The 72,089-nt window shown below is 44.9% G+C and overlaps 1 protein-coding gene across 4 annotated transcripts; it reads right to left on the bottom strand.

Moving 5' to 3' along the window:
* Positions 1–17,062: 17,062 nt before the first annotated feature.
* KCNE2 (potassium voltage-gated channel subfamily E regulatory subunit 2) lies at positions 17,063–70,447 on the bottom strand. Of its 4 annotated transcripts, XR_013274364.1 has the most exons (3): positions 70,211–70,446; positions 65,683–65,892; positions 54,091–54,757 (listed from the first exon to the last, which is right to left on the bottom strand). XR_013274364.1 is itself a non-coding variant. In XM_077479936.1 (2 exons), exon 2 carries the CDS (start codon positions 20,394–20,396, stop codon positions 20,043–20,045), a length of 354 nt encoding a protein of 117 aa, XP_077336062.1. In that variant the 5' UTR covers positions 20,397–20,407; positions 70,211–70,374; the 3' UTR covers positions 17,063–20,042. The 4 variants fall into 4 exon arrangements, 2 of the variants coding, with proteins under 2 accessions (XP_077336062.1, XP_077336061.1); XM_077479936.1 differs by lacking the exons at positions 54,091–54,757; positions 65,683–65,892 and adding an exon at positions 17,063–20,407 and having other exon boundaries at positions 70,211–70,374; XM_077479935.1 differs by lacking the exons at positions 54,091–54,757; positions 65,683–65,892; positions 70,211–70,446 and adding exons at positions 17,063–20,407; positions 32,472–32,586.
* Positions 70,448–72,089: the final 1,642 nt, after the last annotated feature.

Raw genomic sequence — 72,089 nt, 5'->3', positions numbered from 1 at the left:
ACCTGCTCACGGGTTGTCAACTCCAGGATTGGGGTGTGCCCAGGCACACCTGGCACACCCCTTGCGCATGCCTATGGTCATGTGTTAGAATGGCCCAGTCAAAGTCCAGACCTAAATCCCATTGAGGCAAGCCTTGAAATTTGCTGTTCACAGACACTCTCCATCCAATCTGACAGAGCTTGAGTTATTTTTCAAAGAAGAATTGGCAAAAATGTCCCTCTCTGGATGTGCAAAGCTGGTAGACATCCCTAAAAAGACTTGCAGCTGTAATTGCAGTGAAAGGAGGTTCTGCAAAGTATTGACCAAAATCCCCCAAAAATACATTTATGTTTTTGGCTGTAACATGCAACAAAATGTGGAATATTTCAAGGGTTATGAATACCTTTTCAAGGCACTGTAGCTGTATATAGGAAAAGTTTTCCTTCAAGAGTTTCTTGAAGTCAAGTGGGCATCCAAGTTTTATCCCCTCAATATAAATGCAAAAAACATGCACTGGACTGTTTCCTGACTCAAGAGTGTCAGTGGAAATTCAGTGTGCCTGGCTGTTCAGGGTGGGGGATTCCAGTTCTACTTGTGGGGTGCGTTACACACACAAAAATACAGATTTAACCATTTGCCGACTGCTACACGCTGATATATGTTGGCACAATGGCAGGGGTGGGCAAATGGGCGTACCTAAACGTCCCCTTTCAGTGCCAGGGATAGCAGGCATGCGCATACAGTGTGACCATGCCCGTGGGACCTGCAAACTCAATGTCCACCGGTCTCCCGACGATCCTGTCACGGAGCCTCAGAAGGGAGAAGTGCCTATGTAAACAATGCATTTCCCCATTCTAGCTTTTGTCATGACAGAGATCACTGCTCCCTGTCATCGAGAGCAGTGATCACTGTCATGTAACTTGAAGCCCATCCCCCCAACAGTTAGAATCACTCCCTAGGACACACTTAACACCTTCATTGGCCCCTAGTGGTTAACCCGTTCACTGCTAGTGTCATTTACACAGTAATCAATGCATTTTTATAGCACTGATCACTGTATAAATGACAATGGTCCCAAAATAGTGTAAAAAAATGTCTGATGTGTCCGCCATAATGTCACAGTCCCAATAAAAATTGCCATTACTAATAAAAAAAAAATAATAAAAATGCCATAAAACTATCTCCTATTTTGTAGACACTATAACTTTTGCGCAAACTAATTAATATACACTTATTGTGATTATTTATTTATTTATTTTTTACCAAAAATATGTAGAAGAATACATATCGGCCTAAATTGAGGGGAAAAAAATGTTTTTTAATATTTATTTGAGGGATATTTATTATAGAAAAAAGTTAAAAATAATGCATTTTTTTCAAATACCACCAAAAGAAATCTCTATTTGTAGGAAAAAAGGACGTCAATTTTGTTTCTGTGCAACGTCGCATGTCTGCGCAATCGTCAGTTAAAGCGACGCAGTGCTGAATCGCAAAAAGTGCTCCGGTCAAAAAGGGGTAATATCTTCTGGGGCTGAAGCAGTTAAAGGACACAAAGTGGATATATTGTCAATGATTTCTCCCAAGATGCACACATTTTTCCTATTGAATGTTGGTTGGAAAAAAAAAAACTGGTAAATTGATCCCTAAATGTTACAAGCTAAATGACTCTAAATACACCCTAAAACACACATGCTTTTATTTTCAAGCAAATTTAGCCTCAGCGGCTCTGTCAATATAATCCACATTCTGGGAAGTTTTGCTGACACAAAATCGGACATTTGAAATTTCATCTTTTTTGCCAAAATTTCTCCACTCCTCCATATTCATCAATTTTCAGTCTGTAGCTGCTATGATTGTCTTATGCCCTATACACACGAGCGGAATGTCCGACAGAAAAAGTCAGACGGGAGTTTTTCATCGAATATTCCGATCGTGTGTATGCACCATCTGACTTTTTACGTTGAAAATTCTGACGGACCTAGAAAGAGAACATGTTCTATATTTTTCCCAACAGAACCAATTCCTATCGGGAAAACCGCTCGTCTGTATGCTGTTCTGACGGACCAAAAACGACGCATGCTCTGAAGCAAGTACAAGATGGAAGCTATTGGCTACTGAACTTCCTTTTTCTAGTCCCGTCGTACGTGTTGTACATCACCGCACTCTTGGCGGTCGGACTTTGGTGTGATCGTGTGTATGCAAGACAGTTTCAGTGGAATTCTGTTGGAATTCCGTCGGACAAACCTTCGGAGTTTATTCCGACGGCAAAACAGCTCGTGTGTACAGGGCATAAGGCTGCATTCACATAACATGGCCAACAGACTTGTTTGTACTGTGTGGGAAAATGAAAAAAGCTCTATGCCTAAAACGGTTCAGGAATTTCTTTGATGTTTTTTGTTGTGGTTAGGGCAGCTCATTAAAAAAATAAAAAAAATAAATGCTCAAAAACACTTTGTCGTGGTAGGCTAGGTGTGATTGGGGCCTTACACCCAAAAAGATTCCAATGTAATTTTCTTGCCACTGGAGCATCCTGAATGTAGAGTATTCACTGACTGAAGCTACTTTTTTCCAATCACAACACTTGTGCCGCGTACACACGACCGGACTTTTCATCGGACTAGGTTCGACGGTCTTCCCGACTGAGTTTTCCAAATGAACGGACTTGGCCACACACAAGCACATCAAAGTCCGACGGATTGGAACATGATGACGTACGACCGGACTAGAATAAGGAAGTTCACAGCCAGTAGCCAATAGCTGCCCTAGCGTCGGTTTTTGTCCATCGGACCAGCATACACACGAACGGATTTCTCGATAGGAAATGGGTCCGGGAGAGCTCTGGCGAAAAAAATTGAAACATGTTCTATTTCTAAAGTCCGTCAGATTTTGGGACAGCAAAGGTCCGATGGAGCCCACACACGATCGAATTGGAATGAATCCGTCGGATGTTTGCTGTTGAAAAGTCCGGTCGTGTGTACGCAGCATAAGAGCACATTCACACTATAGCTTTGCAGTAACGTATATATAATACATGTTATATGCGTTGGTGCAATGTGGTGCCATTCATCCTGAACTTTTTTAATACTTAACTTATCCATCCCAACAACAGTTGAATATACATTATCTCACAAAAGTGAGTACACCCCTCACATTTTTGTAAATATTTTATTATATCTTTTCATGTGACAACACTGAAGAAATGACACTTTGCTACATTGTAAAGTAGTGAGTGTACAGCTTGTATAACAGTGTAAATTTGATGTCCCTTCGAAATAACTCAACACACAGCCATTAATGTCTAAACCGCTGGCAACAAAAGTGAGTACACCCCTAAGTGAAAATGTCCAAATTGGGCCCAAAGTGTCAATATTTTGTGTGGCCCCATTATTTTCCAGCACTGCCTTAACCCTCTTGGGCATGGAGTTCACCAGAGCTTCACCGATTGCCACTGGAGTCCTCTTCCACTCCTCCATGATGACATCACAGAGCTGGTGAATGTTAGAGACCTTGCGCTCCTCCACCTTCCATTTGAGTATGTCCCACAGATGCTCAATAGAGATTGAGTCTGGAGACATGATTGACCAGTCCATCACCTTTACACTCAGCTTCTTTAGCAAGTCAGTGGTCGTCTTGTAGGTGTTGGAATACTGCCCTGCGGCCCAGTCTCAGAAGGGAGGTGATCATGCTCTGCTTCAGAATATTACAGTACATGTTGGCATTCAGGGTTCCTTGATGAATTGTAGCTCCCCAGTGCAGGCAGCACTCATGCAGCCCCAGACCATGACACTCCCACCACCATACTTGACTGTAGGCAAGACACACTTGTCTTTGTACTCCTCACCTGGTTGCCACCACACATGATTGACACCATCTGAACCAAATAAGTTTATCTTGGTCTCATCAGACCACAGGGCATGGTTCCAGTAATCCATGCCCTTAGTCTGCTTGTCTTCAGCAAACTGTTTGCGGGCTTTCTTGTGTATCATCTTTAGAAGAAGCTTTCTTCCAGGATGACAGCCATGCAGACCAATTTGATGCAGTGTGTGGCGTATGGTCTGAACACTGACTGGCTGACCACCCACCCCTTCAACCTCTGCAGCAATGCTGGCAGCACTCTATTTCCCAAAAACAACCTCTCGATGTGATGCTGAGCACATGCACTCAACTTCTTTGGTTGACTATGATGAGACCTGTTCTGAGTGGAACCTGTCCTGTTAAACCACTGTATGGTATTGGCCACCAGGCTGCAGCTCGGTTTCAGGGTCTTGGCAATCTTCTTATAGCCTAGGGCATCTTTATGTAGAGCAACATGATTTTTTTTTTCCGATCCTCAGAGAGTTCTTTGCCATGAGGTGCCATGTTGAACTTCCAGTGACCAGTATGAGAGAGTGAGATCTATAACACCAAATTGAAAGCACCTGCTCCCCATTCACACCTGAGAACTTGTAACAAGTCACATGACACCAGGGAGGAAAATGGCTAATTGGGCCCAATTTGGACATTTTCACTTCCAATCACGGCTGATCACAGTGTAAATAGGAAGAGCCGGTGATCGGCCTTTCCTCACTATCGTCTGTCAGACGCCAGTAGAGGAGAGCCGATCGGCTGCTCCTCTGACGGGGGGGGGGGGTCTGTGCTGATCGATTGTCAGCACAGCCCCCCCGAGGATGCCCACACTGGACCACCAGGGATGCCACCAGACCACCAGGGATGCCCAGCACGAGGTATGCAACGCTAGACCACCAGGGATTCCAGTCAGTGCCCACAATGGATACCAATCAGTGCCCACAATGGGCATCACTGATTGGCATGCATTATTGTTTGGCACTGATTGACATCCATTAGTACAGTATAATATAATACAATGCCACCTATCAGTGCCCAGCTGTGCCGCCTATCAGTGCCCATCCGTGCCACCTATCAGTGCCCATCCATGCCCATCTGTGCCGCCCATCCATGCCCATCTGTGCCGCCTATCCATGCCCATCTGTGCCACCTATCCAGTCCCATCTGTACCACCTATCCATGCCAATCCGTGCCAGCTATCAGTGCCAATTTGTGCCACCTATCAGTGCCCATCAGTGACGCCTATCAGTGCCACATATCAGTGTCCATCAATGCCACCTCATCAGTGCCACTTCCTTGGTGCCAACTCATCGGTGCCCATCAGTGCCGCCTTATCAGTGCCCATCAGTGTAGCCCCATTAGTACCCATCAGTGAATGAGAAACGTACTTATTTACAAAGTTTTGAAACTGAAACCAAAAAAAAAACATTTTTTTCAAACGTTTTGGTATTTTTTTTATTTGTTTAGCAAAAAATAAAAACCGTAGAGGTGATCAAATACCACCAAAATAAAGCTCTATTTGTGGGTAAAACAATGATAAAAATGTCATTTGGGTACAGTAGCATGACCGCACAATTGTCATTCAAAGTGTGACAGAGCTGGATGCACATTTGCACCCACAAGCTGAAAGCTGGTTCACTAGGTGCTCTCAATGTTCTGTGGCGTCTAGGGCAAACCTTGGTGGAGACGCCGTGTTTGTCCTAGATGCCACAGAACATTGAGAGCACCTAGTGAACCAGCTTTCAGCTTGTGGGTGCAAATGTGCACTGTTGCAGCGGTACATTTCAATCCGGTCGCATTTAGTTTTGCAACAGCATACTGGCTTACCACTATAGTTCCAGCTATATACTACATTTTGCATCAACTGGCTCTCGTCTATGCCCTCTTATGCCGTTTGTCCAACTGTTGAACACGAGGTCTTGCATACTCTCCTATACATCGAGACTGGTGCTTTTGCATGGGATAGTGGATATGAAGGGAGGCTTGTATATCCCCTGAGGAAGCTATTGCGAAACAAGTCGGGATAATCGATTACAAGCACTTCAATCCGTTTGTTATATGGACCAGTCACTATACGTAACTTTTGTATATGTAGATATCTACGTAACACATTGTTTTGTGTTATTTTTTAACGCATGAAAATAAAATATTTGTTTTTATATCTCTTATGTACTGCTTTTTTTCTCTCTTGCTTTAATCTGAATATTTTGCACTGAAAAAATCCCTCTTTTCCTTTTGGTTCTTCCAAATTATTTCAAATATAATATATTTTTGGTTTGGGGTTTAATACTGCTTTAAATACGGCTGCTTATGCCTTTATGATTTTTCCCACATTACCTATTTTGCATTTTCTTACATCAGCCTCCTTCCTTTTAATCGTTTTTTAGAGAAGTGTCATTTTGCTTCAAAGAATTTAATTAGTTCAAGGTTACCCACATGCATTATGCTTAATACTCAGCTGGGTTTTTGTGTTTGCTTTGTTGGTAGCAGATAAGATACCATTTTCAGTTATAAAAAAAAAAAAGGAAAAGACGTCAAAATGCAGATCAGCCATGTAAAACACATCAGATATGAACAAAGAAACTAGATAAAAAGTAAAGGCCATTGACTTATGCGTGTTTGCCTAAGTAATCCAATCATATTGAATATACATTTATTATAATATACCTTCTGATGCAAAAGTAATGCTGACACAAAAAAACTGCATAGTTTACATTTATTTTATTAATTCCCTCTAGCGTTCTCTAAAATTGTTATGGGGATTATTTACTAATACTGGAGAGTGCAAAATCTGTTGCAGGCCTGCATAGAAACCAATCAGCTTCCAGGTTTTATTGCAAAAGCATAATTGAACAAGCTAAAATTAAAGTGTTACCAAACCCACAACAGAAAAATCAGTCTGAATATGCAGTAAAGCATGCTTGTTTTACTCACTGTGGAACCTAAAGGGTTAATCCTTTGCATTTTATGTATGAAGGCTGTTTGATACTGTCTCTCTGATCCTCCACTTCTTCCACTGTCTCCAAAATATAACCTGATATTTACAGAGCCAGGGGATGGGCTGCACATGCTCAGTTTGGTGTGTATTGCTAGAGAGTTTTTTTTTCTTGGGAGAGTGCATGTGATCAGCACAGGGCCAATCAGCACTGCCCAGACAAAGGATCAGAGCCGAATAAAAACTCCTCCTACAAGCTTTACTAGGAACTGATAGAAGTCGCAAAGCTGCTAAATACTACTGATGAGAAAAGGTATTTAGTATTTACTAAAATGATTGTATTACCATGTTCTGTGTACTATGGGAGACCAGATATAGTGAATGCAAGTTCTGGGTTTAGTAACACTTTAAATGCTGATTGGTAACCATGCCCAGCTGCACCAGAAGGTGACTACACCAGCTTTAGTAAATCACCCCCACTGTATCTCTTGTTACAAGGAAGTATATATTTCCTATGATGCTCAGCTCCATCTAGTGGCCATAATGTGGCATTTACTACTGTCCATAATAAAAGAACGTTCATTCTGAAGAGAAAATTAGCTAAAGAACATTTGTTTTTGGCCAGAACAAAGTATATGGTAGCAGGTTCAACAACCTGAACTAAATATTTTAGAAATAGACTTAAAGTGGACGAAAATCCTAACTATAACTATTATACCTTTTATTCAAGTCAAACCCGAATACATTAGCGAACACATTTTATAGTATAAACTTATAAATTATACATATATTTAGCAATTAAATAACATTTCTAATCATATAAAGTTAATCACAAGTGTTCCCTTTTTACATCAGAGTCCACAGAGTTCCCCTTTTACATCAGAATCTACAGGGTTGCCCTTTTACATCAGAATCCACAGAGTCCCCTTCTACATCTGATCTCGAATAGTTCCCTTACAGTGTGAGGGGAGGTTCTGCTGTCTCTTATGTAAGGAAGAACTCTGGGGACTCTAACATAAGAGATGCTCTGGGAAGCCTGATCTAAGGGGGTAACACTGAGAACTCTGATGTAAGAGGGAACACTGTGGCTTCTGGTGTAAAGAGGAACTCTGATGTAAGGGGTGCTCTGAGAACCCTGATTTACTTTAGTGTACTCCCTCAAAGGCAGGAGAGAGGAGGATAGTGAGCTCACTCACCCCTTGGCAGTCAGCGCCTCTCATCCAGATGTATCTGAAGCTGCTGGACTTCAAATTTCCATCCCCTGCTTTCCTTTTCTGAGGCACAGTGCTGGGTAGTGGAGTGTGGGCAGACAAAGAGGGGTAGGGGTGGGACAGAGAGGTGCAGATCGAGCCCTCTCTCCTCTCCTGTCTGTGTGTGTGTGTGGGGGGGCAATCATTAGTGCTGGCTTTGGGCAGTGTGAAAGAGAGTGTAACAGACACTCACGGCTTAGACAACTGCAGCCAGCAACCCTGCTGGGAAGCCATAGTCCAGTCTGAATAATGTGTCCGGGTTTCAGGCAGTTTGAAACCCACACATATGATTCCAAACCCTAAATGTCCAGGTGAATCCTGGACAGGTGGCAACCCTACCCCCCCCCCCCCACTTATATATCTACTGTATATTCAATCTGCTCTAGTCATGTGAGCCCACAGCTCTGGCTCCCCCATGGCAGTGAGCGGCTGCTGCAGAGGAGAGGAGGGAGCACTGACAATGGCTGGGCCTATGAATGACATCATGGCTCCCAGAATTTACAGTTGTTGTCAAGCGCTCAGGGCTGGTTCACAATGGAATTTGCACATTTCCTTTGTGATACTGTGTGGTCCAGTTTTGCAGTCCATGCATTTGAATGGGCTGCAAAAAGCTCTGGATCGTGGAAAAAGTAGCAGAAGCACTATTTTTTTTAGAACGCACTGCAATGCTTTTTAGGCTCCTTTGGCAAAAAATAATGAATACACATTTTTTTCTGTAGAGATATGTGCATTTATTATTTTTTCCCAAAAAAAGAACTTGGCTGTCCACCAACATTTACCATCCAACCTGACAGAACTGGAGAGGATCTGCAAGGAGGAATGGCAGAGGATCCCCAAATCCAGGTGTGAAAAAACTTGTTTCATCTTTCCCAAAAAGACTCATGGCTGTATTAGATCAAAAGGGTGCTTCTACTAAATACTGAGCAAAGGGTCTGAATACTTAGGACCATGTGATATTTCAGTTTTTCTTTTTTAATAAATCTGCAAAAATGTCAACAATTCAGAGAAGCACGGATTAAGAATGAAATGATATAAGGAGTGCTGGACATGACAGTGTGGATGAGGGACACAGAGGGTTAAGCTTTATGGGTGGAGTTGAGGAAAGGTTTACAGGAAACAAGTTCAGTGTAGGGGAGGGGTCATATAAAAGGGAGGGGTGTGGCTTTAAGGGATCATTCGGAGCCCAGTGTGACACAGAGGAGGCAGTTTTTCGCTGCTCCTCTGCTATGGCTGATCTTGAGGGACTCTTCGCGCGGCTGCGACGGGCGGCGGAGGTGCACGGTGCGGACTGGCTGCGGGACCGCGTGGGTGACCTGGCGGACGGCGATGAGGACGGCGGCGGGACAGGTGAGGTGCAGCTGCGCGCACGGAGGTCTCGGCCTCCGGCGCGTTTTTCCCCTGGGCCTACACCTCGGCCGCTTCGTGACGCCCGGGGGAGGACCGTTCGGTCCCCCCAGCGAAACGGCCGGTTCCCGGCTCTCCCCGGTCCGGGCGGTCGTTGCGCCGCCGACCGGAGGGGGCGGGGCTTCGCGGCAGCATGGCAATGGCGCCGGGCCTGCACGGGGCCCGGCGGAGGTGGGGGGGAGTGCGGGTGGCTCGGGGTCTGTGCGTCAGTGGGGGGTGCACATGGCGGTGGATCTGCGGCCTGCTGGCTCAGGAGCGGTGACCCGCGCGGCGGGGGGGCGGGGGGCGCTCCGGGGGGGACACATGCGGGTGGGGGGGAGGGCGGGTCGCAGAAGGCCGCCAAGGTGCCTGGCAGGGCCGGTTTCAGACGCCGGCATGCCGGGGGCGGCGGGGGGAGGAGGACATTGCCTGCAGTCCCGGATCGCATGGACCGGAAGGACCGCTCGGAGCACAGGGGGATGGCGGCGTCCCCGGTGCGCGCTGGTGAGGTCGGGTCCGAGAGCGAGCTGTCCCAGGAGGAGGAGGTGTCCTTTTCTGCGCCCGGACCAGTTCAGGTCCCGGGGCCCCGGGGGGGCCGGGTAAGTTGCGCAAGTCTACTTTGCTGGCGGATGCTTTGCGTGGTCTGATGGGGGTGTCACAGGGGGGTGCGGGGCCCACGGGGTCCCGGGAGGTCATGGGGGGGTTGCGGCTGGTTCATTGGGGGGGGCGGGGCCAGTAGCCCCGGGGGGGCCCTCGGGTCAGCTGCAGGAGCTGCTGGAGGGGCTGCAGGCCCTTGTTGGTAAGTTTGCGGGGGGCTCGGGGTCGCCTCAGGTGGCCCCCTGGCTGAGTACTGGGGGGGGGCCGAGGCTGGGCCTGCGCGGGACGCACCGCCTGCGGTGGCAGCGGGGAGCGTGGATGCGGGAGCTGGGGGCTCGGGGGTCCCCCCGGTGCCCGCGGATCCGGGGGCGCGGTCTGATCTGGTTAGGCTCGCGGATGCTGCCCGGTGCGAAGTCTATGTTTGCTTCGAGGGCCCGTTGGGGGCGCATTTGAAGCAGGAGGTGAGAGACAAGATCGGAAAGGGTGAGTATGTGGAGATTTTCTCTTTGCTCCCCCTTGAGAAGTTTAACTTGGATAGGGTCAAGCCGGACAGTTCCAAGAAGGACGACGAGGAAAAACGTAGGTATCGGCTGATCCCGCGCACATTTGCGAATTGGCTTCAGGCGTTCGCTATCTTGGCTAGCGTGATAGGGGAAAAGAACCCCGAGCATTGCTCGGCGTTGTTTTGTTACCTGGACGCGATTGGTGAGGCTCATCGGGTGTATGGGGGGTTGGCGTGGCTGCGCTATGAAGAGCAGTTTCGCCAGCGGAAGGCGGTGCGGGCTGACCTGCGCTGGGATCACAAGGACATAAGCCTCTGGATGCGGCTTATGTCTGCCCCGCAGACGCCCACTCCGTTTCTTCAGGGGGGGGCCGGGAGTGCGTCATCCTCAGGACTGCCGGCCGGAAAAAAGTGGGGGGTGTGCTGGCCCTTTAATGAAGGGGCTTGTAAATTCGGGGGCGCGTGCCGTTTCAAGCATGAGTGCTCCGGGTGCGGCGGCGCCCACCCCCTGTCCCGCTGTTTCAAAAAGGGTAAGCGCGCCGGTGACGCCGGTCACAAAAGGGATGACGCCGGTGAACCTGGGAAGGATGCTTCCTTTTCTAAATAGGTATCCGGATGGTGAGGCGGCGCGGGGGTTGATTGCGGGTTTTCGGGATGGTTTTAGGATCCCCTGTTCTTTGGAAGGGGTGCCGCCGTTAGCCAGGAATTTGCGCTCGGCTTTAGATCACCCGGGGGTGGTGGATGACAAATTGGGTAAGGAGGTGGCGCTGGGCCGGATGGGCGGGCCTTTCGAAGTGCAGCCGTGGGGGGACCTGGTGGTTTCCCTGTTGGGTGTGGTTCCTAAGAAGGAGCCGGGGAAGTTTCGCTTGATTCATCATCTGTCTTTTCCGAGAGGGGGGTCGGTCAATGATTTCATTGACCCGGAGGCGTGTACGGTTTCCTACACGTCTTTTGACGCGGCGGTACGGTGGGTCAGGCGGTATGGTCGTGGGGCTCTCATGGCCAAGGCGGATGTGGAATCGGCGTTTCGACTTCTGCCGGTCCACCCGGAAAGCTTCCGGCTGTTGGGATGCCATTGGCGGGGCAAGTTTTATGTAGATTTGTGCCTGCCCATGGGTTGTTCCATTTCATGCGCATATTTTGAAGCTTTTAGCTCGTTTTTGGAATGGGTGGTGAGAGATGTTTCGGGCCTGGAGTCGGTCATCCACTATTTGGATGATTTTCTGTGCGTGGGCCCGCCTGCCTCCAATGTGTGTGCGATTCTTCTGTCCACGTTGCAGCACATTGCGGGCAGGTTCGGGGTGCCGTTGGCGGGGGATAAGACGGAAGGCCCGGTTACGGAATTGAGTTTTTTGGGGATCGTGATTGATTCGCTGGCAATGGAGTGTCGATTGCCGGAGAATAAATTGCGGGATCTGCAGGCGGAGTTGGCAGGGATGCAGGGCCGGCCGAAGGTTCAGCTTCGGGCCCTGCAGTCCCTGTTGGGCAAGCTGAATTTTGCTTGCCGGATCATCCCTATGGGCCGTGTGTTCTGCCGACGGCTGTCGGGGGCCACCGCCGGGGTGACCGCCCCTAACCATTTTGTGCGCTTGCGGAAGGAACACAGGGAGGACCTGTGGGCATGGCATGAATTTTTGGGGTCGTATAACGGGCGGGCCATGTGGATGGCGGGGCCGGTGAGCAACTTCGATGTGGAGTTGGTCACTGACGCGGCTGGGTCTACGGGTTATGGGGCATTTTTTCGGGGCCGGTGGAGTGCTGAACCGTGGCCGCGCTCCTGGGAGGTTGCGGGGTTGTTGGGCAATTTGGTCTTGCTAGAATTATTCCCGATAGTGTTGGCCTTGGAGCTGTGGGGGGAGGAGTTTCGTAATTTGAAGTTGCGCATCAATTGCGACAACATGGGGGTGGTTCAGGTCATCAATCGGATGACTGCTTCCTCGCCCCCTGTAATCCGGCTGCTGCGACAGCTGGTTTTTCGCTGTTTGCGGCTCAATGTTTACGTTTATGCAGTGCATATACCTGGGGTGGAGAATTCTTTGGCTGACTCACTCTCTCGTTTTCAGTGGGACAAGTTCCGGCAGCTGGCGCCGGGAGCGGAGGAGTCGGGGGCGCCCTGCCCCGGGTGGATGTGGGAGCTGCCCTTGGAATCGCCGCAGGTTGGTTGAGAAGGTCGCTGAGTGAGGCTACTTGGTCCGCTTATTCTAGGGTGTGGGCGGAATGGTGGGCGTTCCTGCGGGAGGTTGGCGTGGCTGGTCGGGGCTCCGACCGGCGCTGGGTGGTATTGTATTGGGTGGCACGGAATATTGAGACGGGTCTGTCGCCTGCGTCTATTGAGCGGAAGCTGGCTGGGTTGGCCTTTTTGTTTAAACTGTGGGGGGAACCGGACGGGACGAAGGATTTTTGGGTGAGGCAAACGTTGAAGGGGTACCGGCGGGATCGGAAGGGTCGGGATGCGCGCCGGCCGGTGTCGTTTGACAATTTGGTGGCAATTTGTTCTCGGCTGGTGGACGTTTGCTCGTCTGCTTACGAGACCGTTCTGTTTACGGCTGCTTTTTCATTGGCGTTTTATGGGACGTTTAGGATAGGGGAGTTGGTGTGTCGCTCGAAACGGGTGGCTGGGGGTCTGTTGGATCAGGATGTGCAGGTGGTGGCGGATCGGGTGAGTATACGGTTGCGTAGGTCTAAGACTGATCAACGGGGCAAGGGAGTGGCGATTACGCTGCTCGCCCTTCCGGGCTCGGCAGTGTGCCCAGTGGCGGCAGTACGGGCTTTCCGGGCGGTACGGCCTGCGGGGACGGGCCCCTTTTTGGTGCATGCGGAGGGCTCTTTTCTATCCCGGTTTCAGTTTGTGTCGGTTTTTCGGCACTGCCTGAGAGCGGTGGGTTTGGATGAGCGGGAATATGCGTCCCACTCTTTCCGGATTGGGTCGGCAACGGAAGCGGCACGATGTGGGCTGGAGGAGGCGGTGGTTCGCCGGATTGGTAGGTGGGAGTCCCGGAGGTTCCGGTCCTATGTCCGGCCGTAGTTGATACTGGGGTAAGGTGGGTGCGGCTGGGGGTGTTGTTTGTTGTTAGGATTTCTGGGGAGGATGTACTGTGCTTGTAACATTCCTTGGTTGTTTGTGTTATTTCTCTTGTTTCATTCCAGATGGAGTTTCTCCACGCCTCGTTTGGATCCTGGGGCATTCGTACGTGTGCTGGGGGGCCAGGAGAGGTGATTCTCTACCAGCAGGCAGGCAATTGGGTATCCCCAGGCGGGTGGCTAGGGTGATGTGGTTGGGGTTCCCGGGCATGAGGTGGGAGCATGTCATGAGGGAGGTGGAGCGCTTTGCTTTGAGAGACAGGCCCCCGGAGGTGCTGGTTGTTCATGCGGGGGGCAATGACCTGGGCGTTCGGAAGGTGAAGGACATTCTGGCGGATATTAAGGCGGATGTGTTGCGCCTGCGAGTCCTTTTCCCGGGCACCATTTTGGTGTGGTCGGACATTGTGGCCAGAACTGTGTGGCGGTGGGCTAGGTCTTTAGCCAGCATTGAAAAAACTAGGATAAGGGTGAATAAGGTGGTTGGGCGGTTTGTGGTGCAGAACGGGGGCATTGTGTTTCGACATCGGGAGTTGGAGGTGAATGTGGGGCTTTATCTCCGGCAGGATGGTGTTCACCTGTCGGATGTGGGGATTGACCTCTGGTCCTTGGGCTTACAGGAGGGGATACAGAAAGCTCTTCGTGTGTGGGGTGGCCCTCAAGGTTGAGGGGGTCACCCTTTCGGGCTGTGGCGGTGTGTTTTCTGGTGGTTTCTGACGGTAGACAGGTACTCAGAAGGGATCTGAGGGTGTGGGGGGCTCATCTAACGATCGGCCCCTCTGGGTATTCCTGAACGTTGGAGGGAATACGGTTATGTTCACTGGCGGAAGTTGTCTCCGACCGGTCACAGGTGGAGGCCTTTGGGAAGTTGGTCAGGTGTACCGCAGTGATTTGGTATTGGCTTAAGTGGGGTCACCGTCAGAGATCACCAGAATGGGCAGTTAATGTTATTTAATGTGGTTTAATGTTAATAAAGTTATTTATATTTATATATTTATATATATTTATATATTTTCATATTTACAAGTTATTGGAGTGAATTTTGAGTTATGTTTAATAAAGGCTGTTGTGGCCAGTTTACTCCAACCTATGGTGTGGTCTCGTTTCTAATAGGTAAGGAATAGTATAAGGGGAACATTCAGACTACACTAGTCATGTTTTTCTGTCAATATGGAGTGCTGTGTGTACATTAATGAGGGGAAAAAATGAACTTAAATAATTTTAGCAAATGGCTGCAATACAACAAAGAGTGAAAAATGTAAGGGGGTCTGAATACTTTCCGTCCCCACTGTATGTTACATAGATAGTTAGGATATAAGGCCATAGTTTGTTTATATTTTTCCCTCAACCGTTTGGGTGGTATGCCACACGTACATTGTATATAATGTCTGATATTTATCTGCCTTGTGTGAACTGCCATTCGCTCATGTATATGTTATACATGTTTACTCCATGTGGTAAGCCACGTGTATTGTTTGTTATTATTATTCATTTCCTGTTTCCCCACCATCCCAGTTTTTTTTGCCAGGACATTCTCTCTCAGGCTTAAGAGCTCAAATTAATTTTCTGCAAACTCTGAGACGTAGTTTTCATAGGCAGGGGAGGATGTAGCACCGATGTTTAGGCAGGATTACTAGTAAATTTATCTGCCAAGTGATAGTTGCCTTGGCCTATTTGATAGGAGGTCCATTGATTTCGCCCTAATTCTGTAATTGCTGCACTTCCCTCTTTTGCCATTAGATGGCCGGTAATCTGGTGCCAGGCTAGGGACCCAGCAGGGTGACGCTTGAGGAAGATACTGAATGAGAAGATTGGAAGAGCTCTGGGGATTCAGTGGCAGTGGATCAGCAAGTCTAGTGAAAGACTGGGAGCTCAGTTGAGTGAAGATCTACAATATGAGATTGTAGAAGAAGTGAATAAGTTCATTACGACCTCTGTTAGAAACTGTTTCAAGATTGTTGCCATAGGAGACAGCGTTCCTACTTATGCAGATGTGGTGTCTTGCTGGATGCCTTTCCCTGCATGGCTGTCTGCCTATAGAAATCTCAGAGTCTGCAATATTAACGTTGCAACTACTAAAGGGTGTCCTGGCACTAACCCTCTCTCCCACAGTACTGTTTAATAGACAATAAATCTCTTTGCATTCAAGAAGTTTCTGGCACCCATTAATCTGCCGAGCATTGCAAAAATAATAATAAAAAAGAAAATTGTAAAAAAAAAAAGATTTGTAAAAAAAAAAAATGTAAGTAAAACAACTACTGATGCATGTGTCACTGTCACATGACATAAAAAAAAAGTATCGGTAATGGCGAGTACTTAAAAAAAAAGTATCGGTACTTAGAAAAGTGGTATCCGTGCAATCCTCATAAATAGAGTCCACCTGTGTGTAATTTCATTTCAGTATAAATACAGCTGTTCTGTGAAGCCCTCGGAGGTTTTTTAGAGAACCTTAGTGAACAAACAGCATCATGAAGGCCAAAGAACACACCAGACAGGTCAGGGATAAAGTTGTGGAGAAGTTTAAAGCAGGGTTAGGTTATAAAAAAAGTATCCCAAGCTTTGAACATCTCACAGTGCACTGTTCAATCCATCATCCCAAAATGGAATAAGTATGGCACAACTGCAAACCTACCAAGACATGGCTGTCCACCTAAACTGACAGGCCAGGCAAAGAGAGCATTCAGCAGAGAAGCAGCCAAGAGGCCCATGGTAACTCTGGAGGAGCTCCAGAGATCCACAGCTCAAGTGGAAGAATCTGTCAACAGGACAACTATTAGGCATGCACTCCACAATCTGGCCTTGGAAGAGTGACAAGAAGAAAGCCGTTGTTCAAGAAAAAGCCATCAGAAGTCCCATTGAAGTTTGCAAAAAGTCATGTGGGGGACACAGCAAACATGTGGAAGATGGTGTTCTGGTCAGATGAGATCAAAATGTAACTTTTTGGTCTAAAAGCAAAACACTATGTGTTGCGGAAAACTAACACTCCACATCACCCTGAACACACCATCCCCACCGTGAAACATGATGGTGGCAGCATAATGTTGTGGGGATGCTTTTCTTCAGCAGGGATAGTGAAGCTGGTCAAAGTTGATGGGAAGATGGATGGAACCAAATACAGAGCATTCTTAGAAGATAACCTGTTAGAGTCTGGAAAAGACTTGAGACTGGGGCGGAGGTTCACCTTCCAGCAGGACAACCACCCTAAACATACAGCCAGAGCTACAATGGAATGCTTTAGGTCAAAACATATGCATGTGTTAGAATGGCCCCGTCAAGGTCCAGACCTAAATCCAGTTGAGAATCTGTGGAAAAACTTGCTGTTCACAGACGCTCTTCATACAATATGACAGAGCTTGAGCTATTTTGAACAGAAGAATGGGCAAGTTTCACTCTCTAGATGTGCAGAGCTGGTAGAGATATACCCAAAAAGACTTGCGGTTGAAAATTTCAGCAAAAGGTGGTTCTACAAAGTATGGACTCAGGGAGGCTGAATACAAATGCACACCACGCTTTTCACATATTTATTAGTAAAAAATGTGGAAAACCATTTATCATTTTCATTCCACTTCACAATTACGTGCCACTTTGTGTTGGTCTATCACATAAAATCCCAATAAAATACATTTACGCTTTTGGTTGTAACATAACAAAATGTGGAATATTTCAAGGGGTATGAATGCTGTTTCAAGGCCCTGTATATCTCACGTTGTATTCTTAGTAAGAAATATAAACATTGGTTACAATAATGTTATCAAAAATCTGGCTCTGGTTTAATATTCTGATTATGACCAAATTGCACTGGTATAACCATATTTCAATGCCCCCCTCCCACACACACCCTCATCCCCATCCAGCTTGTTTTTCTTTGTTAGGGCTGGTAGATAGAGGCTGTCACCTCTCTACCCTACTCTGGCCTGGTCAGTGTACATTATGTGTGGAGTGCAAGGTCAATTCATTGCAGCTTGGGAACGAGGGGTGCTTTGGCATCTTCACTTTGGGTGCTAGAGGCAGGTGCAATGGACTGTTATTCATTCAGAGAGCTACAAATGCTTAAAGCTGAATTTCACCCAAAACAACTTGATAAAAAATAATATTCTTAAGCAAGGAACATACATTCCACATTATTAATTATGCTACTAACACTTCTGTGTTCTGTAAATTGCCTCCAGCATTGCTCCTTGCCATTTTGCTAAAGCTCAGAGCCCCGAACAGCAACAAATCCTGCAAATCAGCCGCTATATTTTTGGCACAGGGCAACTGAGCATGTGCATAGCAGGGTGAGACAGTGTATTACTGGATTTTAAACAGTATAGTATAGTAATGTTTTACATAGCTATACCTGCAAAAAGTGATCTAGCAGGACTTAATTTTCTGACTAAAGTTCCACTTGAACTATTTGCTGACTGCGCTATAGCTGAATGACTGCTATAGCGAGGCCGACTAGTTTTGGGACGGCATCCCGTGATCGCCTCTGGTGTGTGCCTGCTGCTCGGGCAGTGCGCTCTGTGATAGTAGTGTCTTGAGGATACTGCTGATCACAGATTGAGATAAAGAGACAATCGGCGGGTCTTTACCACATGATCAGCTGTGTCCTATCACAGCTGATCATGGCTGTAAACAGAAGCCGGTTATCAGTACTTCTTTCCTCCTGCTGACAGCATGAGGAGAGGAGAAGAGAGACGATAACCAGCTTCTGTAAAAGGGATATGTACACTGATAATCAGGGCACTGATTATCAGTGTTCTGATTATCAGCGCAGTCCCAAAAGTACCCACCAGTGCTGCCAATCTGTACCCATCTGTGCCTCCTCATCAGTGTCACCTATAAGTGCTGCCTACCTTCGACCATCAGTCCCACCTATCAGTGGCACCTATCAGTGCCCATCAGTGCTGCCTCATCAGTGCCTATTAGTGCAGACTATCAGTGCCCACCAGTGCCGCTTCATGAGTGCCCATCTGTGCAGCCTCATCAGTGCCTATTAGTGCAGACTATCAGTGCTCATCAGTGCAGCCTATCAGTGCCACCTCATCAGCGCACATCAGTGAAGGAGAGAAATTGCCTGTTCTCAAAACGTTATAACAAACTATATAAGCGTTTTTTTTTTCAAATTCTTCAAAAAGTCTTTATTCATTTTTTTTTCTATCCATAAAAAAGGTTTATTAAGAAGGTGCAGGGTAAACATACACCAAGGTTACATAGCCACTTGTACAATTTCAAAACCATCAATACCAATCAATCTACACATTAGCATATCAGGATGAACAAGTCTTATCAGCATAGTTTTAATTCCAACCTTGCAAACTGCCCAAGAAAGCTCTGACTGTGTCCTGAAGGACTTGACTTCCCTCATCTCGCAATTACTATAATAGCCTGCCCAGGACCAGATCCACCGGGGCAAGCCCCGGTACATTCAGCCATGGACCCCACAACTTTTCAAGTTTCCGGTCACATGCCCTATGTTGGAAGATTATTTTTTCCATTCCGGATCATCTCCCCCCCTGTGTTAATCCACTCTTTAAGGGCAGGGGGATCCTCAGAGATCCAGTGTGTCTTTCTTCCCACTCCTTCCCATTCCTTTAATCATTATTTTTAGCAAAAATTAAAAACCCAGTGATGATTAAATACCACCAAAAGAAAGCTCTATTTATGTGAAAAAATGATAAAAATGTTGTTTGGATACAGTGTTGCATGACCGCACAATTGCCATTCGAAGTGCAAAAGCGCTGAAAGATGACAATTGGTCTGGGCAGGAAGGGGATAAAAGTGCCCAGTAGGCAAGTGGTTAATGATGATGTATTGATTATAAATTAGGTGGACAGTTTTTCTACTCCACTTTAAGAAACTCCTAGTTTCCACATTCCTGATAATTATGGCCTTGCCATAAAATGTAAAAGGTAGGAGGAAAAAAGATATATCCATCAGTATTCAATAGCTAGTTTTCTTCACATATAGGTACAGGCCAGGCTAAATATTGTTGTAAATAGTTGAAATCTCTAAAAGTAGAATAGAACCCAATCCATAAAATTGAATATAAACTTTGACTTTTTGGTGTTATTTCAAAAAGCATTTTCATTTTTTTTTTATCTGCCTTGATCATTAATAGGGTGACAGTTCCCCTTTGTATTCCTGTTTTGTCACCCTGGTGGAAACTATAGGCAGATGTGCCAACACACATTACACATGCATGCTCCACCATTGGCACTATAAGGAAGCGGGTACAGGGGAATGATTTGCAGGAAGCCCTCAAGCAAATGCACATGAAAATGACCACAGGAGAAAAGCAGCAACAAAAAAAAAACAGATGAAAACAAGATCGTATGAAAATAGGAACATAGAAATTATTTTGATTATTATCATACAAAATGTCTTCCATTTAGGGTTTGGATGCACTTTAACAAACTGTGGTTGACATCTAACCACATCTATTTGTTGCCAGGATTTTTTGGATTCTTCTGATCTGTCTAGCCATTGCCTATGGAGAGAGGGGAGCTGAGTAAGACCTGGCAGTCGGGTTTTCCAGTGTCACTCCAACAGCCTTGTTATTGAAGTCATTTTCAATATATCTGCTGTAGGGATCAAGCTCATCTGTGTTTTTCTGCCTCTTTGACCTAGTTGTGCTCACCAGGATGGCCACAATAATGAAGGAGAACATGCCGATCATCACCATTAGGTAGAGGATGACGAAGTTGAAGTTCTCTTCCTCCAATGTGTTCTGAAGCTTTTTTTCAGATAATGTCTCATTGTTATTCAAGCTGTTCATGTAATTTTCCAAGATTTTCTTGAAGGCATTTTCTATGGTCTGCGTGAAGTTTGCACTTACGTACATGTCTGTTGACTCTGAAGGACACAAATAGTTGTGTGTTATAGTTATACCATGGCCAATCAAGCAATTTTCACAGAAAAAGCATTCAATATAGTTCCTATGAAAAAGAATTCACCCCTTATATGTTTTTTAATTTTGTTATTGTCATAAATACTGTGTATACTCTCTATAAATTAGTTTATTAGATTCACCTTTGGTAGTGATTAGTCTCTAAACTTTTTAAACAAAGGGCCAGTTTACTGTCCTTCAGGCTGGGTTCACACTGCTGCGGTGTACGAGATCAGATGTGATTCGCACCGCACTGCAGTGCAAATCACATGCGATCTCTGTGCGATGCGATTTCAGCCATACAGATAGTATGGCTGAATTTGCATCGCATCCGGCCCAAAATCGTACAGGACCCTTTTTTTGGTCTGCAGCTGAATCGGATCGCATGGGTGTTACCCTATTGTTGGTATCAGTGGAAGGAATAGTGCTCCATTGTTGGTATCAGTCGGGGAGAATAGGACCCTATTGTTGATATCAGTGGGAAGAATAGTGCCTTATTGTTGGTCTTAGTGGGAGGAATAGTGGAACAGTGCCCTATTGCTGGTATCAGTGGGGGGAAGAGTACCCTATTGATATCAGTGGGAGAAATAGTGCCCTATTGTTGATATCAGTGGGAGGAATAGCACCCCATCATTGATGTCTGTGGGAATAATAGTGACCCATAATTGGTGCCTGTGGGAGGGAGAGCACCACGACATTGGTCAGAGGAATGGTACCCCATCATTGGTGTTGGTGGAAGGAATAGTGCCCCATTATTGGTGTCAGTTGTGGGTGGAATAGTGCTCCAAGGGCTGGATGGAGGCAAGCAAAGGGCCACATCCAGCCCCAGAGCCACAGTTTGGGGACCAATGGATTAAAGCCTTGAACCTTCATGGATAGGTTTCTGTTTAGCTTTTCATAGCTGGAAACTGCCATTGTTTTCTATTCCCCTTTTAAAAGTGCTCAAGTTCTGTCAGGTTCCGTGGAGATCAAAAAAGAACAGTGTATATTAAGTCAAGACACAAATTTTCTTTTGGATTGAGATGTGGACACTGACTTGTCCATGGAGAACATTGTTGTTTTTAAGCCTCTCTTTTGTAGTTTTGGCTTTCTGCATGGGGTCATTGAAAATAATTAAAGTAGAGCAGTCAAAATCTAGAGGAGCTTGGCATGGCAACCAATCAGCCTCTGCCTTTAATTTTCAAAGCTTAAATGATTTGTAAAAGTAGAAGGTTTTTTTTATCTTAATGCATTCTACACATTAAGATAAAAAAAAACCTTCTGTGTGTAGCAGCCCCCCCCCCCCCCCCCACCCCCCAGCACCACCCAATTACCTACCTGAGCTCTTCCTCTCTCCAGCAATGTCCACGATCCCTTCAGCACACCAGTACACTCTGCCTGATTGGATGAGACAGAGCAGCGGAGCCATTGGCTCCTGTGGCTGTCAATCAAGGTCAGTGAACCAATCAGGTAAGAGAGGGGGTGGGGCCATGTTGGGGTTCCGTGTCTAAATGGATACACAGAGCTTTGACTTGGCTTGGGTGCCTCCTGTAGGAGGGAGGGGCTAGGAGCAGCAAAGAGGGACCCAAGAAGAGGAGGATCCAGGCTGCTCTGTGCAAAACCAACTGCACAGAGGAGGTAAGTATACCATGTTTGTTATTTTAAAAAAAAGAGCCTTCACAATCACTTTATTACTTTTTATTTAACAAGCTGTAGATAGAAGCTGGTTGGTTGCCATGCACATTAGCTCCAGATATTGTTCTGCTCCAGTTTTGACCAATTCCCCTCACTGACTTTTTAGAATATGAGATATAGATTTCATGTAGACTACATAAGGTTTTTCTCCAGAATAACCCTGTTTATTGGGTGCATTCTTTCTACCCCCTACCCTTACAAGCCATCAAGGACCTACTGCAGAGAGCCACAAAAAGCACAAGCAAGAAATGTTCATATAGCGACCAATCAGTTTTCAACTGAGATTCTTAAAAGATGCAATGGATAGCACAAATATATATATATATATATATATATATATATATATATATATATATATATATTTTTTTTTTTTTGTTAGAACATACAGAAAGCCTTATGCTACTATAGCTAAGTAGGTGTGAACATAACATGCTCCACACACCTCTTCTGATCTGTAAAGTTACTGTGGTATTTCCTAGTAAGGGGAGTTGCTAGACCCTGGTGCCCAGAGCTTGTGCCCCAGGTCTGCTACTGAGGGCCCCAGGTCTCCTTTGAGTTATGGTGATAGTACATTTTTTGCATTATACCATATTGGACCACTGTATAATTTATCCACTTTTAAATCCATGTATTATTTATTTTGTTATCATAATGTGACATCATAATCACAATTTTAGACCAATTTATTTTGATCTAAATTTTTTAAATTTTTTTTATTTATTCTACCAGCCCCTCAACATTTTAATCTGTATGCCCCAGAGGTGCCCATAATCTATTAGGACCCTGAAAACCTTAGAATCACATATGTTCCTGGTTTAGCATTACCGTATTCTAGATCAGCTTCATGCTCGCTGGACCAAAATGATGATACTTATTATTACTCACTAGTTAGGGAAGAGGCTGGAGGAAGAGAAGTGACACGAAAAGGTAAACTGCTAAACCAGAAAAATGAATTGTTTAATCCCAAATTATGTACGTCACCATATCGCTTTGTGGTGCCCACTCCGGAAATCATGAAATGTTTTGAATAGTGCGGGATTATATTAAGGATTGGATTCCATTTGATTGGTCAATATCAGTTGATTAATAGATCTACTGATGATGCAATCTCTCTAGATGAGCTCTTGCTCTTCTGGATAATCAGAACATCTATGTTAGGATGCCATTTGTCGACCTCAGCTTGGCATTTAATTGCATTAATCCAAATAAATTGTTTAATAAACTACAGAATTCTGGACTGGGAACCTCACTATGTCTGTGGATAAAAGATTTTTTAGCATAAAGGCCACAATGGGTTAAGCTTGGTGTTCAAACATCAGCACCCATTGCTTTGAACACTGGTGTCCCTAGGGGCTACGCCCTTAGTCCACCTCTCTATTCTCTATATACTGTACTCAAGATTGTACTGCCACCTATTGTGCTGCTTTATTAGCAGATGATACAACAATAGTGGGGTTGAAATCTAATAATAATTAAGCAGCAAATGGACAGAAGGTCCAAATGCAGACTGAGTAGTGTCCAGGTAATGGTTTGTATCCCAATAGGACTTTGTAATGTCAAGCATTAATAAATGGGAAAAGGATCTTAACAAGACTTTTACCCCAGCCCAGTGTAAGAATATCATCTACCTTTCATTAAATTTGTTGATATGTATACGAGTTCAGGAATGTAATTACAAATTACTGATGCAATGGTATCTTAATCCATCAAGGCTCAGCAGATTTTTGGCGGAGGCCTCAGATCGTTGTTGGCAATGTGGGGAGGAATTGGGGACGCTATTCCATATATTTTGGTCTTGCCCCAAAATTAGACAATATTGGATAGAGGTCCAGCAGATCTCCCAAAAATGTACAGACTTTATAATAACAAATGATCCCGCCTTTTTCTTTTACTTCATTGCTCACAAATTCCAGTGCAAAAGTATAAGAAATCGGTGTTGTGCCATCTGATGAATGCTGCCAAAGCCTGTGTCACCTTGTGCTGGAGGGATTCTAGGCCGCCCTCTATTACAAGATGGTTAAATAAGGTAATAGAGATAGGGGCCATGGAGGATTTAATCCTCTCGGCCCAGAATAAGAAAGAACAGTATAACAAAACCTGGTCAAAATGGAATCGATTTATGCATTCAGAAGAGGGGAAGGGGAGGATGGTAGAGGTCTCTGAGGAGTAGAAACACGCCTGCCTAGGTAGGCTATATAAACCAAACCCTTTGGTGGAATAGAGGGGGTGTGGGTTTTTTTTGGGGGGGGGGGGGGGGGTTTAGGATAAAATAAAGAAGGGAGATAGAGAATATAGAAGTATGTGTGAGACAAACATTTAAAATACTTGGATCTTAAGGTGGGGGGAAATTAGAGGTATAGTGGAATATTAACCACTTCAGCTCCGGACCAATAAATACCTTAAGGACCAGAGGTCTTTTTGCAATTTCGCACTGCGCTGCTTTAACTGGTAATTGCGCGGTCATGCAATATTGCACCCAAACGAAATTTGCGTCCTTTTCTTCCCACAAATAGAGCTTTCTTTTGATGGTATTTGATTGCCTCTGCGATTTTTTTTTTTTGCGATATAAATGGAAAAAGAGCGAAAATTTTGAAAAAAAAAGATATTTTCTTCTTTTTGTTATAAGAAAAATCGAATAAACTAAATTTTAGTCATACATTGAGGGCAAAATTTATTCAGCCACATGTCTTTAGTAAAAAAAATGTCAATAAGCGTATATTTTTTGGTTTGCGCAAAAGTTATAGCGTCTACAAACTAGAGTACATTTTCTGGAATTTACACAGCTTTTAATTTATGACTGCCGATCTCATTTCTTGAGGTGCTAAAATGGCAGGGCAGTACAAATCCCCCCCAAATGACCCCATTTTGGAAAGTAGACACCCCAAGGAAATTGCTGATGGGTATGTTGAGCCCATTGAATATTTATTTTTTTTGTCCTAAGGGATTGAATAATGACAAAAAAAAAAAAAAAATTTTTTTTTACAAAAAGTTGTCACTAAATGATATATTGCTCACACATGCCATGGTTATATGTGGAATTGCACCCCAAAATATATTCCGCTACTTCTCCCGAGTATGGGGATACCACATGTGTGGGACTTTTTGGGAGTCTAGTCGCGCACGGCACCCCGAAAACCAATCACCACCTTCAGGATTTCTAAGGGTGCAAATTTTTGATTTAACTCCTCACTACCTATCACAGTTTCGAAGGCCATAAAATGCCAAAATAGCACAAAACCCCCCAAAATGACCCCATTTTGGAAAGTAGACACCCCAAGCTATTTACTGAGAGGCATGTTGAGTCCATGGAATATTTTATATTTTGCCACAAGTTGCGGGAATATTACAAACTTTTTTTTTTTTGCACCAAGTTGTCACTAAATGATATATTGCTCACACATGCTATGGGCATATGTGAAATGACACCCCAAAATACATTCTGCTGCTTCTCCTGAGTACGGGGATACCACATGTGTGGGACTTTTTGGGAGTCTAGTCGCGCACGGCACCCCGAAAACCAATCACCACCTTCAGGATTTCTAAGGGTGCAAATTTTTGATTTAACTCCTCACTACCTATCACAGTTTCGAAGTCCATAAAATGCCAAAATAGCACAAAACCCCCCCAAATGACCCCATTTTGGAAAGTAGACACCCCAAGCTATTTACTGAGAGGCATGTTGAGTCCATGGAATATTTTATATTTTGCCAAAAGTTGCGGGAATATTACAAACTTTTTTTTTTTTTTGCACAAAGTTGTCACTAAATGATATATTGCTCACACATGCTATGGGCAGAAGTCAAATTACACCCCAAAATAAATTCTGCTGCTTCTCCCGAGTACGGGGATACCACATGTGGGGGACTTTTTGGGAGCCTAGCCATGTACGGGACCCCGAAAACCAAGCACTGCCTTCCGGATTTGAATATAAAATGCTACCAAAAAACCTGTTAGCGATGGCAGGGATCAGGCCTGACTCTGCGATCGCTGCAGTTATGTGTTTAGTGTTTTGTAAGTGACAGTGATCGATCGATACTGCACTTGGGTGGGCTGGGCAGAGGGGCAAAACGCAGGTGCCAGCAGGTATTTGGGCTGATCCCGCTAACAATGCGTTTTTTTGGAACCCTAAACTGCTGGGGACGCTAGTATAGATCTGATCAGATCAGATATTGATCTGTTCAGATTCTATACCACTACGGGAGGTGTATGCTTTGTGTGTGGGTGTTAGCGGTACTGGCACTAACCTAGCGCTGCCTGGGGCGACGCAGACCCTGACCCTAAAACCTAATTGATATCACCCGCCGGGTGATCAGGGGGTTAAACCTTTATTGGGTAATAAATGGTGGGTGCCCTGATGCTATAAAAAACAAACTAACCAGAGTCACCCGTAACACTTATACGGTGATCAGTGGTGAAAGGGTTAACTAGGAGCAATCAGGGGGTTCAAATTTTTATTAGGTAGTATATGGGGGTCCCTGGCGCTATATAAAAACCTGACGGGGAACCTAAATAACTAACTGGCTAACCAGCGTCACCAGTGACACTTATACTGTGATCGCTGGTGAAAGGGGGTGAAAGGGTTAACTAGCAGAAATCAGGGGGTTAAAACCATTATTGGGTAGTATATCGGGGTACCTAGCGCTATAAAAACCTGGCGGTGAACCTAAAAAAATAACTAGCTACCTAGCGACTGTAGCGACACTAATGCAGCGATCAGAAAAACGATCGCTTAGTGACACTGGCAAAAGGGGGTGAAAGGGTTAACTAGCAGAAATCAGGGGGTTAAAACCATTATTGGGTAGTATATCGGGGTACCTAGCGCTATAAAAACCTGGCGGTGAACCTAAAAAAATAACTAGCTACCTAGCGACTGTAGCGACACTAATGCAGCGATCAGAAAAACGATCGCTTAGTGACACTGGCAAAAGGGGGTGAAAGGGTTAACTAGCGGCAATCAAGGGGTTAAAACCATTATTGGGTTGTATATCGGGGTACCTAGCGATATAAAAACCTGGCGGTGAACCTAAAAAAATAACTAGCTACCTAGCGACACATGCAGCGATCAGAAAAATGATCGCTTAGTGACACTGGCAAAAGGGGGTGAAAGGGTTAACTCTAGGGGCAATCAGGGGGTTAAATCTTTATTGGGGGGTGATAGGGGGCTACCCTGGACCTAACACTAACTGTCCTGACAGTTTTTACTGTCACAACTGACACTGAATGCATTGATCAGTAAAGAAATGATCAATGCAATCAGTGACACTGTGACTGGGGGGGGGAGGGGGGGCGGGGGGGGGATCGGAGGGCGATCGGGGGGGGGATCGGGGGGGGGTTTGTGTGCCTGTGTGTACCTACATGTCAGTGTAGTGTTGGTGCACACTTACTTTCTGTCTTCTCCTCGTAGTCCGGTCAAAAAGACCGCCCCGAGGAGAATGACATCACTTCCTCCTTCCTGTGTAAACAATACACAGGGGAGGAAGCTTCTCATTGGCCAGGAGCGATCCAGAGGGGGTGGCCGAAAACCAACGGCCATCCCCTCATCACGGAGCGCTCCTGGACCGAATCGGACCGCCGTAACCAGCGGGAGGGGGTCCGATCGGACCCCCCACCCGCTGGAAGGCAATCACGTAGATGTACGTGATTGTGCCTGCCTGTGCCATTGTGCTGACGTACATTGGCAATACGGCGGTCCTCAAGTGGTTAAAGGGGTTGTAAAGTCATTTTTTATTTTAATTTTTTTAAATAACAAACATAGTTACATAGTTAGTCAGGTTTAAAAAAGACACAAGTCCATCCAGTTCAACCAAAAAAAAAATATATATATATATATATATAATAAATATCATACCAGCCCATATACCCACAGTTGATCCAGAGGAAGGCAAAAAACCCCAGCAGAGCATGATCCAATTTGCTAAAGCAGGGGAAAAAATTCCTTCCTGATCCCCCGAGAGGCCATCGGATTTTCCCCGGATCAACTTTACCTATAAATTTTAGTACCCAGTTATATTACGTACACTTAGGAAATAATCCAGGCCTTTCTTAAAGCAATCCACTGAGCTGGCCATAACCACCTCTGCAGGGAGTCTATTCCACATTTTCACAGCTCTTACTGTGAAGAAACCTTTCCATATTTGGAGATGAAATCTCTTCCCCTCTAGACATAAAGAGTGCCCCCTTGTCCTCTTTGTTGACATGTTATACTTACCTCCACTGTGCAGCTCATTTTGCACAGAGTGGCCCCAAACCTGGTCTTCTGGGGTCCCTCGGCGGCTGTCTCGGGCTTCCCCCAGCAAGTACTCCTCACGTTCATGAGATCTCCCTCACATGGTGAGAAGCACTTGCGGGCGCGCTTCCGTGATACAGTCGGCGGCAATAGCAGCTCACTGTATCACTAGGCCCCGCCCCCCCGTCACGCCGCGTCATTGGATGTGATTGACAGCAGCGCGAGCCAATCGCTGCGCTGCTTTCAATCCATCCACTCCAGCCAATCAGCGGCCACACTAAGTGGCAAAGGGCACGTCGGTGGCGAGCACGGGACCTTTGAGGGGTCGGGTAATTAAAACGGGGGGGCTGGGGGCGCCGGCACTGTCAGATGTTTTTCACCTTAATGCATTCTATTTCTAAAAAATATTTACCTTTACAACCCCTTTAAGTTAGTTTGAATGTTAATAAATATGTATGTATTTACATCTATGTAATTGATGGAATGTGAAGTAATGTATTCTTTATCACTCTTTTGGATAAATAAAAGATTAAATGCAAAAAAAGCTAAAGAAAGAATAGGAAAATTGATCATGTTGGATTACATATAAATGGGAAGAAGGTAAAATGTGTTGTGAGTTTTAATTTTTTTAGGTCTTCATATATTGGAGGACCTGACCTGGTATACCAAAAATGTATTATATCTGCTTAAAAGGGCTGAGCAGTGTCTATTGTTTAGGTTGTTATGGCCCAACAAACTTTCTCAAGAATTGATGTTACATTTTTACTGCTGTACGTCAGAGACCATTTTGACATATTGCTGTGCGGTTTGGTATTCTAGTTGTACGCAGGCTGAGAGGAAAGATTTGCAGAGGGGGATTAAAATGGTACAGTGCATTATTGGGTCTCTACTTCCAAGTGTGAGAGATATCTATAGTACTGTGCAAAAGTTTTAGGCAGGTGTGAAAAAAATCTATAAAGTAAGAATGCGTAAAGAAATAGAAGTGTTATTAGTTTCTTTTTTTTTTTTTATCAATCAACAAAATGGAAAGTAAATGAACAGAAGAGAAGATACACTTGCACACATATTACCACTAAAGCGGTATTGATGAAGTGTGCACAAACATCAAAACTATATAGCTCTATATTGCAAAGTTATAGTGCAAATTATTAAATTATCAAGTGAAAAATTGTCAAAACTGCAGGACACAGGTTTTTAACAATATTTTCCAAAAGTTCATTCTTATCATTTAAATCCCATGTGTGTAGTGTGCTCAAAATCACATCCGTGCTATTTTAGAAGCCTTTTCACCACTTCGTGCATCACCACCCACCTTCTGAAAAGGTCACTCACCAGAGCCTAGAAAAAACTTCACCTTTGATTCATATTGAGATAACCACTCCACTTTCCTGGAGTTTCTCCACCTTGATTGCCACTACTTACTCCTTAAATCTTGATGTCTCATAAGAAGTAAATAGCCATCATTGCGCAATATGCTTTTATAAAATGTATTTAAACCAACAAGGTAAACATCCCCAATTATAAAAATGTGCACTCACAATGCAGGTGCCTTCAGACCGGCACTAAGTCATTCTAGCAGTGTGTTTTTTGGTTTAGTTCCGCCGCTTCGTCTCCTGTGATCGACGTGCGTTCCAAGCCTCAATCTGGTGTGGGTTAGGACAAGAAGTGACGTCCACAATTACCCAGAAGCCTCTATGTGTTTCGCATACAAACATGTATCGTCAGGAAGTACATTTATTATTAATTTTTTGTTAAAAGTGGACTTTGGATACTATGGAATATAGTTTTTGCCCCATAGTTTTCTTTTGTTTTAGCTTGGCTTTTTTTGCCCTCTATGATCTCTTTGGCATATAGGTCTTCCGAGGCTTTGGTTGACTGACATTTTTCCATCAGGCAGAGGCTCTCATTGGCTGGTATTTGGCAGGGGGTAGGCGTTGCTGGTCTGATGCTGGATATTTGATGTGCTTTTATATTTGTAAACACTTTACTAAATTATTTTAGTATTTCTGTATATTTGTTTGCTCATTTCTTTTCTGTGTTTTCTATGATAGCTTGCACATCCCCTGAGGAAGCGCAAAAGCGAAACATGTCGGGATAATGTGCAATGAATTCCTGTTATATCCATTTTGGACCTACAATGCCACTACTTTGTAATACCTCTGCACTTTAATATGTGTGAATTGTTTTTAACCTTGATCTCAATAAATAATATATATTTTTAAGTTTGTTATATACTTTTTTGTATTTCAAGCACTGTGAAAATCCCTTATTTTTCCTTCTATACATTCTGAACTTATGCTTTAGGAATTATCTTCATCATGAAGAAGAACAAGGAGTCTTGGATTTGATTTTGATTTTTCTTCTGTTCGCTCACTTTAAAAATATATTTCTGAAAGCATTCTTAATTTACAACATTTCTTCACACTTGCTTAAAACATTTGCACAGTACTGTATATAAGCCATCTTCGCAAATGGGCTGCAAATGTTATTAGAGATGTCCTCAGTTATTCTTACATTACAAAAATTATAACAAAAGCTACCATTGCTTTGACAATTTCTACAGCTCTAGCGGAAAAAAAAAAATTTCACAACCTATTAGTCCAAGCCTTTATTGCTCCAATTCTGCCTAAGGGGAATGTAGAGAACCAACAAAGTCCAGGATGAATGCATTGCTTTATTTTTATTTATTCATTGTGACATCACTGTCCTCCTACTATGTGGAACACAGTGATGTCAAAATAAAGCTTTGCTGTGTTTAGGCTCCGTTCACACCTAGGTGTTGCTATTTTAAAGGCGTTTTTTCAGACAATTTTTGCAGAGTTTTTGGAGTTAAAAGGTCACCCATGTAAAAGCAGTAAACTGCCTGTAATCTGCCAAAAAAGAAGCTCATGTACTTTTTTGAGTGACGGACATTTTGCTTTCGACGACAGAATGCTCAGATGTGAATAGAGGCCATTGAAATGAATGGTATTTGTCTTTTGGGCATTTTTAAGGGTTGAGGCTTAGAGCAGAAAAATTCCCTAAAATGCTTAAATATGAAGAGAGCCTTAAACACATCGATAATTAAAATATCTTATCTAATTATCTTATATCTAGTAGAAGTAATTAGTCACATTCAACTGGACTTCTGGTTTTGGTTCTGTAAGGTTAAAGACATTTTATCCAAGCTATTACACTACTAAAGAATGATGGAATGCAACTGCTGTTCAGCTGAAAATTTTCCAGCATGCTTCTTTGACAAAAGTCAATTAACCACTTCCCGCCCCCACTCTAGCCGAAAGACGGCTACAGCGTGGGTTTAGTTTGCTGGGAAGGCGTTTATTAATGCCTTTCCATGATCGCTCTGCCTGCTTGCCCCCTGTGAGTGGGCGACACGTTCTGTGATCGATCAGTCCTTTGGATCACAGCGGCCCTTTACCACATGATCAGTTTTCAGCCAATACAGCTACAGGATGTAAACATGAGCCGGTTATCGGCTTTTCTTTCCTCATGCTGACAGCATGAGGAGAGAAGAAGAAAGCCAATAACCAGTCCCAACAGTGCCCACCAGTGCTGCCAATCAGTGCCCACCAGTGCTGCTAATCAGTGCCCACCAGTGTCACCTATCAGGGGTACCTACCAGTGCCTATCAGTGCCGCCTATCAGTGCCACCTCTCAGCATCTATCAGTGTCAGCTATCAGTGCAGCCCCATCAGTGCCTCCTCATCGGTGTGCACCACTGCTGCCTCATCAGTGTGCATCAGTTCCATCTATCAGTGCCCTTCAGTGCCACTTCATCAGTGCCTATCATTGACCATCAGTGCAGCCTATCAGTGCCCATCAGTAAAGCCTCATCAGTGCACATTAACATTTTCAATCTTTTTTTGTTTGTTTTGTTTGTTTAGCAAAAAATAAAAAATAAACTCAGTGGTGATTAAATACCACCAAAAGAAAGCTCTATTTGTGTGAAAAAAATTAGAAAAATTTAATTTAGATAATTAAGTGCTAAATAAAAATCTATCTATCTATCTATCTATCTATCTATCTATCTATCTATCTATCTATCTATCTATCTATCTATCTATATAAAGTACAGTATATATTATCAAACAATAAATAAAGTATTTAAAAAAAAAAATTTGCGTACTTACTCTTAAGGACGGAATTTATGCGTCTTAATCATTTCATACTTCAGCAACCTCTAAGACATTGAACTCATGTGCTTTGCTATATAACCTCATGCCTTTTATCTTATCGTAGGGACAAATATTAGTATAGAGTGTGGATTCATATTGTTTCACATTTCTGCTCTAGTCATGTGATGTAATATTCGCAAGTCATGTCCTTGGGGATACTTTTATGGCACAATATAGCCTCCTATTTTCCTGTTTACGCGGTTTCATTCAGTCTTTTCTCTTGAATATTACAATAAACATGGACATCCTGCAGGAAATTTTCAATAGACACAAAATGTTTCAGGAAGCAGAATCCAACACCACTAATAGGAAAATGCAGTAACCATACAGGTACTTTGGGTTTGTAATAATAAAAAAAGAAACCCAAAAAACATCTTATTTCTTCTTTGTCAGTCATCTAAAAAATCTTAACATATAACTAAAGAGCAAAATTGTTTTTTTTTTTGTATTGGATGGAGAGGAGAGGTATTAGAATGGGGTGACCAGACATCCCCGGTTTCCGGGGACAGTCCCCGGATTGAGGACACTGTCTCCGAACCAAGTCTGTCCCTGGTTTTGTCCCCGGATTGGATTTGTACAGGGGCTTGGACAATTTCAAAGACAGTCAGTGCAGAATAAAAAAAAATAAAAAGAAGAATTACCCCCCCCCCCGCTCTGCTGCTCCTACTAGCTTAGGGGGTGGGGGTGTATTTTTTTCATTATCTGTGCCCCTTTCTGATGATCATGTGCTGGTCGGAGCGGAGAGAATATTTCTTCAGTTTCGGGTGCATGCCGTACCCCTCCTGCTCCCATGTTCTTCTGCCTTGGCTCAAGTCCCGGCCAGCCACCTGCCCATCTCCTTGCCTTCCCTGGCAGAGTGATCTTCACCAGGGAAGGCCTGGAGAGTAAGACTTGACAGGCTGTGAGGCGATGGGCAGAGAGTCGCTAATTGCCGCCATTACTAGTTAAACAAGATAAGAACTTTCTCCTAATAACATTAACTAGTCATGTTCCTCCACCAGCTAAGCAGATGGAGCACAGAGCCACAGTCTGGATCACCACAGGAGGTCAGCACTTGAGCCCCGGGGGGTTAAATAGTGTTCCTTCTCCTGGCCCTCCGCTGAGCAAAAGCTTTTGGGGATTGCTGCAGACAAGAGGTTACTTCACAGAATATACTGGCATGGCCTTAGTCTGGGGTCCCACTTGTGTGATGTTAGACATGGCATGTGATTCTAACCCACACTGCTGTGCCAATCACACGCGATGTCTGTGCAATGCGAGTTCCGCCATACAGTTGTATACAGTTGTATTGGCTGAACTCGCATTAGATTTGCAGGAAAATAGTGCAGGTACATTTTTTACCCATTGGGTAAGATTTGCCCAGGCCAAGTGAGAGGCTGTATTGGATATTATATCACACCAACCCAGCCAGGGTTGGTGGAAATGTGGAAAACAAATAACTCAGCGAGGAACTACATTAGCAAAATAGTGAAAAAATGTGTTTACCTTAAAGCGGGAGTCCACCGGGACTCCGCGTTTTTTTTTTTTTTTTTTAAAGCCTGCAGCTACAAATACTGCAGCTGCTGACTTTTAAAATAGTGACACTTACCTGTCCAGCGCGCCCGCGATGTCGGCACCCGAAGCCGATCTCTAGGTCGTCTGTCGGGTCCTGCCGCCGCCATCTTGGGTATGGGAATCAGGAAATGGAGCCTTTCGGCTTCATTTCCCGGTTCCCTACTGCGCATGCGCGAATCGCGCTGCGCAATAAGGACGCTCCCCGCTGCCTCTGGGATCTGTGTGTTTCCCAGCAGGCAGCGGGGCACTTGCGGGAAGGGGCGGGCACTTGCGGAAAGGGGCGTAAGTTACGCCCCTTTCCGCAGAGAGCTATCCCGGAAGTGGGTGCAGTTACCTGGATTATCCAGGTAACTGCACCCCCCTCCCCCCTGAAAGGTGCCGATTGTGGCACCGGAGGGGGGGGAGGGTTCCGATGAGCGCAAGGTCCACTTTAGGGTGGACCTCCGCTTTAAATCCCTAAACGGGGATCGCGGGGACCAGTGTTAACATCATTAATTTGACAACCAGAAATATTTTGAAGAATGCTATACCTGACTCAAGCTGGGCTCCTCCACATGTGGCTGCCTGGAAGGCCCAGGTTGGTCGTCGGAAGCCTCAGTTGGAGGGGAAGAAAGCCTTGAAGGAAGACTGGAGAGTGCTGTCATAGTATCACAGCCTGGGTACATAAATGTCATCTGCTGCAGCTCCTGATCTCAGGGAATCCTGGACTGTCTTGAGCTCCCTAATATAAGTGTTCCTCATGCCACGAATTAGGGCCTTCAAATAGGAGATGTCTGCCGTGGGGATTACCAGCTTCACAAATTCCAACAATTAATCCAGCGCTGCCTTCCTTTTTGGTTTATTGTTATAAAAGGGGTGGTTGACCTACCACAGACAGGGCAGCTCCCTGTACACATCAATGAATATGGGGATAAAGTCCTCATTGTTAAATAGATCCTTTTTCTCTGCAAGACAGAACACAAGACAAACCCTAATGTTAGGTGAAACTCTCCTAATCTTGACCCAATATAGGCCTCAATCTATAAGCAGTATAGGCCACTGATGCACCAACTTAAAATTGTACTTTCGTTATAACGATCGTCAGTTCCGTTACTTCGTCCCCTGCTCACAGATAGTACCCATGGCGCACGCGTGTTCCGCTTTATATACACTGAGCATGCGTGAAACTCCGCCCGCCCCTGATGTTCTTTCTAGTCTATTCCCCGCCCCTTGTCTTTCAGCACAGTGGGAGAGCACATGGCAGAGAGACAACAGCTGCATGCAGAGGAGCACAGCAAGGACGAAAGTCTGGAGCCCCGAACCTCACAAATTCGGAGGAGATTGAAGGCCTCAATTATGGCCTTTATAGAGATGGTGGAGACAGTGGACATTTTCAAGATGACCGACTATGATGGGAAGTATCAAAAAAGTACGAAATATGTACACAGTTTTGTAATGGTATTTACTGCATCATAATCTTTAACAAATAAAGACTTTCTGTAATGTGGTACTGACATTTTGTCTCCTGAGATGTCGTTTATGATATTATTGCTACATTCGTGTTCTTCAAGTGAGGTCTAGGCTAAATTGGCATTTTTAGATTTCAGCATTAGGACCCTCTTTTTTTTGGTCAGACCATTTAGAGATGGCTGGAAGATGTAATTGTACCTTAAAAGAGATAGATTGAGAAAAAAAGGAAGAAGGAAAGAGTTAGCTAGAGTCCAGTAGCCAGATCGGGTAGTCAGCCAGTCCAAAGTTCATTAACCAGATCGGGTAATCATCCAGGCCTGAAGTCAGGGATCCAAGGAGAGCAACTGTAAGCAGCATAAGAAGCCAGGAGGGATGTCAGCAAGCCAGTCTTGAAACAAACAACAGGAGATGGTTCCTTGTGATGTGACCAATGCGAAGGCAAAGGAAAGAGTGAGCTGGAAGGCTTTAAATAGGCAGGTCAGACGAGCATCATCGGGAACAGCTGGTAACTGTGAAAAGAGAAGAGAGCTGGCAATTACCCGACAGCTGAACGGCCAGCCCAGAGGAGGAAGGGCTAAGCCAGCCCTGACAAATCCCCGGTTTGAATCCCAATTTGTGTGCATCTTCAAAATTTGGCTTTTACAGGGGTGACATCACCCCATCTGACGAAGGCAATATCAACACAGTTTGGACATACTAATGTCTGATTTTGCCTTCACTTTCTTAAAGTTGAACTTTGTAAGTTCCTGAGTTGTGTATGTTATGTTTTGAAACATGCCTGTTTAACCAAAAAAGGCTATTTCTAATTAATGTGACAAAAATTAATGTTATATGCCAAAGATGTTGGTTTGTTCAAAAACCCTTTTCTAAATGCACATGTGAATATGCTTTGAGTAAAAAGTTTTCTACTCAACGATGTGTGGCTTCTTCTTTCAATAATCAAAAGCAGTTTTTGGAGTAAAAGTTGGTGTTTACAGTGAAAATGGGGGTTAGTTACTAAAGGCAAATTCACTTTGCACTACAAGTGCAGTTTCATGTGCACTTTTAAGTGCTCTTGGAGTGCAAAATGGAATTTCCTTTAGGCAATAACACCGAAAGTGCTTTCTAATTTGCCTCAATCATGCCATTTTCATGACTCCACAAAATTCATTCATGGTGCTGAAAATGATGAATATTTTTCTCAGTAATGCATTGCATACATTAACAACAAAAACAAGGTGTGTGTAGCAGACCCACAACATAATAGTTCGCTGAAGAAGAGATTGTCACCTCATGTATTAAATAAATTACATTTGCACTATTGAATAAAATGTCCAAAAAGAAAAGCCCATCAGAGAACCTATGAGACAGCTAAAAGAAACCCAGGGCTGTAAATCAAAGGATATCTTCTTTCGGTTTAAGTTCAAAAATTTAGAATAAAATGTTTCTTAATCAGTTTCTGCCATATCAATGGCCCCCACCTGCAAAGTACTCGACAGACTTCTGTCTTACTTTTTGGGTGCTTTGGGGGGGCAAGCCAGGATGGCCAGCTTCAAGCGCCGCCAGGCTTTCTTGTTGAAGTCCGTCTGGCCGGTTTATATTCCGCCATGTTGATTGGCGTAAGGAATAGGATGAACCGGCTGGCCATTTTCCCAAAAGCGTTCCCCACCACTCTTCTGGCTCTGGCCAGACGGTAGTTATAAACCCTCTGGTCTGGGTGAGGGTCCTCATGGCTTCAAAGCGGTCGGATGGTCAGAACGAACTAACAGAAAGCACTGAAAAACAGAAAGGCCGCAGCTGAAAATCAGATACGAGCGGACAAGAATGCAATGTAAATCAAATACGTAATAGAAATACGAACCCACAAGCACAAACCCAAGAGCAGTAATGATCGTAAAAGCAGGAGGCTGAAAAAGCGCGATTCGTCTGTCACCAAACTTTTACTACCACGAGATTAGCGGAAGGAGCCCAAAGGGTGGTGCGATTGGCACTGAACTTCCTCTTTCTATTGCCATTGTACATGTTGTACGTCACCGCGTTCTTGACGTTCCGACCAACTTTGTGCGACCGTGTGTATGCAAGACAAGTTTGAGCCAACATCCGTCGGGAAAAAAAACATGGGATTTTGTTGTCGGAATGTGCGATCGTGTGTACAGGGCATAATACTGGGATGCCATTAAAGTTCATGTGCGTGTAAAGGCAGGTGTACCAATACTTTTGGTAGTATAGTGTATAACTGTATATACAGTCGTGCTCATAAGTTTACATACCCTGGCAGAATTTATAATTTCTTGGCCATTTTTCAGAGAATATGAATGATAACACAAAAACTTTTCTTTCACTCATAGTTTGGCTTAAGCCATTTATTATCAACCAACTGTGTTTACTCTTTTTAAATCATAATCACAACAGAAACTACCCAAATGACCCTGATCAAAAGTTTATATACCCCAGTTCCTAATACTGTGTATTGTCCCCTTTAACATCAATGACAGCTTGAAGTCTTTTGTGGTATTTTTGGATGAAAAATCTATCCAGAAGCAAGAGAGCAGCACAGTTTGGGATTGCGGCTTGCAGTCCAACCAAAAGTGACAGTTCTGTTGGCCGGAGAACCTGTCGTGGTTGGAGGTAGAGGGGAAGCTCTCGCCAGTAAGGGACTATCCGCCTTATTACCAGGGACTACAGTGAGTAATTGAAACAAGTACCGGAGCAGCATTCTTACCAACCGGGGATGGTGAAGAATTGGGAAACTTCAGTGGAAATCAAGCCAGGAGACCCAGCCAGTGGATGTGGCACTTGCAGACAGGGGCGTACCAAGAGTTTGGCCAGAGGGTGCCAGGAGTGCAGGCCGGGGGGTGGGCGCATATTGGCAGTGTTCTACTGCTCTTCTAACTTGTTCTGACACACACAGCCTGCCTTCACATCACCTCACACGCTTCAGATGCATGATGATGTCTCCCGTCCCTGCATCCTGTCTCACACACACAGCAGAAGAAAACTGTCTCCTCCTCCCCCCCCCCCCCCCCCCCTTCACATTCAGCTCTGTATACACACTAGAGGAGGGGGAGCAGGAACACGCGCTGACTTCAGGTCTGTACAAACCTTTCCATTCTTTTTAGATAGACAGGCAGGAGGGGGCAAGAGTGACTGGTATTGGGAAGGAGGAAACTAAAACGATGTACATAGAGTGCAGCCTGGGATAGAACTACAGGTCCCAGCATGTTCTGCACCTCCATGGCAACCCATGATAGGCCTACAGGTGCCAGCATTTTCTACACCTCCATGTTAACCTGTGATAGGACTTCAGGTCCCAGCATGTTCTGCACCTCCATTGCAGCCTGTGATAGGACTAGAAGTTCCAGCATGTCTTGCTCCTCTATTGCAGCCTGTGATAGAGCTACAGGTCCCAGCATGAATGATCAGCAATTTCATTGTAGCCTAGGTTCTTGTGTGACTGGGCTAGAACTACACGTCCCAGCATGCTGTGCACCTCCCTTGCAGCCTGTGATAGAACTAAAAGTCCCACTATTCTCTGCAGGATCATTGCAGCCTGTGATAGTACTACAAGTGTCAGCATGCTCTGCACTTTCATTGCAGCCTATGATAGAACTAAAAGTCCGACTATGCTCTGCAGGAGCATTATAGCCTGTGATAGGGCTTCAAGTCCCAGCATGCTTTACAGAGGTGGGGCAGAAGACCAGGGGGGTACAGAGGTGGGGCTGAAGACCAGGGGGGTACAGAGGTGGGGCTGAAGACCAGGGGGGTACAGAGGTGGGGCTGAAGACCAGGGAGGTACAGAGGTGGGGCTGAAGACCAAGGGGGTACAGAGGTGGGGCTGAAGACCAAGGGGGTACAGAGGTGAGGTTGAAGACCAGGGGGTACAGAGGTGGGGCTGAAGACCAGGGGGGTACAGAGGTGGGGCTGAAGACCAGGGGGGTACAGAGGTGGGGCTGAAGACCAGGGAGGTACAGAGGTGGGGCTGAAGACCAAGGGGGTACAGAGGTGGGGCTGAAGACCAAGGGGGTACAGAGGTGAGGTTGAAGACCAGGGGGGTACAGAGGTGGGGCTGAAGACCAGGGGGGTACAGAGGTGGGGCTGAAGACCAGGGAGGTACAGAGTTGGGGCTGAAGACCAAGGGGGTACAGAGGTGAGGTTGAAGACCAGGGAGGTACAGAGTTGGGGCTGAAGACCAAGGGGGTACAGAGGTGAGGTTGAAGACCAGGGGGGTACAGAGGGGAGACAGGTGTGCAGGAGGTACTGTGTTGGGGAAGAAAAGCAGGGGGTGTAAAGCAGTGGGGCAGATGAGAAAGCGGGTTACATTGGTGGGGCAGATGGGTTCAGTTTTAAGACAGATGAGAAGGTGATTCAGTAGTAAGACAGAAGAGCATTGGGATATATAGCGGTGGAGCAGATATGCAGGGAGGTAAAGTGGTGGGGCAGATGAGCAGAGGATATGGTGGTGGGGCAGATGAGCAGAGGGTTACAGTGGTGGGGCAGATGAGCAGGGGGGACAGTGATCTGAGGTGTGAAGGTGCAGGTATTGGGTCTGATCGGAGGCGTGAGAGTGCGGGATGTTAATTTCTCACTACTAAAGTAGTTTACAGCATTTACTTTATAAAAAATAATTTTAGTGATTGAGAACAGCCATGTGTGTCAAACCAAGGACCGAGCAGGCCAGCTTGGGTTAAGCTTGAGAGGTATCTAGAGTGCCAAGCTAGGGACCCAGCAGAGAGGTGGGGTTGAAGCTTGAGGAACATACCATTGTGAAGATTGGAAGAGCTCAAGGGATTCAGTGATAGTGAATCTGTGGGTCTAGTGAGAGACTGGGAGCTCAGTGTATTGGAGAACTACAAGAAGCAATTGTAGTGAAAGTGAAGGAACTGTTAAGCTTTGTGTTAGGAACTGATAAAGACTGTTGCCATAGGAGACAGCATTCCTCCACTTGCAGATGTGGCATCTGGCGTGATGCCTTTCCCTACATGGCTGTCCTATTGAAGTCTCAGAGTCTGCGAAGACATTGTGTTGCCTGGGTCCAAGAATGAAATGCTGCCCCTCCAAAAAAAAAAATCACGCCCACCAAAAGGCCCCCACATTCATTATTTTATATATTGATAACTAAAATTACATTTATCAGAAAATCAGATTAAAAATGGCATAAATCTATTGATAAGTAATTTAGCGATGCACTTTTTTTTTTTTTTTGTGGTGTGGGAACACATAACAGTGCTTTGCGGCAGGTCTTTTACTGAGATTTTTTTTATTTTACCTCCAGAAGTTTATTGTATATAGTAGTGTGGTGATTATCTATTGTACTAAAGATTGACATGTGGAATTAATAAACATCAACAGATTTCAGTTGTGCCCCACCAGGCTTGCCCCCCATGGACAATGTGCCTGGATGCTGAGTTAATCGCCCCATCCCAGCACTCAGTGCACTGATTCGCAGAACTGACAGGCAGCAATGATTGGCACTAATAGAAAGCACTGATGGTCCCTGATTGGCACTGATAGGTGGCACTGATTTGCAGCACTAATGGCACTGATCGGCACTGATAGGCAGCACTGATGGGCACTAATTGGCAGCACTGATAGTTAGCGCTGATAGGTGGCACTCATGGGCATTGATTGGCAACACTGATGGGCACTGATGGGCACTGATTGGAAGCACTGTCACTGATTGGTGGCACTGACTGGCACTGGTAGGTGGCACTGATTTGAAATACTGATTGGCACTGATAGGTGGCATTGGTTGTCACTGGTTTTAGGCAGCACTGATTGTCACGGACAGGTGGCACTGATTGAAAGTACTGCTTGACACTGGCAGATTGCACTTATTGGAAACTCTGATTGGCACTGACAGATGGCACTGACTGTCAATGGCAGATGCCACTGATTGGAAGCACTGGCACAGACAGGTGGCACTGATTAGCACTGACAGGTGGCACTGATTGGCACTTGCAGGTGGCATTGATTGGCACTGACAGGTGGCACTGATTGCAAAAACTGGCACTGACAGGGGACACTGATTGGTACTGACAGGTGGCACTGATTGGCACTTTCAGGTGGCACAGGTTGGCACTGACAGGTGGCACTGATTGGCACTGATAGGTGGCACTGATTGATACTGACAGAGGAGAGGGAGTTTCAAACTGAGCCGATATTGACGCTTAGCGAAACTGTGTGTGGCACTGTCATGTAATGTAACTTCATGCAGAGAGAGATCAGCTGTCAAAATTCAGCAGTGATGTGAGGGGTGGGCGGGACCCGGGTGGGAGGGACCCAGCAGCTGTCAAACAACAGCCAATGATTGGGCTGCTTAAGAAAGGGAGTGGGCTACATACACAATCCCATCCCATTTGCTGGTGTTTGATAGCTGCTGGGTCTGGGACCCCCACCCACCCCTGACATCAATGCTCAATTTTGACAGCTGGTCTCTCTCTGCATTTAGTTACATTATATAACGGTGTCACACACTCAGCGGATCTTACAAGCAGAACAATCTGCTCAGTGTGAAAATTGTCTCACAGGCAGCAGGCGCTGCACAGTCATTGGATACAACCTTTCACACCAGTCCCACAGGCAGATATCGGGAGACATCCTGCACGGTGACCATACAGGTACCACTTGTCAATGCCGGCTGCCGCCCCTCTTTTAATGCTGCCTGGGACCATGGGCCCACTGGGTCCCATAGTAGGGCTGGCCCTGCCTGGCCCTAGCCCTCTCTTCCCCCAAAAAATGTGTTAAGAGAAATAAGCTTTCTTTTGTATTCAAGAATTGTCTGGCACCCAATAACTTTAACTACTCTGCACCCACCATGCCTCACAACCCACTACATACAGAAAGATGTCAGCTGTCCCTGGCCCTGGAGGTTCACATTAGATCAAAGGGGGCCTGGGACCTTGCTACATACATATGTATATTGACACTTTATATATTTTTCTGGGCTTCTCCATTAATACTAGATTTCTGGCCACGTCTCTACCTTCTGCAGTGTTGCGTTATTACAGCTACATTTGTTCACGCTGTTACTTTGCAAATGTGTATCTTTCACAACAACTGGCAGGGGGCAGCACAGTCTTATAGCTCCAGATCACTATAACTACAGTATTATAAACAAAAGGAGAAAAAATACTGTTCAGTGTTAATGGGTGACCGTGTACATACACATACATAATACATCAGATTCGAAATTTAAAGGGGACCTGTCAGAATAGAAATAGTGAACGTGTCATAATTAGCAGGTTTTTAAAGCTCCAGGTAAATAACTAAATAGACAGATGAAATACATATAAGGGAGCTGTTTTAACATAAAAAACAAAACAAATAAATGTATTTCTATCCATTCAGTCTTAGGCCGCGTACACACGGGCGGATTGTCTGCCCAACTAAGTTCGGCAGACAATCCGACAGACAGTCCGTTCAAAATTAGCATGAACGGACTTGACCACACACGATGAGCAGACAGTCCGCTGAAAGCGTGCGTGATGACGTGTACAGCACGTACGACGGGACTAGAAAAACTACGTCCTATACACTGCAATGCAACCTTCGGCCGTGTAAACCCTTTCTGAGCATGCGCCATACTTAGTCCGTCCAACTTGCCTACACACGAGCGGACTGTCCGCTGAAACCAAGTTTGGACGGACAAAACCAAGTTTGAACGGACTGTCTTACGGAAATTCGGTAAGACTTTGTTCGTCAGACTGTCCGCTGAAAAAGTCCGCTGAAGCCCACACACGAGCGGATTGTCCGCTGAAACACTGTTCAGCGGACTAAGTTGGGCAGACAGTCCGCCCGTGTGTACGCGGCCTTAGGAAATACACTGCTGTGCTGCATGGCAAAGCCCTAACAGAGCAGAAAAGCTGATTTATTTTTCTCTGCTGCAGTTCACTAACACTTACAGTTTTTGTCTCTCCCCCAGCCAATAACTGTACAGTGAAAAAAGGAGAGCGGATTTCTTACCTCTGCTGGGTTAGCCCCCCCCCCCCATATCAAAATTTTTGAAAAAAATTTATGCAGTTTGTTAGATCTTTGTTAGATCATGTTAGATCAACCATTGTTTACGTTAGATCTCACACAGAAGAAGCAATATTAACAGTTATTTGCTGGGGGGCTAACCCGTCATCAGAGACAGCTTAAACCCCCTCATCATGGAGTCTCTTCAGGACCTTCTGCAGATGCTCTTCCTGCTCTTCTAGAGTCTTGCCGAAAACTATGATGTCATCTAAGTACACCAACACCTCAATCAGTTTCATGTCATCCCACGGTCTTCACCATTAGCCTTTGGAAGGTAGATGGGGCACCAGACAGGCCTTGATGCATACGGTCAAATCCAAATATCCCCTCCGGGGTAATGAAAATGGTCTTCTCCCAATCCTCAGAGTGCATTGGGATTTGGTAATAACCAGTCTTCAAATCCAGCATGCTGAACCACTTTGCTCCTGACAGGCTCTGCAAGGCATCTTCTATCCTTGGGGTGGTATATTGGTCGGGAACCACTACTTCCATACCACCACTACTGGGGAAGTCTCTGGGACTCTCTGATAATACCTGCCCTCTTAAACTCTGCCAGTTGTTTACGCAGATCCTCCAAGTGCCCTAAAAGAATCCATCAAACTCTTTCCCTGAACGGCTTATGCACTCGAAGAGATGGATCTGGTATAGGGCACTTTTTGCATACCCCACATCAAATTCACTCTTGGAGAATGCAGCCTGCCATCTCTTGGCCCTTTCTTTCCATTCAGGCAAAAGGGGAGTATTCTTCGGATAGAGCTCGTCCACAGAGATCCCATCCTTTGCTCCCCCCACCAAATCAGACTGGGGTGGCCAGATTCACTTGTCCCAGCAACATCTGAGCCGGCATCTTCACTGGCGAAGCTGTTATGTTTCTGACACTAACCAAGATCTTCCCGTGAAGGAAACTCTCCCAGTGTCGATGGGCGAGGCCCTCATTGTTTTGATCCCCAAACCCGGTAAGGACCCCATTTACCCTGAATCTTATCACCCTATCTCACTCCTACAATTAGACATTAAAATTCTGGCCAAAATTCTCGCTTTGAGACTTAATAAAGCAATCCTTAGCCTTATCCACCCAGATCAAACTGGGTTCATGCCTCAAAAGAACACTGCCTTCAACCTCCGCAGGCTCTTCATGAACTTACAATCCACTCATGATAACATTGGATCGAGAGTGGTGGTGAGCCTGGACGCCGCAAAGGCTTTTGACTCCGTGAAATGGAGCTATTTATGGAAATGCCTGTCCAGATTTGGGTTCGGTCCCAAATTTATTAAATGGCTGAGGCTCCTCTACCAGGCTCCCACCACTCGGATCCAAGTCAATGGTAGGATATCTGGCCCCTTCTCACTGTCTCGGGGCACTCGCCAGGGATGCCCACTCTCCCCTCTACTGTATGCTTTGGCCGTTGAGCCACTGGCCATTGCCATCAGAACCCACCCGCGCATCAGGGGCTTGCGCTCAGGATGTCTGACTGAGACTGTAAGCCTCTATGCGGACGATATGCTCCTTTACCTAGAGGACTCGGGGCTGTCCCTTGAGGCTGCTCTGCGTCTTATAGAGCGGTTCGGGGAATATTCCGATCTTAAAATTAATTGGACCAAGTCTCAGATACTCCCCCTAGACCTGGACGCCCCCTCTGTGGATCAGGCGGTGCTACCGCTAGCTAGGATGAGCCAGATTAAGTATCTGGGAGTACAATGTTCCAGAGAACTGACCGATTACATCGCACTGAATATCGAACCCTTATTCTCCTTTCTCAAAACTAAAACCCAGACGTGGTCCCGACTCCCACTTGGAGTTACGGGGCGCATAAACCTAGTCAAGATTATTCTCCTCCCTAAACTGCTCTACCTATTCTGGCACTCCCCTCTCTCTATTCCCCCTAGAATTTTCAAATCCATGGAAAGCAAAGCATTCTCAATACTTTTGTATGGGGTTCCTCCCGTCATAAGCTATCGTGGCGCACGCTGAAGTGCCCCACCCACTCTCTGATCTTGCGTTCTACTACATGGCCTCCCAGTTGTCCCACTTCTACTACTACAATCAGATAGATAAAGATCGCTATATGTCCCTTGTATGCACGGCACACAAACACCGCATTGTCCACCCGCTTCAACTTCTCCTCTGTAGTCCCCTCGGGTCCGCACAACCTAAAAATAGCATGCTCTTCCACCATCGCAGGGTATGGCGCCAGGCTACTGATGTGATCAAGGCCCCCGTACTTCACACACATACGCCCTTATGGGATAATCCTCAGCTCCGCGAGCTGCACACGGTTCCAGACCAAGATCAATGGGTGACCGCTGGAATACTATTCCTCTTTCAGGTCCTTGACGGCGGGGCGATTAGATCGTTTCAGGCTCTCAAAGTCGAGTTTGACCTCCCCAACCGCATGCTTTTTAGATACCTCCAACTACGGCATGCTCTCCGTACGCAGTTTACAGGCCCCATCCCTAGACTGGAAAGACTACCGCTTGTGTCTGCGATCGTCGGTCATGACCCTAGAGGGTTGATCTCTTTTTTCTACAACTAACTCCTTACGCCGACGGCCACTGCTCAGGCCTATCGACTTAAACTACGGTGGGAGACGGACTTAGATGCCATCGAGGATGCGGACTGGGAGGACGCGCTTGCTGCCTCCAGACTAGTATCCCCCAAACTCTCAGACAGACTTACTCATTTGTACATGCTCCATAGATCCTACTTGACCCCCATCCGCCTGTCCAAATTTAAACAGAATTATAGCTCGGCCTGCCCCAAATGTGGTGACCCTAGAGGCACGTTCTATCACTTGTTGTGGTCATGCCCCAGACTTCAGGACTACTGGTCCCAGGTGGTGAAATTCCTACACGACCAAATGGGATCCCCACTGACCCTGTGCCCCTGCCAATGCCTACTGGGCATCCTTCCTCTATCTGAAGAAGAAAAGTATCATAACATTTTTCTGCAAGAGTCGCTGTTCCTTGCCAGAATGCAGATTCCTCTGGGGTGGATTGGGGCGTCCCCACCCACTGTCCAACAGTGGCGGGGGGCGGTCCACGCCACCCTCCCATACAAGAGGGTGCTGTATTTGCATAGGGGTTGCCCGGTTAAATTTAATAAAATATGGGACAGATGGATGGCCAATTCCTCCACTTGCACGGCACAGGACTAGTCTCTCCATATGGTGGGTCACCCACTCCGCTTTTGTATGCTCCCCCGAGCCGAGTATGATTGGTTGCCATTCCTCTCCCAACGGGTGCCCTGCCCGAGTCCGCTACCTCAGGCTCCGCGTCCCTTCTTGATTTTACCCAGGGGGGGGAGACCGCTGAATCCCTGAGGGGACTCCGCCTACCCCTCCGATACGTATGTTTTGTATGCTAACTTACCCTCCTTTTTTCTGTTTGTGTCAGATGTGTTATGCTTCTATTTGGTGCATGTTGCACTATATTCACATGTTTATTATATCCGATCTTTATGCTCAATAAAAGTTTTTGAATTAAAAAAAAAAAAAGAAAAGAAAAAAAGATCTTCCCGTGAAGAGAACCCTTTGGTTGAAACCACCTTGGGAATTATCTCCACTCCCATGTCTTCTCTCTGTCCGTTCGATTCAAGGAGGATGAAAGGGCCTGGTTGCTTTCAATTTAGCTTGACAGATGCTCGTAAATAGGCCCCTTTACCAGGCTGTAACACCTTTCACACTAGTCCAAGCACCAGATTTTTCCTACTGCTTCAGCTGGAGCCTTCTGTTTTTGTACCAGGTGCTGGTAGGCTTGTCTCAGCATGGGGTGCACACTTGTTTTTGATTTCGCCGGGTCCAGAACAAGAGGTGTCAGCAGCCTTCTGACTATTGGTCCCTATGATGAGAGAACTCTTACTGGCCCCTGGTGGAGAGGACAGACCACTAAGAGCCAAAAGTCTTGGCTTTCCCAGCCATGGAGGGATCGAAGGTAAGCTTGACCGGTAGATAGCCATCATAGGGGAAGTTCTGAGTCACAAAGCCCCATATCTGCAGCTCTTCCAACTTCTACAAAGGCAGGTGCTTGAGGTGCCTGTCATAGAAATCTCTGTAGAGAAGGGTCACTTAAGCTCCAGTATACAGAAGGGCCTTGGTGTAGACTCCCTTTACTTGGATGGGAACAACAGGGGAAGGTCTCACCAGCTTGTCAGGGAGCATAGAGGAAGTGGTGGCCCTGGCCTGTTCGGTGGTTTGTATCCGTGTTCCTGTCTGCGGAGATTCTGATCGGGCTTAAGTTTGTGCTAAGTTCTGGGAGTCTGGTGTGCATTGACTCTCCCACACCAGGCAGCATGTGTCAAAGGAAACGGGACACTGGGTTGCTTGGAGGCAACAATGGGGGGCCCTCTGCAAGGGTTTGGACTTTCGCTGCTGTCTTTTTGTGTCCTTGGTTTTGAGCCAGCTACTGTAGATGAGCACCCGGTTGGCTCCTTCGCCAGAGCCCTCCGAAGTTTCACTCTGGCTTCTGGCACTGTGCTTCGGGCTTCACTGGGCTTGGACACACCTGTCGAATAATGTCCCACATAATTTCAGCATACCTCGGTATGCTCAGTGGCACTCCTCACTGGTACACATAAAAATGCTCATTATCCGTGCATCGCTACCAAATATCCATAATATCCCTGTAATTATGGATAATCAAACATTAAAATCACTTGCTCTTACTGGATCTAATGAATATCAATTAGCCGGGGTGATTTTTTGGCCAGAAAATTTGATAAGAGGGGGTCAGCCCCCCTCATTAATCATTTAATAAGTCTCTATGTGAGATTTAATCTCATCCTTATGTAGCACCACCTAATATCTCTAACGTTAACCACTTTCAGACCGGACCATTTTGCTGGTAAATGACCAGAGGTCTTTTTACACTTTGGCACTGCGCTGCTTTAACTGGTAATTGCGCGGTCATGCAATGTTGTACCCAAACAAAATTTGCGTCCTTTTCTTCCCACAAATAGAGCTTTCTTTTGATGGTATTTGATTGCCTCTGCGATTTTTATTTTTTGCGATATAAACGTAAAAAGACCGCAAATTTTGAAAAAAAATGATATTTTCTACTTTTTGTTATTAGAAAAATCCAATAAACTCAATTTTAGTCATACATTTAGGCCAAAATGTATTCAGCCACATGTCTTTGGTAAAAAAAAAGTCAATAATTGTATATTTATTGGTTTGCGCAAAAGTTGTCACATCTACAAACTAAGGTACGTTTTCTGGAATTTACGCAGCTTTTAGTTTACGACTGCCTATCTCATTTCTTGAGGTGCTAAAATGGCAGGGCAGTACAAAACCCCCCCCAAATGACCCCATTTTGGAAAGTAGACCCCCTAAGGAAATTGATAAGAGGCATGTTGAGCCCATTGAATATTTTATTTTTTTGCCTCAAGCGATTGAATAATGACAAAAAAAAAAATTTTTTTTTTTTTTTACACAAAGTTGTCACTAAATGATATATTGCTCACACATGCTATGGGCGTATGTGAAATGACACCCCAAAATAAATTCTGCTGCTTCTCCTGAGTACGGGGATACCACATATGTGGGACTTTTTGGGAGCCTAGCCGCGTACGGGGCCCCGAAAACCAAGCACCGCCTTCAGGCTTTCTAAGGGCGTAAATTTTTGAGTTCACTTCTCACTACCTATTACAGTTTTGAAGGCCATAAAATGCCAAGATGGCACAAAACCCCCACAAATGACCCCATTTTAGAAAGTAGACACCCCAAGCTATTTGCTGAGAGGCATGTTGAGTTCATGGAATATTTTATATTTTGCCACAAGTTGCGGGAAAATTACAAACTTTTTTTTTTTTATTTTTTTTTTAACAAAGTTGTCACTAAATGATATATTGCTCATGCATGCCATGGGCATATGTGAAATGACACCCCAAAATAAATTCTGCTGCTTCTCCTGAGTACGGGGATACCACATATGTGGGACTTTTTGGGAGCCTAGCCGCGTACGGGGCCCCGAAAACCAAGCACCGCCTTCAGGCTTTCTAAGGGCGTAATTTTTTGATTTCACTCCTCACTACCTATTACAGTTTTGAAGGCCATAAAATGCCAAGATGGCACAAAACCCCCACAAATGACCCCATTTTAGAAAGTAGACACCCCAAGCTATTTGCTGAGAGGCATGTTGAGTCCATGGAATATTTTATATTTTGCCACAAGTTGCGGGAAAATTACAAACTTTTTTTTTTTTTTTTTTTTTTTCACAAAGTTGTCACTAAATGATATATTGCTCACGCATGCCATGGGCATATGTGAAATGACACCCCAAAATAAATTCTGCTGCTTCTCCTGAGTATGGGGATACCACATATGTGGGACTTTTTGGGAGCCTAGCCGCGTACGGGGCCCCGAAAACCAAGCACCGCCTTCAGGCTTTCTAAGGGCGTTACAGTTTTGAAGGCCATAAAATGCCAAGATGGCACAAACCCCCCCCCAAATGACCCCATTTTGGAAAGTAGACACCCCTAAATTTAGGGGTACACTAGTGAGACTAGGTAATAAATGGCGGGTGCCCTGAAACTATAAAAAAATAACTAACCAACCAGCGTCACCTGTAACAGTTATATGGTGATCACTGGTGAAAGGGTTAACTAGGGGGCAATTAGGGGGCTTTATGCGGTAGTATATGGGGGTCCCTGGCGCTATAAAAAGCTGCAGCGAACCTAAATACCTACCTGCCTAACTAGCGTCACCTGTGACACTAATACAGCGATCAGAAAAACGATCGCTTATTAGGCTGGGTTCACACTGGAGCGATGCGGGAACGCCACGAATGCGCGGCGGGTTCCCGCATCGCATGCCTCCCGGCGGCAGTTCACACTGCCCTATGCGAACTGCTGGGAGTGTCAGTGAAATGTTACTGACACCCCCAGATCAGTTCGCATATCGCAGTGCGATCTGCAAACTCGGATCGCATGGTGTGAACACCCATGCGATCCGATTCTGCTGCGGGCCAAAAAAAGGGTCCCGTGCGAATTTGCGGCGGGTGTGGCGGGTGCGGCGAATGGCTGAACTCGAATCGCACAGAGATCGGATGTGATTTGCACTGCAGTGCGGTGCGAATCACATCCGTTCTCATAAACCGCTGCAATGTGAACCCAGCCTTAGTGACACTGGCGACGGGGGGTGATCACGGGGTTAAACCTTTATTGGGGGGGTTAGGGGGGTACCTTAGAACTAAAGGGGGCTAACCCTAACTGCCCTAACAGTTATTAGTCACAAATGACACCCGCCGGGTGATCAGGGGGTTAAACCTTTATTAGGTAATAAATGGCGGGTGCCCTGAAACTATAAAAAAATAACTAACCAACCAGCGTCACCTGTAACAGTTATATGGTGATCACTGGTGAAAGGGTTAACTAGGGGGCAATCAGGGGGCTTTATGCGGTAGTATATGGGGGTCCCTGGCGCTATAAAAAGCTGCGGCGAACCTAAATACCTACCTGCCTAACTAGCGTCACCTGTGACACTAATACAGCGATCAGAAAAATTATCGCTTATTAGGCTGGGTTCACACTGGAGCGATGCGGAAACGCCGCAAATCCGCGGCGGGTTCCCGCATCGCATGCCTCCCGGCGGCAGTTCACACTGCCCTATGCGAACTGCTGGGAGTGTCAGTGAAATGTTACTGACACCCCCAGATCAGTTCGCATATCGCAGTGCGATCTGCAAACTCGGATCGCATGGTGTGAACACCCATGCGATCCGATTCTGCTGCGGGCCAAAAAAAGGGTCCCGTGCGAATTTGCGGCGGGTGCGGCGGGTGTGGCGGGTGCGGCGGGTGCGGCGAATGGCTGAACTCGAATCGCACAGAGATCGGATGTGATTTGCACTGCAGTGCGGTGCGAATCACATTCGTTCTCATAAACCGCTGCAATGTGAACCCAGCCTTAGTGACACTGGCGACGGGGGGTGATCACGGGGTTAAACCTTTATTGGGGGGGTTAGGGGGGTACATTAGAACTAAAGGGGGCTAACTCTAACTGCCCTAACAGTTATTACAGTCACAAATGACACCAATGCAAAAAAAAAAAAAAAAAAAAAAAAAAAATGACATTGGTGTCACTGTGACTGGGGGGCAGGGGTAATTGGGGGGGTGATCGGGGGGTAAAGGGGGGGGTGTGAGTGTGCCTGGCATGTTCTACTGTGTGTGTGAGTGTTGGTGCAACTTACTGATCCGCTCTCCTCCGTGTCGGAACGAAAAATACCGACACGGAGGAGAGAATACATCACTTCCTCTCCTGTGTTTACATTACAGGAGAGGAAGTGATGTCACCGGGGATTTCTATTCGTCGGGAGCGATCGCGAGGGGGTGGCCATGAATGAATGGCCGTCCCCTCGTCCGGGATCGCTCCCGAACGAATACCGACCGCCGCAGGCACCGGGCGGGGGCCCGATCGGGCCCCCGACCCGCGGGAGGCAAAGGACGTACATGTATGTCCTTATGCCTGCCCGTGCCATTGTACCGACGTACATCGGCGTGCGGCGGTCGGCAACTGGTTAAAATCACTTGATCATAATGGATTTAACTAATATCTATTAGCCTGAATGATTTTTGAAATTGCATGTGGGGGGGGGGGGGGGCAACCCGTCCTTATGTACCACCTAATATCTCTATGTTTATGTGGAATATTTCTGAAATAATGTTAAAACCACTTGATATTATCTAACAAATATCTATTAGCCTGAATGATTTATGGCCAGAAAATTTGATAAGGGGGGGCTAACGCGTCCATATGTACCACCTAATATCTCTATTTTGATGAGGAATATCTTTGAAATTATGTAAGATCTAACGTTAAAGCCACTTGATCTTACCGGATCTAATGAATATCTATTAACCTGAATGATTTTTGGCCAGAAAATTTGAAAGGGGGGGGGCTAACCCGTCCATATGTACCACCTAATATCTCTAATTTGATGTGGAATATCTCTGAAATTATGTGAGATCTAATGTTAAAACCACTTGATCTTACCGGATCTAACAAATAGCTTCCAAAATAGCTAACTGTTTGGTTAATTTTTTGATAAGGGGGGGCTGATGACGGGTTAGCCCCCCCCCCCATCAAATAACTGCTAATATTGCTTCTTCTGTGTGAGATCTAACGTAAAAAATGATGAATCTAACCTGATCTAACAAAGATCTAACAAGCTGCATAAGATTTTTATCAAAATTTTGATATGAGTGGGCTAACCCGGCAGAGGCAATTTCTTTATCACCCTGCTATATCCTTATTTCATGATGCAGCACACAAGACTGGCTCCTTATACTGCTTCTACCTCTCCCATACTTGTTTCAGGCTAATAACAGCCCAAGAGAATGTTTTGTATATATGTTATAGCATTATTGTATAGTGTGTATGTAATAGCATTTAGGTTTTATTTTATTGTAATGCTTTTATTCTGGGACATAGCAAATTTACATATGAATATTTCGAAAATTACTCTATGCAGCCAGCTGGTGGGGCAGTTGACTGATTTTGTTGTAAAGGTACTGATTTTGCTGTTGATGAGATTTTTCTAAAATTGAAAACTATGAATTTAGCTTTTTGAGTTGTTTAGGGGAAATTTGCATGTAAAACAAATATATTTTTGTTATTTTTATTTGAAGAGTTTTTAAAGGGTGTGCAGGGGGCTGTATTTAGCTTAAGTTCACACTTGTGCGGGTCAGGAAAGCTCACAAAAAAAAAAATCGCACATGTTCCCAACCTGCAAGACACGCACGGTGCCATTAATTATTAATAGCACCCTCATGGATGCAAAAATGCCACAGCACCATAAAATGTGGTGCCATTTTACAAAAAGCATCCCATGAATGGGCTGCCCTACCCACAGAACGCAAACCGTGCAAGTGTAAACCTAGCCTTAGGGTACTTTAGTTCAGTATGTTGTTTGTATTTGTGTGTTTTTTTTTTTTGCACATTTGATCATTAATTGAATACTGTGTCTTAACATTTATTTTTTTAAATACTTTCTTGTTCCATGGAATATAGTAACATGGGCTAACGCAGTGGTTCTAAGGCCTGATTCACACCTATACATTTTTAGTGCTTTTTGCATATTTGCGCTACAGTCCATTTAACATGGTTTTCTATGGAACATGTTCTGTGGTGCAAATCTGAAAAATGCAAAAAAAAGCACTAAAAATACATAGGGTGTGAATCAGGCCTAAAAGGCCATTCACACCAGATGCAGTTGACTGCATTCCTATGCATCGACAGTCCAAAATCCAACTTATTATATGGGCTTAGTCCACACCATTGCAGTTAAGATACAGCACAGTTAAAAAAAAAAAAAAAAAGGTACAGCATGCTGCAATTTTCGGCACCACAAACAAGTAAAAAAAAAACTTGCAAACGCACTGCACATAAAATCTCCCTCAAAAGTCATTTGACAAATGCGGACATAAAAATGCATGTGAACCTAAACACCCATAAAGCAAGAGCACCGTGTTCAAAAAGAGCCTCAGGAGTCCACAGCTGCAGACATGTTTGATCCAAGCCAATGTTTCTTAACAACCTCAGTACCAACATCTTTCACCCCCTTCAATACAAGGCCATTGTTCAGTATTTTGAGACAGACAGAATTTTATTTTAAAGGTATTTAATAAACTTTGAGATTTCATTTTTTGCTATAGAGAGGAAAAAAGACCAAAACATTTGAAAAATAACTGTTACCCTTACATTCTGTTGTAAAATTTAGCCAATAAAAATGAAATGACAGTACAAAACACCCAAAGTGACTTCTTTTTGGAAAGCAGACACCCTAAGGTGATCTGATTTTTTTTTTTTGACAGTTTTTTAAAATATATGATATTATGATAGCAGATAATATTTTTATTTAAAAATTCTTTTTTTTGGCTGAAGAAAATGTAATATAAGAATCACTCTACTGCCTTGATTTCATGACAAAGATTTTTAGCTCCCTGAAAATATTCAATTGTTAAGTCGGATTCCACCATATTGCAGTTATTGAGATATTGTTCCCCCAGCTGGTCATATGATCTGGATCTGATTGCAATCACCAACACGGCAACAATGAAGAAGGAAAATATGCCTATGAAGACCATAATGAAGGTGACGGCTCCCACAAGATCATCATGGTTTATGGTTTGTTGGGTCTTCTCTTCTGTTTGGGTGGTGTTCTTGAAAGCATCAAATGCTGTGATCAGCAGGAACTTGACAAAGGTGTCCATTGATAATGTGAGGTTCCCAAGTTCCGACATAGTAAGAGCTTCTGCAAAATTAAATAGTCAGTTGAAGCCAATCTCATCCTCATCATTCTGTCCTCTTGTAATGTTAATAATAATAATAAAAAAAACATGTTAGTACCAGTCTTTCTCAAAATGTCAAGGCATTGGTGATGTGGTGTCAGTTTACTGAGCCTAAAAGCAATTAGCAAGTTATTGGCTCTATCTGAACTCTGTACCACACACACACACACACACACACACACCTTTTGCCGGATGTGATAGTGCGTTACTTGCCATTGTGATCTGGGAGTCAGTCGGAGGGTAACACTAGATCTGAACTTCTGATCAGAACTTGGATGTATCAGGTACAGTGGACATTGGCAACAGCCTGGATGAAGCGCCTGGGAGGTGGGGGTGAGACAAAACTGGAGGGGGCTTGCCCTCTCGAACTCTTGGTCTGTCTCACCTCCCCCGCTGTACCTTCTGGTCTATCCTTGGACACAGACCTGCTTCCCTGCCCTATTGACGCCCCGTGAGGGGTCCCCTGTGAACAAGCAGAAGGTGGTAATCCCCCTCCTAAGACACTGTTACTGCAGAGGGAATTGTGTGGTAATCTAGGTTGCCCCGAAAGACATTGTAACCAAGCAGCAGCCCTTAGTAGCCACTAAGTGAAAGATATAGCCTGATATGTGGTGATGAGCCACTCATACTAAGATCCCTAACTGTTACGTTATCTCCAGGACAATTGACTCACAGGGCCTCCTGCCCCCCCCCCCCCCCCCAGTTAAGTAAGGCCCTGGTGTGCGGTTTGCGATGCACAGCCCCCATAGGAGAATTTCCTACCACCAGTTTGGTTTAGTTCAGGTAAATAGACACCAGGTGCAATGTTCAGCAGGTTGTGGGGAGGGATGGGATGGGTGTTTGAATTTAGAATTTTAGAATTTCTGTTTTCTGTTTTTATGTTAAACCTTTTTCTGACAGACAGATATGTGATGGTGAATTTCTAATGCAGGCGTTGATATGTGTAGCCTCTCTGCTTAGATGTATATATGGGTGGCGGACTGTACTGACACTGAATTGGTGACGGTGCTGTTCTCTCAGGGTCCAGCTTGCACTGAAGTGCCTGGTACTTATTCTCCCCCCCCCCCCCAACCATGGCCCTGCTGAAGATCATATTCTGGAACGTCCGGGGCCTGAATGATAAAATCAAGCGATCACTGGTGTTTGATTTCCTTAAGAAATATAATCCTCACATTTGTATTTTGCAGGAAACGCACTTAGTGGGAAATAAAACCCTGAGCCTTAGACGGCCCTGGGTGGGGCGACACTTTCATGTTACGCACTCGGGATACTCTCGTGGGGTCAGTGTGTTTATCCACAAGGCACTTAATTTTCAGCTTCTGGATGTCAAGTTGGACCATGGGGGAAGATATGTAATGCCGCGTACACACGACCAGACTTTTCAACATCAATAGTCCGACTGAACAATTCCGGCAGACTATTCGATCGTGTGTGGGCTGCAGCAGACTTTTGATTTGCAAAAGTCTGACAGACTTTAGAAATGGAACATGTTTCAAATTTTTCCGCCAGAACTCCGCCGGACCCAGTTCCTACCGAGAAATCCGCTCATGTGTATGCTAGTCTGACAGACAAAAACTGACGCTAGGGCAGCTATTGGCTACTGGCTATGAACTTCCTTATTCTAGTCCAGTCATACGTCATCACGTTCGAATCCGTCGGACTTTGGTGTGATTGTGTGTGGCCAAGTCCGTTCATTCGAAAATTCCGTCAGAACTCTGTTAGAACTCCGTCAGAACTCCATCTAAAGTCTGTCGGACCTAAGTCCGGTCGTGTGTACGCGGCATTAGACTGCTTGCATGTATAGCTATGGTTGAAATGCTAGTGGTGCTTATTTATTTGCCCCCACCAGCTGACATATCCTTCCTTCACAGCATTACCCTCATTTTGGCCCAGTATTTGACGGACAATATCTTCCTAGCGGCAGATTTCAATATAGCCCCTAACCCCTCCCTGGACAGACTAACTCCAGACGCCGCTACGGATTCGGTACTCTCTAGATGGGCGGGACTGTTCGGGTTGGAGGATGTGTGGAGATGGAAATGCGCCACGGAACGATCCTACACTTGCCACTCCCAATCGCACAACATGTTATCCCGTATAGACCTTCCTTACACTGGAGTCAGCTTGCTGCCCAGGATAAGGGAAATAAAAATCCTTCCCAGGGGCATCTCTGATCATTCATCACTACTTTGTAGCATACAGACGGTGACACCTCCGGCCGACAGACTATGGCGCCTTTCCAGGTTCTGGATAACCAACCCCACTATAGAGATTGAGATTTGAGATTGCCACCAAAATTAAACAATACTGGACTACAAATGCTGGCACATCTTCATCGGGGAATGAATGGGATGCCTTCAAGGCCTTCATTAGAGGTTGCTATCTCTCGTCTATAGCTCGGGAACGTAAAAACGATCAGATTGCAGTTGAGGAAGCAGAAGATAAGGCCCAACTCCTTGAGTCCCGCTATGCCCTTACGGCCAACCCTATCACGGGGGAAGGACATGAAGGTGGCGTATAGGGAGGTGATGCTCCTGCGGATGGCTAAGGCACAAAAAAGACAATTGGCCCAAACGCACCGGATATTTGAGCAGGGGGAAAAAACAGGTAGACTCCTGGCTTGGATTGCAAAAGAACAAGCCCCGACCTGCACTATAGCCCATATCCAGTCAGAAAAAGGAACAATAATGACGGACCCCGTTGACATTAATAGATGCTTTGCTGACTTCTATTCCAAACTGTACTCATCCAAAACGGGGGACTCGGATGGGGAGTTATCCGAGTTCCTTGACGAACTAGGGTTCCCGACTCTTGCCCCGGATGCAAGGGAGGCCCTAGATAAAGCAATTATGCTGGAGGATATGCAGTTGGCAGTGGGCTCCCTGCAGACGGGTAAGACTCCGGGTACGGATGGTTTCCCGCCAGAGTTTTACAAGCAGTACGTGGAGGAGGTAACACCTAGACTACATAACATGTTTGCTAAGACGTTAAGAGAGGGTGCCCTTCCCCCATCTTTTGCACGAGCCATAATTGTGGTGATACCCAAGCCTGGGAAAGACCCCTAACTATGCTCATCTTACAGACCTATTTCCCTCCTTAATTCGGACACCAAAATATTGACCAAAATCCTTGCTAGATGTCTTAACGAAGTTATACTTACCCTAATTCATGAGGACCAATCAGGCTTTATGCCTGGAAAGGGCACAGATATAAATCTTCGGGGACTGTATGCAGTCTTGACCTCAGCGGTTGGAGACGTAGTTAATGCGGTTGTGGCCTCCCTGGATGCAGAGAAAGCTTTCGATTCGGTTGAGTGGAATTATCTATGGGAGGTCCCCGACGATTTGGCTTTGGCCCCATCTTCATCTCCTGGGTTGAGGCTGTGTACAGATCTCCGTTGGCCAGAGAGCTCACGGGTAGTACCCTGAAAAGGGGAACGAGACAGGGCTGCCCTCTGTCACTGGGGCTCTTCACGCTTGTGATAGAGCCCATGGCTATTCTTATCAGGTCTACTCCCCGAATACAAGGTATAGCAATAGGTCCCCTCCAAGAAAAGGTGTCATTATTTGCAGATGACACCTTGCTTAACCTTAGAGCTGATGGCGATTCCCTATGGCAAGCACTTGAGGTGATAGACAGGTATGGGCGTACGCATAAATTGGGGAAAGTCTGTCCTTTTTCCACTCTACTCTGGAAATGCCCCTCTGGCTACAGATGAGCAGCTCAGACTGGTGTCCCAGTTCAGATACCTGGGAGTGGAGATACATAGAGATCTCAGCAGGTTTATTGACCTTAATTTAGCCCCAGTAGTTTCTCAGGTAACACAACGCTGCACAGCATGGAGGTCTCTTCCTCTGACCCCTGTAGGCTGAGTGAATTTGGTCAAGATGTCCATCCTACCTAGATTCAGTTATCTGTTTCGACAGACACCTGTTCCCATACCTAACTCTTTCTTTCAGGAGTTAGACAGCATCATGATTTCCTTTATCTGGAACGGAAAAGTCCCTAGAATAGCAAAAAACACTCTACGGTTCCCGGTCACGCTAGGGGGTTTGGCGCTTCCCTGCCAATTGAAATATTACTAGGCTGCGATTTTGGTGACACTTAAGTGGTGGCTGACGGAGGAGCCTGCGAACCCGGCATCCACCATCGAGGCTGCTCTGCTGGGCTCCTACTCTGAGCTGAGAAACCTCATACACAGAGGCCCCCGGTCTAACCCCAGGATAACCCCCTATCAGGGTCGGATTAACATAGGGGCTATTGGAGCTGCAGCTCCAGGCCCCTTTCTCAAGATAGGCCCATTTGCCCCCAAAAAAAAGAAAAGAAAAATCACAAAAAAAGATCGATTTTGAGGATTGTAGCTCGGCGATCAGGAGTCAGAGACCCCACATTTGGGGGGTAGGTAGCTAAAGACCCACTCCAGCACTGGTTAAAAAATGGGGCAGCTATCATCTATGGTTCCGGAGATACAGGGCTGCTTGCGCAGCCTGTAAGAAGCTACATACAGAGCGGTCAGTTTAAATACAAGCTGGAACACTCTGCAGCAGACTGAGAGGATGACCTCACAGAGCTTATAATAATTATTTGTATATTACTTATGATAATTAACCCCTTGCCACCCAGGCCCATTCTGAGACTTCTCTCCTACATGTAAAAATCATCATTTTTTTTATGCTAGAAAATTACTCAGAACCCTCAAGCATTATATATTGTTTTAGCAGACACCCTATGGAATAAAATGGTGGTCTTTGCAACTTCTTATGTTACACAATATTTGCGCATCAATTTTTCAAACGTTTTTTTTTTTAAAGAAACTGTTTCATTCATAAAAAAAACACTAAAGTTAGCACGATTTTTTGTTGTGTACTAAGCGATGCTTTAATTTTTTTTTTACAGGGTACATGTTTATAGTTACAGAGGAGGTCTAGTGCTAGAATTATTGCTCTCGCGCTAACGATCATGGCGTATGTAACCTGTGTATATCTGGCTCTGATACTAACCAGTGCCTACCCAGGGACTGACTAGTATCTCTCCCCAGCCTGTCCCCACACACCCTCTCATCTGCTGACCTGTGAATGGGGCAATCACTCCCGCAGTGTTATTGTGTTCTGCCAGTGAATACAATGATTAGTGTTGCTAACTATAGCTGGCAGCACTGATTGTTTTGGAGAAAACCTGACAGGCTGGTTGTACTTAAGTCAGTTAATAGGTTGACTTGTGTAAAACCAGCTAGCCCATACATAGATCCACTATGGCTGGTCTCTGCTTAATTAGTGTAATTTCAATCCATGTATGGCCCGCTTAACCACTACGCAGTCCCTAAACATCCTTCCACAAACCTTTACATTTTCCTTCCCAGATTACTTCATCCTCCTCTCCTATACATAGTGCCCACTGTCATACTCTCCACACTTCTCTCCTATACATAGTGCCCACTGTCATACTCTCCACACTTCTCTCCTGTACATAATGCTCACTGTCATACCCTCCACACTTCTCTCCTATACATAGTGCCCACTGTCATATCCTACACACTCCTCTCTTGTACATAGTGCCCGCTGTCATACACTTCTCTCCTGTACATAGTGCCCACTGTCGTACCCTCCACACTCCTCTCCTGTACATACTACTCACTGTCATACCCTCCATACTCCTCTCCTATACATAGTGCCCACTGTCATACCTCCCACACTTCTCTCCTATACATAATGCCCACTGTCATACCCTCCACACTTCTCTCCTATACATAGTGCCCACTGTCATACCCTCCACACTCCTCTCCTGTACATACTACTCACTGTCATACCCTCCATACTCCTCTCCTATACATAGTGCACACCGTCATACCCTCTATCCACACTCCTCTCCTGTAATTACTGCTTACTGTCCTACTCTCCACACTTCTCTCCTGTACATAGTGCCCACTGTCATACCCTCCACACTCCTGTACATATTGCTCACTGTCATACCCTCCACACTCTTCTCTTATACATAGTGCCCAATGTCATACCCTCTACACTCCTCTGCTGTGCATACTGCCCACTGTCATACCCTTCACACTCCTCTCCTGTACATAGTGCCTTCTGCCATACCCTCTGCACTCCTCTCATGTACATAGTGCCCACTGTTAGACCCTCCACATTCCTCTCCCTCACCTGCACATACTTCACACTTTTATACCATCCATACTCCTCCCCTATGCCTCTTACCCACAAAAACTGTTCTTTAAAATTATACTGAATATCCTCAATGTTACCAGCTCTAGAATGGGCACACTTTTGTCAGTTCAACTAAAGGAAATCTCACAGTCCTCATATTTGTTCTGCCCCATAATTAGTATTTATTTAATTTTGTAATTATTATTGTGATGTATAGAGGAACATAGGGGATGTCAGCTACTCTAAATATAGCACTTGTAAAAAGCATCCCTAAAAATATTTTTGAAATGTTGACAACTATGCACTTAGGCACTACCCAAGGGCCACAGGGTCAGTAGGGGGCCCCATGAGAGGCTCCTGTGATATTAAAGCGGTAGTAAACTTTTCTAACATAACTTAAATTGTCAGACTGAGCCCTCCAGTGCTGTGCTGTGATCAATCCGGCGGGGCCCGGGCACTTCCATCTTCACCCGGTCTTCCTTCTGGGTTCTGTGCCTTCGGTCACTTGCCTTGGCCAGGCTGCGTTGATGTCATTCCCACACATGCTCATGTGCATCCTCTTTCTATCACCCCCCCTTTCTCTCTCATCCTCCCTCCCTTACCCCTCACACCTCTTTCATCCCCTTTCTCTCTCTCTCACCCTCCCTCTCTCTCTTTAATTTAATTTGTTATAACAAAAAATTGTTTGCATTTTTATTTATTTATTGTTTATAAAAGGCCCCACCAAAATCCTCAGCACCAGGCCCATGATGTTCTTAATCTGGCCCTGCCCCCTATGAAGACGACTCTTAAAGTATGGGACATAGTAAATGGGAGAGTTGGAAAACCCAATACGTGGTCTCCTACAACGCCACTCTGGGGTAATCCGAAAATCCCACACTTTCAATCCATTCCAGACCCCGTAGTGTGGGTTAGATATGGGGTAACGACCCTGGGGGATATAATATTCCAGGGACAGCTGATATCATTTGACACCCTGAAGAGTGACAAAAGTCTTCCAAATCAGATGTTCTTCAGGTACCTCCAGATACGGCATGCTTTTCGCTCCCAATTCCCAAATCAGATTACCCTACAGATGTCAGACTTGGAAAATGAACTTCGATCCTCAGACGGTAGCAAAACGCTCTCCAACATATATAATATACTAGCACTGCTGGACACGTCTAAGGTTTCTAACCTGTTTACATGCTGGCGGAGGGACATCTCCGAATTGACTGACGATGACTGGGAGGAAGGGATGCAATAGTACCTCACCCTGACTAACTCATCCTGGGATAGATTCACCCAACTGAAATTTCTACATCGGGCCTACTATTCCCCTGTACGTCTAGCGAAAATATATACAGATAGGGGCGACTAACTGTCCCAAATGCAGCTCAGAGGGTGCAGACTTTTTCCACACGGTGTGATCCTGTCCAAAAATAAGGGACTTCTGGATGGAGGTCCTGAATGATATCAATTCTTTAGGGCAGTTGGATGTCCCAAACAGTCCCACCCCCTCCTTCTGGGCATCTGTGATAATCTGGAGGCCCCCCAAAGGAAGAAACTATTTGTGTTTTACTCGGCACTGTATGCTAGGAAGGCAATCCTCCTCCACTGGAACCAAGCTCAACCCCTTACTAGGCAAATATGGCTTTCACTTGTAAATGCAGCATTACCTCTTAGTAAAAAAGGTTAAAAGTTAAAAAGGTAATGTAGGCCCAGACCGCCTGAGTTCCTGGGTTTTTATATAGGCTTAACTCAACAACCATTACTCTCAGAGGACAAGAACTTGTTGAAATTCGCTATCATTGCAAGAAATTGTTTATATACTATATGGCATATTCATATATATCATCTGTCTGAATGCATTACAATTGGATGTATACTTTGTTTGTTTGTTTGTTTGTTTGTTTGCTTGTTTGTTTAAAAAATAAATACATTTTATGTTAAAAAAAAGAAGTGCTTTAAAGCCTGAAAATGTAACGCTCAACTAAAGGCAGAAATAAAATAAACAAAAAAAAAAACAAAAACGAATTTGGGCAATTCTGTCCATGACCAAATTGCTAAGTGTGAATTGGGCTTTAGGCCTGGTTTACACCTATTAAATTTTTAGTACATTTTCAGTTTTGCAGAAACACAATACAGTCCATTTTATATGGTTTTTCTATGGGTCATGTTCACATCTGTGCATTTTTTGTAAAGGCCTAGGGACTTTTTTCTGGTTTTTGGTTCCATACACTTCAATGGATCAAAAATGTATATTGAAAAACGCAAAATGCACTTGGAATATGAAAACTGCAACCTGCATAGGTGTGAACCAGGCCTTAGTGCACAGGCACTGTTAAGGTTGCATACAATGTTTCCAAACCTGTACCTTTGCTGCCAAATTTTACATTTTGGCCGCAGGATAAATACTACTTTTATTCTCAAAGTTTGCAGCCCAGACACTGTTAAGGTGCCATACTATGTTTTCGTAGCTGGACTACAGCTGGCAAATTTCTATTATTAGCTACAGTGAAAACTTTGCGTTGGATTATGATGTTTGTGGCCATAAATATTTGCCCAGCCACTGAACAATATTTTCTGTTCCACTAATAATATAGTGAAAGAAAAGAACGCACCCCTTTTCCTTCTTACACCACCACTGCGCACAAAGAATACTAAAGAAAATATGTGTAAAATAAATCTCCAGCAGCTACTTATAAATATATATAAATGTGTGATTTCAAATGAATAAAATAGTAGCGCTAATATTCACAATTAAATGAATAAACCTAATCACCCTGTGAGAAAGTGATCAATAATAGTGTCCACAAAATCCAAACTCAAGTCCATGAATAATTAATTAAATAATTAATTAAAACATCCAAGTGATTATACTCCAAAAGTGAACAGGTAATCTTGAAGTGACTTGAAGCAATCTTTCACCACACCATATGTGTTCAGTGTCACCGCTCCCTTAAGAAATGCACTCACCAACAGACTTATATTAAAAGTCAGCAGCTGCAGTATTGGTAGCTGCTGACTTTATATTTTTCATGTGGGGGGCTGGACGTATTTAAGATAAAATCTCCCTCAATTCTCCCTCTTACATTGCAGCCTAATCAAGCTGCCTATATATTATACAGCCAGTGTACACTATTTGTCGCTATTGTCTCTCAGATAATACATTTGATTTGATTTTGATTTGATTTGAATATACAATTATTTGAAGATATCCCACTCCCCCTCTTATATTTCATCCCAACCAAGCTGCTTACATACTTTCCAGTTATTGTGCAATTTTAGTGGTTTTTGCCACGCAAACAATACACTCTAATGTTCATTTCAAGATAAAACCTGTCCTGTTTCTCCCTTCTATATTGTGGCCTAACCAAGCTGTTTACATACTTACTCATGTTCGAACTGAACATAAAGCCCATCCCTACCTTCTAGCCACTGTGCATTATTTGTGGCTATTGACTGAATAATGAATAAAATTCAAAATGAAATCTGTCCTGTTTATCCTTCTAAAACTGCCTTCTTACCAAACCTCTTACATATTGTGCATCAACTGAACAATATTTGCTTCTATTGTCTCTCATATATATATATATATATATATATATATATATATATATATATATATATATATAATATATATTATATAAATATAATGTTTATTGCATCTTCCCCTCTAAAATTGTGGCCTGAATAAGCTACTTACAGTACATACAGTTCAGCCACTGTACACTATTTGTCGTATTGTCTGTCGAACAATACACTCTAATTCCTTTTTTTTTTACATAAAACCTGCTTTGTCTCTCCCTCTTATAGTGAGGTCTTATCAAGTTGCTTTCATACCGTCCAGCCACTGAACAGTATTTGCACTTTCTTGCTAAGCTGTAATAAACTTGGATGCTGCTGGGTGAAGCAGTTCTCTGAATGTAGCTGGAGTCTTGTGTTTACAGAGAGGAACTGTGTGAGATTTGGCAAGCAACTAGCTTCAGCAACTCTGGCTGAGCAGCCTGGGTGATGGCTGCTGTTGTGTGCTTGGTAATGTTCCTGATCACCATCATCTACTTCCTGGGAGTGGTTGTGTTGGTGTGGATGTACAGGATGCAGGATACAATGGGACTGGGAAATAGGGGGGAAAGATATGAAGAGTATGCTATTTACATAGGAAAATTCAGACAGAAATGAAGGTGGAGAAGAAGTTACTACCGAAGATAGAATCTCTCCGTGGCAAAACAGAAGTCTGGAATTTTTTTAATATAACTAAGCAAGAATGTGTACATTTCCATTACATTCTCCTTTAGCTTCACTTTCCATTGGCACCTATATACATTGGTTTTGACCATGCCAGTTGATGATACCTTCTGAGGATATGAAGCTTGAGCTTAATGCAGAATGTATCAAACAGGGCATTCTCAAAACTGCAACAGACACATTTTGAGCTTTTGCAATAATTGTTTAGCTTGAGCTAATCTCAAGGGAAATTAACAATATACCCTTGCAGTGGGCCTCTCATTGTACTGCACAGGTTAAATGCTCATTTTTGCTTAGGGTACCAGTAAAAAGCATGGCCTATGTTGCCCTTGAGATATCGGACCAGTCACCAAACTTTTTAGACACACCTCATATATCTGACAATCCTCACTGCAAATCGTTTTAATAAGAAATTATCTGATCTTAAGCAGATTTTATGAAAATGTATACAATTCGTGGAAATGGAATAAGTAATAGCGAAGGAACTGCTAAGAACTTACATGTTAAGGATTAGCAATTCCAATTGCTGTTGCCAAGGTAACCAGCCATGCTTGCTATTCAAAGGCAAGCACCTGGCTCCGGACCCCTGAGGAAGACAAGTGACTGTGATGATACACGTTGGGCGGAGTCGGGTGACGCAGTACTGAGGATCGCAAGTCATGCAGGAGCTGCAGCCCTGGTGTATGCTTCTATTTACAAGTGCATCATCCCTGTTTTGAATGTAAGTACAACTTATTTAATAAATGTGGAAGTCTTGAAATATTACACCATGTGAGTACATTTGTCTTAATGAGGTTAACGATGGAAGAAAAAGAATAGTAGACTTAAAGGGTCATACGAGGTTCACCCGGCAGGGGAAGGCGTTTCTGGATGTAGGAACAGGTCTATATTGGAGGCGAGTGCAGTGGTGAAAGGTGGTGGGTGGTGGGAGTCACAGTATATATACAGTCACAAAAGATAGCGTCGGTTTCCCCCCTCCCTGAAAATATTGAGCACCAGCCGCCACTGATATACACTAAAGTTAATTGTTGTTGTGGCTTGATCTAGGGGGAACATTGTTAGACATCTTTGCTGATATTGTCGCCAGTGAATGTTGATTATATCTACACTGTGCAATCGCATGGTAACTGATGTCAATCCATACTGTGTACTGGTTATTAACCATTATCCCAGTGTAGTGACTCTGGGGATACGTCTGCCCAAATGACATTTAGATTTATTGGCTGAATGATCTGTGGAGGATATCACTGATCTAGACGCCTTTGAATAGCACATGGCATGTTACACATATGAGGGCTCTCTCTGATATAATCCCTCTGCTTAAAGTCAAGGAATTAAAGAGGAAGTAAACCCTGATGGGTTTACTTCCTCTTTTTTTCCCTGCAAAGGTAAAGCATAATGGACTACTATGCATCGCATAGTAGCTCATTATGTGTCACTTACCTGACACAGGAGCCAGCGAAGTCGCCGCTGTCACCTGTAGTCCGCCGCATCCATCTTGGTTGTGGCGTCTCTCGCAGCTCCGACGAATGACAGCGGAGAAGCCGCGATGACGTCACTCCCGCGCATGCGCACGGGAGTCGCGTCTCGGAGCTCCGACGCTGCCATTCGCCGGAGCCGCGATGACGTCACTCCCGCGCATGCGCACGGGAGTAGACAAATTTGGCAAATCCATTCTTGGACTTGCCGCATTTAGTGCGCCTGCGCGCCGCTGTCTACGGCGCATGCGCCGTAGACAGCGGTGCCCATTTTCGGGCAAATATCTCCTAAACCATATAGGTTTAGGAGATATTACTTGGACCTACAGGTAAGCCTTAATCTAGGCTTACCTGTAGGTCAAAGTTGTTTGGAAGGGTTTACTTCCATTTTAAGGTCCTTAGGAAGCATGAAGCGAAACGTTGACCTCTCTGACCTAGCAGTAATAGGGATCCAATATGTCATATACATTATGTGGTTATATCAATGAGAGCTCTAATTGTCTTGCTTTTATCATGTACCAATTTTTACTTTTGTAATATATTTGTAATAAATTGAATTTGATAAGATTATGTAGTGTTCCTTTTCTGGTGCCGGTAAAGTCCACTCAAATTGTTCTATATCTTTTACAGACTAACGTTAATTGCTAAATTTAATAGGTTATGAGTGGCGCAGCCAACACATTTTCATTTTTTAATCCTCACTGCTGCTGGAGTGCATTCCCTGCATACAGTATCTCACAAAAGTGAGTACACCCCTCACATTTTTGTAAATATTTTATTATATCTTTTCATGTGACAACACTAAAGAAAATAACACTTTGCTACAATGTAAAGTAGTGAGTGTACAGCTTGTATAACAGTGTAAATTTGCTGTCCCTTCAAAATAACGCAACACACAGCCATTAATGTCTAAACCATTGGCAACAAAAGTGAGTACACCCCTAAGTGAAAATGTCCAAATTGGGCCCAAAGCGTCAATATTTTTTATGGCCACCATTATTTTCCAGCACTGCCTTAACCCTCTTGGGCATGGAGTTCACCAGAGCTTCACAGGTTGCCACTGGAGTCCTCTTCTACTCCTCCATGATGATGACATCACACAGCTGGTGGATGTTGGAGACCTTGTGCTCCTCCACCTTCCATTTGAGGATACCCCACAGATGCTCAATACCGTTTAGGTCTGGAGACATGCTTGGCCAGTCCATCACCTTTACCCTCTTGTCACATGAGAGGGGTTTACTCACTTTTGTGAGATACTGTATGTGCCTTGCTCCACCTCCCCGATCACATTTTGTCCCATCCTGACTTTCTCAACATAAATTTATCTAGAGAACTGGATGGTTATTGTCACATCTTATGAAGTGGTGGGTTTCTTCTTGTTTAGTTCCTTTTTGGATGGTTGTTCATTGTTTTACATGTTTATATAATGTTTACACAGTTTTAAGTTGTGGGGATATTGATATGGTCAATTGATAGAGGGTCATTAGTTAGACCCCTTTCACACTGGAGGCATTTTTCAGGCGCTACAGGGCTAAAAATAGCACCCTACATAGCGCCTGAAAAAAGCAGCTCCATTCACTCTAGTGTGAAAGCCAAGGGTTTTCTCACTGGAGCGGTGTGTTGGCAGTGTGTCAGAAAAAGTCCTGCCAGCAGCTTCTTTGGAGAGGTGAGCTCACTGCTCCTCCACCGCTCCTTGATTTCAATGGGGCAACGCTGCTATACCGCCGGCAAAACGCCGCCGCAGCGGCGTTTTGAGGGCAGATTTAACCCCTTTTTGGCCAATAGCAGGGGGTTAAAACCGCCCCGATAATGACCGAATAGCGCTGCTAAAATTATGGTAAAACAGCGCTAAAAATATTGCCACTGACGCCCTAAGCTGCACAATGCGAAAGGGGTTTTATGGAGATTGCACTATACACCTTATTATAGGTATAGTAAGTCTTCATTCACCTTATAGCAGCACCTCAGATTTTTTCGGTGTTTTGGATAGCCTACAGATTATAATGTATTACCCTCTAGGTAGGTAGGTGCTAGAGTGAGGATTTTTGGTTAGGATTAGGTAAATTTAGGCAGGCCTGGCTGGCAGCCAGGCCTGTTTGTTTTAATCTGGTCTGGGCTGGGAGGCTCATATTAGCAGCTGGTGAATCTCAGACAGCATCACTTAGACCTCCCTCTTCTTTCTAGAAGATTCTAGGAAGAGAGAAGGAGAGGAGAGGTGGAGCTGCCTGGGGTATTCTGAGGATCCCTGACCAATCCCTAACCTGATTTGGTAGGGGACGGGCCTCCTTAAATACCCAGATTCAGCCCAGCTGGGGAGGAGTTGGAGTTGTTCAGCGCTTTGGAGATGGAATGCTAGGCTATCGGGGGCCTTTGAGGGAGCCCCCCAGTCTGGGGGGTGACCTTGAGCCTGGGCTCGGGTGCGGACGGGGTCCTTCAATAAATCGTGGAGGTGTCCTGGACAGGAGGAGCAAGAGAGGACAGCAGGAGAGAGCATTGCCGGGCATGTATCCAGAAAGAGGAACAACTGGCCACAGCCAGCAGGGCTGGTGAGTGACATGCAGTCAGGAGCACTGGGGAGGCATGCCTGAGAGGACTGGGAGTATGCAGTCTGGGGTGGGTGCATGGGCAGTGGTGAAGGGCAGCTGCAGCCAGGAGGGCTGGCAGGGCCTGAACATGGGTTACTGGGCTCAGAAGCAGCATGTTAAGACAGCTAGCACCAGGAACTTTCTATTTTCTACACTATAGGGGCCTGCGGTCCCTGCCTGCAAAAGGTAATTGCTAAGGCCTGGCTAAGCCAGTGTCAGGCCTAACCACGGGATGCTAGCTGTGCCTGGAAGCTTAAGCAAGCAAAGTGCAGGAGGAAACGAGGAGTGATAGTCTGCAGCAAGAGTTGCACTGGAGTGGAGACTGAGGTGTATATACCAGAGTATATATAGTTGTCCCAAGCAAGTGCTACAATATTCTACTGGGCATCCCATACTTCCTTTACCCCATCCAAGTTCAATCCCCTTAATAAAATACAAAAAAAAAACAAAGTACATTGACTGTTTTATGTCTCTGAGTGACTGAGGATTGAATGCCGGGCTGGGCAGGGTGACAAGTGGGCCACATTACTTAGCAGCCCCTACAGGGGTACCACTACAATAATCTATTCATTGAAGTATGACCCATGCAGTATTTTCAATATCTTGCATTATTTTCTAATTTGAACAAGCAAACATTTTCAATCACAAAGTCTTTTTTTTTTTTTTTTTGCATAGGCCAGCTGTTTTGAACACATGCATCTAATGTGAGTTTAATCTACAATTATTTCCTGGAGTCTTGAAACCTTGTGTGTAGATTCCCAGCTGCCAAGGCCCTGGCACCAGCAAACATAGGAGTGCAGGCATTTTACTGAGCACCTGCAGTAGTTATCATAAAATATGTAACCAAGTAAAATCTCTCCAGAATGAGCCCTATCTAACCATAATAACATAGCATACAACTTCTAATATCGGATAAAGTGAAGGGATCAGAATTCTTCATTAATTTCGTTAGTATAACGACTTACCCAGTCAACAGCCCAGCGATGTATGATCTCCCTCTGCATTGCTGGGGAAGTGTAGTTGTCTCAATAGCACTTACATGCCTGAAAATAAAGGAATTTCCCAGATTTGATTTAATCCTCACATCATATGGCTAATCTCACTCTTGAAGCTATTTGAAATAAGTCACTGCGACAAGGTATCCAACATCTCCCAGCTCTAGAGAGCTTTAAAGTGGCTGCATTAAATCAATTGAGCAATACTAAGAGGGTGAAATGTGCATTAAATGTATTGATTGCACAATGAATTCATGCAATGATGTTCATAAAACTGGAAAAACAACTTTATAGAAAGCAGATTTACATTGAAGGATGTCCATGAAGTTTAGACTGGTCTTTTCAGACTCAGTTTTGATATGAGATCTTTTTGTTTCTTTTGATCTTCATTTACGTCCTCATATCTTACAACGAACATGATTTTTTTTTAATTCAAAAGGAATTGACGGTCTTATGAATATGTTTCTAAATATAACATGTGAGCTTGGTGTAAATAATGATATCAATGATATCAATGTGGTGAGATGAGACATTCCCAAAAGGATTTACAGCTGAAATTGCAGTGAAAGGCGGTTTTACAAAGTATTGACTCAGAGGGGCTGAATACAAATGCACGTCACACTTTTCACATATTTATTTGTAAAATATTTTGAAAACCATTTATCATTTTCCTTCCACTTCACAATTATGTGCCACTTGGTGTTGGTCTATCACATAAAATCCCAATAAAATACATTTACGTTTTTGTTGTAACATGACAAAACGTGAAAGATTTCAAGGGGTATAAATATTTTTTCAAGGTACTGTATTATTGCACATTCTCGGGAAAACAGGTCTAAATATTTTGGTCTTATTTGCTTAGGCTATTGGATATTCCATGTATCCATTGACACATGCTTAATGTGGTTGTACACCCTTTTAAAAAACAAAACAAAAAAACCTGCAAGACAAAGGCATAATGAGCTAGTATGCATAGCATACTAGCTCATTATGAATTACTTACGGCCCCTGCAATGGTCCTTGTTCACCGCTCTGGTGGCCGTCATCTCCCGGGGGGGGGGGGGGGGGGGTTATTTCAGGGTATCACGGCTCCGGTGCTGTGATTGGCCAGAGCCGCGATGATGTCACTCCCGTGCATGCGCGTGGGAGCAGCCGATAACGGCACAGTACAACTGAAGCCACAGCACATACATTGACGTCGGCACCTGCAAATACAGGGATATCTCCTAAACCGTGCAGGTTTAGGAGATATCCAGTGTAGCTACAGGCAAGCCTAATTGCAGGCTTGCCTGTAGTATAAAGTGATTGTAAAGGGTTTACAACCACTTTAAAGTGACATTAAACAATTTCCTTATTTTCCAAAAGTATTCCATACATATCCACAACTGAAATGGGTTGTAAAGGCAGAAGGTTTATTTAAGAAATGTATTTTATGCATTAAGATAAAAAAAAACCTGAGTGCAGCAGCCCCCCTAATAATTACCAACCTGAGGTCCCTCTCTGTCCAGCGATGTCCACGGGTGTCTCAGCCGTTCAAGAGTCTCCTTCCTGATTGGCTGAGACACAGCAGCGGTGCCATTGGCTCACATTGCTGGCAATCAAAGTCAGCTAGCCAATCAGGGGAGAGAGGGGCAAGGCCAGGTCAGGGCTCCACGTCTGAAAGGACACAAAGTGCTGTGACTCAGGTCAGGTGCCCCCATAGCAAGCTGATTGCTGTGGGGGCACTGAACAGGAGGGAGGGGCCAGGATCACAGAAGAGGGACCCCAGAGGATCGAGGCTGCTCTGTGCAAAACCACTACACAGAGCAAGGTAAGTATAACATGTTTGTTATTTTTATAGGAAAATAAA

This window comes from Lithobates pipiens, unplaced genomic scaffold, assembly GCF_037356315.1.
Source record: "Lithobates pipiens isolate NorthernLeopardFrog02 unplaced genomic scaffold, aLitPip1_a1.2 Scaffold_16, whole genome shotgun sequence".
NCBI classification, from domain to species: Eukaryota; Metazoa; Chordata; class Amphibia; order Anura; family Ranidae; genus Lithobates; species Lithobates pipiens.
Note: the sequence above shows the minus strand (reverse complement) of the source record. Positions and strands in the feature narration are given on the sequence as shown.

Coding starts and splice junctions, on each gene's coding strand:
- KCNE2 (XM_077479936.1), bottom strand. CDS start 20,396: ATGTACGTAAGTGCAAACTTCACGCAGACCATAGAAAATGCCTTCAAG.